The sequence below is a fragment of the Coptis chinensis genome, chromosome 4 (genome assembly GCF_015680905.1).
Source record: "Coptis chinensis isolate HL-2020 chromosome 4, ASM1568090v1, whole genome shotgun sequence".
Lineage (NCBI taxonomy): Eukaryota > Viridiplantae > Streptophyta > Magnoliopsida > Ranunculales > Ranunculaceae > Coptis > Coptis chinensis.
In genome coordinates, this window is record NC_141459.1 from 33,625,730 (window position 1) to 33,697,818 (window position 72,089).

The following is a 72,089-nucleotide window of genomic DNA, read 5'->3' on the forward strand; positions in this document are numbered from 1 at the left end:
ATCGGGTGTGTTCAAAAAAATGAACACAGTTGATAAGTCTTGACATGATTAGTGTTGAAGAAGGTTGAGTGCTGCTTGTGGTTCGCGTTAGCGTCTCATTACATGATATGTTTTGTTATCCCTTGAAGTATAATAGATTTTCTGTTGAGACAATGTTTTTATATTTTCAGTTGTAATTATAATTACAAAGTTGTTGGAAGTAAATTTGTAACTTAATCATATTTGTGAATTTTTGTAATGAAGGGGACTTTGGTTTATTTTAAAAAATTTATTGGTTTCAAATTATTGGAATAGTTAAATGATGATGGGTTTTTGGAAGATGAGAGTGCATCACACCTCGAAAATCGAAGAGTTGGGAACAAATATAGTTTTTCTGATTCTGTCGAAATTCGTTGTGTGACAATACACCCCCAAACAGAATGAAATGATGCATTTAGAGTGTAAGATGCAGAATGATAAGAGAAACTTTATGCAACCCATCATGGAACTTATGCAATAACTCGTCATGTTTGAATTGTCCAAAAGAGTGTGAGGTTGGTAGTGGATGTTCTTCAGGAAGCTCAGATGATGCGGTATATGATATACTAGGCTTTTGAACCACTTGAATGATGGGTTCATCATCGCATGCTTTCAAGAACTCCAAGAACTCTTCATCTAGCTTGGGTGAATCTACAAAATTGGGGTCTGACAAACGTAAAATTGGATAGTTTACCTACGAAATGAACGATGAACTCAAAACGTAAGTAAACTAAAACTAAATTACGTGTCTATGTTTATCAAAGTTTCTACTCTCAATTCTATCGAAATAGAGTGGAGTAACAAATTCGTTCCACTCCTAGTGCTCTAGCATGGAGTGTTTTCTAGTCTAATTAATCGGTCTTAAGTCTAATGAGAGCTTTACGAATGGTGTTATACTACGATACCTATATGAAATTTATTATGTTGAATTTTTCTACGAATGCTACGGAAATATGATTGTTTTTAAATCTAGATAAAGGATTAAAGGGGAATTGAATCCACCTCGAATCCAACTTAATAACCTAGCATAGATTCTTGTATCTCGATTCTTACGTTCTTACGGCAAGAAATTCGAGTTCTAATCCCTAGTGTTCATGACATTTCTACCGAATACTAACTAGCATGTGAGGTCGTCCACCCATTCTCATGGCGAATCACGACCTTCTAGATTGGAATAGATTCTACACTATACCACTAAGTTTTCATCAAGGCTTCATCAACCCCTCTAATGGAGGTTTTAGCCTTGAGTCATCAAACCATCATTTCCCATTGAATTATAACTACACATCATATTAAAATTCTAACTTAACTAAATTAACTAACAATGTTTCAATCTACTTAAACTACGAAATGATAATCAACAAGAATTAAAACTAGATCTATAAATTGAGATGACAAAAATTGAAATTGTCAAAATAACTATTTTATTTATCTAATCAATCAAGAACAATGATTCAAAGACTTAATCTAAAACAAGAATTGAAAATGGAACTAAAACTTAATTAATCTACTGAAAACTAGATCTAGAATTATCTATATTGTTTTAGGTCTAACTCGCTACCATTAACAAAGAGTGAAGCTTTGGTTTTTATACTTTCAGATCCAAAAATCGTGCATGGGCTTGGAGCCATGTTTTGGGCCAGAGAATCAGGTCCAAAACCCAATTCTTTCAGTCCAAAAAGGCCTCTTCAGCTGTAGTTGGCTTCAAAAGACTTTTCGTCCACTTTTACTCCTCTGATTGGGTCACGGCTTGGACCATTGGAAAGCCCTTTCCGAGCCGGTCGTTTTGACATAAGGTAGGCCCAATTCCGAGGTCTAAGTCCAAAGATATGTCCTTCGGAAGTTCTGCTGACTTGTGTGCTGTTTCTGCCCGCGTCGACTTTTCAGCTTTTGACTGGGCTTTAGAAAGGCTTTGTCTTCTTGAATCTTGGCCTTAAATCACGGAACTCCTTAGTAACCGACCTTTGCTCTTTTATCTCGCTAAAGTGGCACATTTCTGCACAAAATGGACTTTGAAACCTGAAATGCATAAAAACACGTAATCAGTGTTAACTCTTAATTATTACTCACATAATTGGTCTAAAAGTATGATATTATGGGGTTAAAACTACAGTTTTGGGCTCTTATCAAACCACCCCAAACAGTATTTTGCTTGTCCTCAAGCAAAGATGAGAAATTAGAATAAGTGACCAAAAATGGAGTTCTATCTACTCCGTTTATTTGAGTCGCGATTGCATTAACCATACGCAACAAGGCCTTAAACCACTAGGAATTCCCTAGTGGACGAGTTATAGCCTCGTGAGAGTTTTCCAGTGAAGGTACTCACAAACTTCATCTATACTACAACGACTAAGAAATAAAACTATTGTTTCCTTATTCATGTCCCAACTATCTATACATCTCACTAGCAAATGAATAAGAATAACCAAGTCAAAAACCTAAGCTAATATATGCATAATAATCAATCATCTATGATACGAATATAAATACTATGAGTAATACTATGAAATGCCTAGAGGTTCGTTTTCAAAAACTCGGAATAGCGTCCTTAAGTAGGTCCTCACATAAATGTCAAGAACGAAAACCACTATGATTTTTCCGCTCAAGTTTCGTTACAAAGATGATGGGCACACTTTACCTTACAATCTCAATGACAACAAGGAAGCCGAGTCGATCAAACACATCGCCACTTACTATCACACTAACCTATTCCTAATTGAGCTAGAGGTCTTTATTAGGTGTTGCGGGGATTAGGAGATGGTTTAAGAAAGAAGGAAATGGATATTCAAAAGGACAAGTATGAGATAATAGAGTATTTATATTATGTAACTTAGAGAAAACCTTGTTATTTTCTTTTGCTTCTATACTTTGTTTCCATCCTTAGCCATATTTTTTTCTTTTTCTTTTCTTTGGCTTTTGACTCCCTTTTATTCTATTTTTGGAGTTTTTATTTATTTCTATTTTTTTTCTTTTCCTTGGATGGAAACTTTTTTACTTTTTCTGAAGCAACTACTAATTTTTGTTTACACGGGTTTTTTCTCTTCTTCTTTCTTCACTCATTCTATTCTCGGACTTATTCTAGATTGGGTAAGTTGAATTTTTATTTTGTTTGTTTTGTAACGAGGGTAAAGGAATTGTGGTTTATGGAAGGCTAAAGAAAAGCTCGAGGGGCTTAACTAGCGGAAAATAATTCATAGGTTTGAATTTCTGGCTATATCGATCCAAAGATGGCCTAAATTCTCGCTTAGGATATGGCATAGTGATCAAGCAAGTGGGCGGTGTGATTTCTCTATCCGGATTTTACTTCTCCCTTGTGTCATTTCTCAAATGTTTATTTCATATAAGGCTTTTAGGCTATATTCTCACAGATTTGTAGAATAAGTACTCTAGCCTAGATTTGAGAAACTTCATCGCTAACAATCATAGATACTCATGTAATATATTTATAGATAGATGCAAAGATTATTACCTACATATTAACCTAAGTTTCTAACAATTATTTCGATGCAAAAGCTACCCGAGACTTCTAGATTGTTAAGAGCATGAGAAAGAAAACAATACCAATATTCCTAAGTGTATAGCATAAACTTATTTATTTATGTTTTTGAAAAATTTTAACTTGAAAACAAATGCATATCATACATTTCTATATTCTAACAGATGTTTTAATTACACGTGTTTCTATGCCCCCCAAACAAGAAGCATGTTTTGTCCTCAAAGCATTTAAATAAAGAGGGTAGAAAAATACCATGGAAACACGTGAAATTCGGGACATCCGCAAAACAAGGTGAGAACATACTAATATAGGAAATAAAAATATCGGACGCTTAACTCTATAAGAGTTCCACCCATTATGGGGTTACCGTAATTAAATTTGCTTGGGACATAAGCGCATAATAACAAAACTAAAACTTACCTTATCTCCCCGCTTTAAGCATCCTCCTCCTCATTAAAGAGATGAGGTTCCTTCGCGATCCCCGCCGGTCCATTATAACTTGCCAAGCTTGCCGCCATTTATCATCTACTAATGCTAACTTTGTTAAGTGTTATTATGTCCGATGGGATGTATCGGGCGACCAATTGAGGTCGCACTCGCCATCCCGGCCAAGTCATTATTTGCAATGAGGCGAACCACCCAATTGGTGGGTCTCATGACTTCAACCTTTTCCAATCTGTGGAATTGTGCACGAATACGTAAACAACTACGATGATGCGGTTTACCAACACGGGCATAAGAAGATACTTACGCCTCATGGTTTGGGCTCTCTTAAGACTAGCGACTAAAACTCGGGGAATGTCATATCGGCGACGCCCCTCGCCTAAAGCGAAAAATGTCACCAAAGCGATGCTTGTTTGCAGAAATGAAGCGCCATTCCCCAAAATATTCATCGGGATAAATAACATGGTGGTGCCTACGGTTGGGGAAAGGCTACCAAGGGCAATGCTATATCGCCTCGGTCCATTACTCGGCCCTCCTCCATAATACTCATGGAAATATGTATAATCATAAAGATATGCATTATCGGTCATATATGCCCATGTGTGAACAGGATCAGGTATGGTAATCCTCGAAACTAAAGCGACCACATTTTTATTGAATTGATGTGTCATCGGTCATCGATTCTGACGGAGAATTCTTGTTCTCCATCCCCGATTACAATAGAATTTAACGTGGTCGTAGAAATAAGCGAAGTCGCGGTAAATATGAATCGTCATCACTTACCGGTAGATGATGCCATCCTAATCTGATGATCCCGCGGCCGGAACCAATGTCCATAGGTCTCGGTTCCCAACACGCCTTCGAAAAGACTGTTCGTGTATGACTATAGGAGATGTCATCTCAGCGACTCTTTGAACAATTCCAAAAATCCGGAATGACCTTTCCGAAAATTGGAATTTTCCGTTCCACGAAGGCGGGCGCTGGTGCGCTTCAGGGAGCCGGGTCGCGGCTCGTGGGTTTTTGCAATTACAGTGTTTGGGCGTGAGTCGCGCTCAAGGAGGGCGCAGGTCGCGCTCTGAGCAAAATTTCTGGAAGTGTAAAGGGCGCAGGTGCGCTCTGATAAGGCGCAGGTACGCTCGTAAGTGTTGAAACAAAAATTTGGAGGAAAAAGAAAGAAAAGCTTGGAGTGAAAGGTGCGGGATGATGGTGGGGTGTATTGTGGTTTGTTAGTGTAGAATGAAGGGAGTTTAAATAGGTTCTGAGCTTCCAAAACGAATCGGCAAGTTCCCAAATTGTTTTAAGGCAATTTCCGGAAATAGAAAAATTCCAAACCCGAAAACGGAAACAAACCATTTTCGTGATTTTCTAAAAATCCTGGTATCTTTCATACTGGATTTAGAATAGTAACTTCTAAACTCCCCTAGATTTCATGCTACCACCACACAAATCATAGATATGCCGATATCGGCCAAATTATCAACCTTCCCTTCAAGACTACTTTACCGCGGATGATCATATAACGAATTATGCTCGGTATAAATATTACCACCCCCAAACAAGTCGGGAAGGTGGGATTAATGATAAAAACAAGCAGTACTCGAAATTAACCAAATATATTAAAAATAAAATTTAAATCCAAACAACATAAAACAAACACATTAATATTTAAATTTAACTACTTAATTAAAATCCAATGAATAAAACAAAATTATGAAATAACAGCGAACACAACTGATGGTGAACACCTAGTTATGTGATGAAGATGGACCTTGAGATGGAGATTGGCTTGAACCATCTGTCCTTCGGCGACGACGCTCATGCCTGTCGGACTCGGCTGAAATAGAGTCCTCCACGGGTGGCATGCGTCATAGCATCTCTATTCGGAACAAGCGCTGTGCTTCCATCTCGCCCCGAAATCGCGATACCGGGCTTGTTGATGCCGTGGATAGTCTCCATGTTAGGCGGGATATCGCCCACGAACCCCTTCGAGCATTTCAAGTCTCGTCTCGCCCAAGGTTCGCTTGCTTTTCTTTCAATTACAATCTGTCTATGGCGGATATCTTCACAAATACCATAAACGCGAACGCAAAGGCGCAGTTTGCAATACTTGCATCGTTCTAAATTAGAACTACATTTATCTAATGCATCATCATCCGGACATGTCATATCCTCCCTTTCATCCTCCGACTCAACCATTTTTCTTTCGACAACGGCCAAGTCTCTTGGATGCAATCCCAGATAGATACTTGCATTAGAATGCAATTTGATCTTAAGAGGAGCAGATCTTGCGACAGCCTTTAAAGGTGAGCATGATCTTAGTGATCAATACGGGAAGAGGCGCCAAGCTCTCTTCCCACTCCTCAAATCACATTAAACATTAAATCGAGGATGCAGAAATTATACTTATTTGTTTGCAAAATCCAGAACGCGCGACATTGCAGCCAATATCATCGACTTTGTCTTTTCCCGAGGGCGTTCCTACCAATCCACCGAGCTCTACGGTTGATTGGTTCTCGTGGTCGATCGGGCGGAATGAATGAGATGTCGGATTGTATTCACCTTCCACAACAATATCCTTCATCAAAGCGGGAACTCCAAGATATCTTGGGATTCTTGAATTGTCATTACCAAGGTTGCTTTCAAGCCGTAATTCCTAACAAATTCACCAACAACCGTCTCGTTACTTCCTCCTCGTTCCTACTACCTTTATGAAAATCCTATCCCTCCAATTCTCGCTTCTTATAAAATTGTTCTACCAAATCATAGTGATAGAACTCCTCGGTCGAAAGTACCACATCCGTTCCAATGCCTCCTAATCATCTCCTCGTCGTAAAATGGCGGTTAAGTCTGTCGGAAGCAAAAGCGTGCTCGGCAAAATTCTTTTCGTCGAGTGCCATTGAAGTTTCGAGACAACTAATGGTTTTGTAGACCGTGGGGGGAGGCGAAGTTTGAAGAAAACAACTAAAACAACGGTGGTGGCGGTGGTTACTTGAATTGGTGGCGGTTTTTTGGAGTTAGGTTGGTGGTAATGGTTTAAAGAAGATTTTAGTTGGATTTGATTATCTTGGTGTGGGTGTAGTTAGGTTTTCTTCTCTCTATTTTTTTTTTATTTTATTTTGGTGTTTAAAGTTTGTTTTACCTTGATAACCGGCGGGATTGAAAAAAAAGAAAGAAACCGTGCGCTCTTTTTTTTTTTTTTTTGGGAAGGAAGGAGACGCACAGACGTGCGTCTGGTTTGGGCCCAAGCCCAACTTGAATTCCGAAATTTTCCGAGTTTTCGCACAATTTCAAATTGATTTTGCCGCTTTGTTACTGGCCCGATTTTGGCGAATGAGTTATGGAAATGATCAGTAGAGAATTTTCAATCCAATGATCCATAAAACACTCAATTTCAGCCATGGGTGACGTATGAGAAGGTGGAAAAATGCCTCGAAGTGCGTGCGTGACGTAAGTTATGCGAACGAAGGAAATCAAAGTTTAGATTACGTCAACCCAATTGAACTAGAAGTAATGGGCCTAAGCAAAATAAATGGAAAGTTCGAGCAATCCAGATGGAGAGACCGATTGCCCACCCCCAAACAAATTTTTAACCACAAAATTTGTTCTAACGCGGGTCGTTTAAAGTCAGATTTCCAAGACTTGTTGGATTGCTATTTCTATGATTAAGAATTTTTTATTATTATTTTTTTTATTTTTTTATTTTTTTATTAGTTTATTATAAGAAAAACGAAAAACAATAAATACATAATTCACCCCTTAGAGGAACATGACTCAAAAACCGAGAAAACATGCAAAAGTGGAAAACGGAATTATGTTAACCGTGGACTTAGGATCCGGTACTTACTTACACACACTCCATAGGGAGGGCCGGTTACCTGAATAGTGCACTTACCACTATATGGAAGTAAAAGGAAGTACACCAATCACAAAGGTCAATCCTCATAGAGGCGGGATCCCGTAAAGGACTTCCTCTACATCAGGGGGACGTGGTTCGTGAAAATGCTTTAACCGTTGACCATTAACTTGAAAGGTACTTCGTTGTCATTTGGATTTACCAAGGTGATTGCCCTGTAAGGGGTGACTTCAAGAACGTAAAAGGGCCAAACCAACGGGTTTTAGTTTTCCGGGAAAATATGTAGACGGAGTTGTAAAGCAAGACCTTTTGACCGACCACAAACTCTTTGGCGCAAGATTTGCTTATCATGAACACGTTTCATGTTAGCTTTATAATCCTTTTCGCGAGATCGTAAGAATCGTCACGGATTTCTTCAAGCTCATTCAATTGCAAGGCGTTTGACACGGCCTCATCAATATTGAAGTTAAGGCTTTTATATCACGAGGCACGGTGCTCTAATTCAACGGGCAAATGACATGGTTTCCCAAATACAAGTCTAAAAGGAGACATACCTATAGGAGTTTTGAAAGCAGTTCTATCGCCCATAAGGCATCCGATAGACGCGCTCCGACCGATCTTTCCTATCGTTTTACAAATGCGTTTCTAAAATCTTTTGATTTCCCTATTAGAAACTTCTACTTGTCCGCTAGTTTGTGGATGATAAGGAGTTGCTACTTTGTGTGTAACTCCATACTTTTTCACTAGGGATGCAACAACTCATTGTTGCAAAATGTGTTGCACCATCACTAATGATAGCTTTAGGAATGCCAAATCGACAGAAAATATATTCTTTAATAAAAAAAATACAACGGTCTTATGGTCATTGCTACGCAAGCTAGTGGTCTCTATCCATTTAGACACGTAGTCCACTCAAGAACTAGAATATAAATGAAACCGTGGGAAACGGGGATAGGGCCCATGAAATCAATGCCCCAAACGTCAAAAATTTCTACTATCAAGATTGGATTTAATGGCATCATATTACGCCGTGGATTCGCCCAAGTTGTTGGCAACTAATACACGCCTTTGCAATGCACTTGGGCATCCTTAAAAAGGGTAGGCCAATAAAATCCCATTGAAGAACTTTAGCGGCTGTTTTCATCCCACTAAAATGGCCACCACACTCTTTGTCATGGCGAACGATAGAACTTCATTGTATTCCCACCGAGGAATACAACGACTAATAACTCGATCCGCGACAATACTTAAAAGGTATGGCTCATCCCAAAGAGTATAACTTAACTCCGCCAAGAACTTCTTACGTTCATTTCTTGACCAATTATAAGGCATAACATCAGCCGCTAAATAATTTACAATGTCAAGATACCATGGTCTGAAAAAAATCGCGATACGATGCTCATCGGGAAAAGAGTCCGGTATGGACTCGTAATCACTCGATCGCCGTTGGTGAGTCTAGATAAATGGTCGGCAACTACGCTTTTTACCCTCTTTTGTCCTTTATTTCTAATGTGAACTCTTTGCGGTAGAAGGATCCATCGATTAATCTTTCCTTAGCATCCTTCTTTGCAAGAAGGTACTTATGGTCGCTGATGGTCCGCGGCAAACTAAAGTTTTAGAACCAACCAAATAAGGGCGAAAAGTTATCTAAAGCATAAATGACAGCTAAGAATTCTTTTCGTCAGTTGAATAATTCCGTTGAGCATCGTTTAAGGTTTTACTAGCATAATAAATAACAGTGGACTTATTATCTAGTTTTTGTCCCAAGATCGCACCAACCGCGTAATCACTAGCATCACACATGAGTTCGAAAGGTTTAGACCAATCGGGAGGTGTATAATTGGTGCAGAGGTTGAATGCTTTTAAGTTTCAAAAGCCCACAGCGTCTGATTAAAATTAAAATCAAAGATTGCATCTTTCAAAAGCAGATTAGTTAAAGGCCTAGCTATTTTCGAGAAGTCTTCAATAAACCGCCTATAAAACCTCGCATGGCCTAGAAAGGCTCTAATATCACGGACAGTCCATGGTTTAGGTAGAGTCGCTATCTTATCTAGTTTGGCCTTTATCTACTTCGATGCCATCACTAGATACAATGTGACCTAGTACTATGCCCTTTTTCACCATGAAATGACACTTTTCCCGGTTTAAAAGCGAGGCTCTTTTTCTTCACACCGTGTCAAAACCTTAGACGAGGTTAGACAAACAAATCCGTGAATTAGTCTCCATAGATAGAAAAATCATCCATGAAAACTTCCATAAAGCTCTACCATGTCACTAAATATATGAAGCATACACCCATTTGGAAGGTACCGGGAGCATTACAAAGGCCAAAAGGCATTCGTTTATAGGCATACGTTCCAAAGGGACATGTGAAGGTAGTCTTTTCTTGGTCATCAATATCAATAATAATCTGAAAATAGCCCGAGTAGCCATCCGAGAAAACAATAAAAGCATGACCGCCTAGGCGTTCGAAGCATTTGATCTATAAAAGGTAAAGGAAAGTGATCCTTTCGTGTCATAGCATTTAAACGTCTCAGAATCAATACAGATCCTCCATTTCATAGGACCTTGTGTGACAACATAGTCACCCTTTTCAGATTCTACCATCATGGTAGCGCCCGGATTTCTTAGGAACTACATGAATGGGGATTACCCATTCGCTATCGAGATTGGGTATATGATACCGTGATCGAGTAATCGTAAGACTTCTTCCCTAACCACCTCTTTCATGGCTGGGTTCAAGCGGCCGAGGTTCGCGAGAAGTCTTCGTTATCCTCCAAATGGATACGATGAGTGCAAATATTAGGGTCAATTCCCCTTAATGTAAATTAAAGGGACCAACCCGGTCTTGCAGAACCGATGTTCCCTAATCACCCGGATTAAACGTGTCTATTCATTCTTAGATAACAGAGAAGATATAATTACCGGATGACTACCATCCGGATCAAGTTGAATATATTTTAATGCGGGGAAGAGGTTTAAGCTCGGGGTGGAAGGAAAATCAATAGATATTTCGTTGGGGTCCTCATTTTGCATAATGAATACTTGCTTAGGTAGCAAGTCTTCATACTCAATAATGGAGCAACCGGCGGTCTACAATTGGTGTGGACTCGAGGATGGTGTTGACTTCCTCTAAGTAGGAGTCATTTACAAAATCTGAAGTTCCAAAAGAAAGGAATTTGTACATATTGTTTTGAAAATGTGTTGTTAAAATAATCTTGAGTTAAACTCTCGATCATGCTAACCTCCCCATCTATGAATCTAATCACGGTAATTGTTTCATCATTTTAAAACATTTACCTCAACCGTAAGATGGACAAAAGATAAGGACATCTTACCATCGCGCAATTTATAAGCACGTTGGCGGTTGCCAAGAAGGCGGGCTTCTAAGATGATCGGTACAAAGTCGTTGGCGACTTACGTATCGAGGATAACAAAATCAGCAGGATAGTAAAATCACGAACCTTAACAAGCACATTTTCTACTACACCCTTAGGATACTTAATTGACCTGTCCGCTAATTGCAACGCGTTATTTTTGTAGGTTGCATTTCTGTAGACCTATTTGTTTATACAAGTCACGGGGAGTAAGTTAACACTCGCCCCAAGTCTAATAAAGCGGTCGCCGTCGTGTGGGAATCTCCTAAGGTGCATTTTTGATGGGGCGACCGGGGTCCTTGTACTTAACAATTCCATTATTTTCGGATAAAGTTGGGAATTGTTCAGGTTAAAAAGGCGTCTTTAGGTATGTTGGTCTTCGCCTAGTAGTGCACAACTCTTTAAGAAACTTAGCGTGGTTAGGGAGCTTTTAATAGCTTCGAGAAAAGGAAGGTTTATCGTTAGATTCTTGAAAACGCGTTCTAATCTCCTCAAAGTTTGTATCCCCTGGTTAGCATGGCTAACCGAGGGAATGGTGGTTTAAGCTCTATATTTAGTGTATGGCTCGACTTGATGTGTTACCTTGGCTTTCTATTTCTTAGTTTGTTGTTTAACCGGGTACCTCTACGGTGGTAGGCTCTTGAGTTTCTACCCCGGTATCTAGTTCGACATCCGGTGTAGAGAATCTTGATGGGGTAACTATAGGCATAGTTACTTTGTTATCAACCACTCTTCCGAGCGGAGAGTGGTGATGGCATTCAGTCACCTACTATTGTCGTTTCCGCACTAGTATTACCATTTACCTCAAAGGTCGTGTGTTTGTTGTTTTAGGGTTGGGTATCGCTTGTCCCGAAACACGCCTTTTGGTTGGGCTTTCTCTTGGGCTAACCGTTGTATGCCCCGATTTATGGATTGTAAGAAGCTGTTGGTTTGATTGAGTCATTGATTAGAAAAGTTGTTGGGTAACTTGTATAAAGGCGCCTATAACGATCCGGATGTGATTGTGTAGTAGTCACGGTGGTGCGATTTGGAACTATCTCACGTTGATTATTTATGGGTGGGTTGTGATAGTTACTATTGTTAACGGAACGATACCTCTATTGGTATTATAACTATTATAATTATCGACCTTGTGCTAAACCTTGTCGGTGGTTTGCGCTTTGGTTGTTATAATTATTATAATTTCCCGACTTTGTCCCCTGTCCTTGCCTAGGTGGAGCTTGATTATAGTTGTTCGCTTGCCTAACATTTTGGTTATCGCCCTTGGAGGTGAAACTTGTTGATTGTTTCGCCAACTAAAGTTGGGATGTTGTCTCCATGGGGCATTAGGAATAGGATAGCTATTAATGGAGCAAACATTGTCTTGCTCTAATTGTTGTTGTTCATAGGCGAGAGGACAATATGATTCAGGGTGCTCAGGACTCAAACAAACATTACATGGGTTGGAGTTAACATTCATGACGGGGAATAGGTTTTGTTGCATAGAAATAGCCTCAACCTTTTTTAGTTAGAGATTCGATTAAATTTTTAGTTCTAGATCGGGTTTCATCTCAAAACATACCGGGCGGCTTTAAGCTGTTGAAGAAGAACTAACAGTAGCGGGGGGATATCATCACTACCCCCCAATTGTTATTACGTTTAGTTTGATCTTCTAAAATTTGTAAGCCTCGAGGCTCCTTTACTTAGGAAACTACCCCATTCATTATGTCAAGGACTTCTTTATGGTGATGTTGAAGTCCTTTGAAAAGGCACGAACTAACGTGTCTTTTGCTAGGTTATGGTGTGGACACTCAATAAGCGGTCGGTGAAACGATTCCAAGCCTCGAAAAACGATTCATAAGGATTTTGTCGGAAAAAATGAATCTTGGAAAGCATCTCATCCGTCTTTGGGGGTGGGTAAAATGTTCCATAAACAATTTGAACAAGTTTAGCCCACGAATCCTGAGAGTTAGCGCTAGGCGTTAACCAAAGACGCCGCTTTATCGGGCTAAGGTGAAGGGAAATACCCCTCGGTTTAATTTGTTCGCACCAACCATAGGATGATGGAATGTTGTAAGGACTTGTTCAATCCTAATTATGTGTTGATAAGGTTTTCATAGTCTAAACCATGGAAAACGGGTAACAAATTAAATATGTTTGGGGAATTCGAAAAATCCCCACCGGGTCCGCTAGAACGATGCAAGATTTAGGGCTATTGCTTTCGGGACTTTGTAAAAGTCTGGAGAGAGAGGAGTCTCTCTTTCTTGATCGTTTATGTGGGGTGTGGTTGGTGGGATAGTAGTTAGAGGTGTAGTGATTGGTATACTTTCGATAGATTTGTTTGTTGGCGTTGGCCGGTTAATTACGTTCGGTGTTTTTCCGAGCCGGACCTTAATCTCATGCAAGTCTAAGTCTAAACACGACAACAATCCAAACAATCTTGATATATTAGTATGAACCTCTAAGCGAGCTGCGAGGTATGAAAGAAAGGAATACGATAGCGTCCTTGCTTTCGCTTATGAATAGCGTCTTGTTTTACGCATGTTGGTGTAAATAACAAGTTAGAACACGAAAAACTTAAAAATCGAAGTTGAAACAAACTGTAGAAATCGGAAAATTTGGCTTAAAGGCTGGCGCTGGTGCGCGCATAGAAGCGGTCGTCGTCAGGTGTTCCAATAACTTAGCGGGAATTTCGGTATATGGGGCAGGTCGGCGCTTCGTGTTCCAAAGAACTTAGGGGCGGGTTGCGCTCGGTATGGGGGCGGGTCGCACTCGTGTTCCAGGCTATAGGGCGCAGGTGCACTCCTTATAGGCGCGATCGCGCTCGGTGTAATTTTGTCGCAGAATTTTTCAACGCTGAAACGGATAACCACAGTATGAATCAAACAAGGGTGGGTGAGTTTAATGAGACTTAAAAATGACTAATTCTACTATGAAAACAATGCTAAAGTGAACTAAGATGGCAGCGGCGCCATTTGATAAACGTAAAATTGGATAGTTTACCTACGAAATGAACGATGAACTCAAAACGTAAGTAAACTAAAACTAAATTACGTGTCTATGTTTATCAAAGTTTCTACTCTCAATTCTATCGAAATAGAGTGGAGTAACAAATTCGTTCCACTCCTAGTGCTCTAGCATGGAGTGTTTTCTAGTCTAATTAATCGGTCTTAAGTCTAATGAGAGCTTTACGAATGGTGTTATACTACGATACCTATATGAAATTTATTATGTTGAATTTTTCTACGAATGCTACGGAAATATGATTGTTTTTAAATCTAGGTAAAGGATTAGAGGGGAATTGAATCCACCTCGAATCCAACTTAATAACCTAGCATAGATTCTTGTATCTCGATTCTTACGTTCTTACCAAGCAAGAAATTCGAAGTTCTAATCCCTAGTGTTCATGACATTTCTACCGAATACTAACTAGCATGTGAGGTCGTCCACCCATTCTCATGGCGAATCACGACCTTCTAGATTGGAATAGATTCTACACTATACCACTAAGTTTTCATCAAGGCTTCATCAACCCCTCTAATGGAGGTTTTAGCCTTGAGTCATCAAACCATCATTTCCCATTGAATTATAACTACACATCATATTAAAATTCTAACTTAACTAAATTAACTAACAATGTTTCAATCTACTTAAACTACGAAATGATAATCAACAAGAATTAAAACTAGATCTATAAATTGAGATGACAAAAATCAAAATTGTCAAAATAACTATTTTATTTATCTAATCAATCAAGAACAATGATTCAAAGACTTAATCTAAAACAAGAATTGAAAATGGAACTAAAACTTAATTAATCTACTGAAAACTAGATCTAGAATTATCTATATTGTTTTAGGTCTAACTCGCTATCATTAACAAAGAGTGAAGCTTTGGTTTTTATACTTTTAGATCCAAAAATCGTGCATGGGCTTGGAGCCATGTTTTGGGCCAGAGAATCAGGCCCAAAACCCAATTCTTTCAGTCCAAAAAGGCCTCTTCAGCTGCAGTTGGCTTCAACAGACTTTTCGTCCACTTTTACTCCTCTGATTGGGTCAAGGCTTGGACCATTGGAAAGCTCTTTCCAAGCCAGTCGTTTTGACATAAGGTAGGCCCAATTCTGAGGTCTGAGTCCAAAGATACGGCCTTCAGAAGTTCTGCTGACTTGTGTGCTGTTTTTGCCCGCGTCGACTTTTCAGCTTTTGACCGGGCTTTAGAAAGGATTTGTCTTCTTGAATCTTGGCCTTAAATCACGAAACTCCTTAGTAACCGACCTTTGCTCCTTTATCTCGCTAAAGTGGCACATTTCTGCACAAAATGGACTTTGAAACCTGAAATGCATAAAAACACGTAATCAGTGTTAACTCTTAATTATTACTCACATAATTGGTCTAAAAGTATGACTGTTACAGGGTTAAAACTACAGTTTTAGGCTCTTATCAGGGTCAGTGTCGGCATCTTTAAGAAAATCATCGATTTCGTCTATTGTTAAGTCCATAACGACCAAGCTAGATTAGGATCCACATAACACCATATATTTTGTTTCCTTTTTTTCTGACACTTCAATCAAAGCGGGGTTCTCGTCAACTGGAATGATAGGCTCTTGAGTATGTATGCTGGGCAAAGTCTCTTTATTGGAAAAGTTTAAAAAATTATGAAGGATCTCTAAGGCAATTGGCTTAAGTGTGAATTTGAGGTTTCTTTGAAATTGTTTCATGGTGTTGTCCTCATAAATTTGTGGATTTTTTATGAATGGAGGTTGGATTTCAAGATGTGTTAATTTGGGATGGTGATAGTTGGGTGGTTGTTCTTCACTTGATCTTGAGGACTCATAATTCTTCATCTAGTTTTGGCGTTTCCACAAGATTGTGGTTCATTTCTGTAATACTAAGGATGTCACAAATTTGTTCCATCAATAAGTTTTTAACGACCAAATTAAATTGAAATCCACTTTCCACCATAGATTTTACTCCCTCTTTTCCAAGCACTTCATTTTCTTTGTCCTCTCTGCCTAGATCTTCATAAATTTTCTCAATACTATTTTCCAAATGTGTCGAGTCTAATACATACTCTTCAGTTTCTTCTGCCGGAGTTTTCTCATTTATGGGTGATAATGCATTAAGGCATATAAGAGAAACTATGATTTCAGGCAAATAGTCATTGTCATGATAGCTGGAATTCTCACGATAGTCAGGTGGAGGTTGATGAGTTTTTAATTGGTCATAAGTATTAGGATGGGTTTTAGCAATTGGTTTTGTTATAGTAACTCCTTGTTTCTCTTGTTGGATGGGTTTTGAACTGGTGGGAAGAATATTAGTCTCAAATGTGGCCTCTTGTGAATCAGATTGGAGAAAACATAAGGTAGTTGATATTTGCTGAGTTAGTATTATTTGCTAGGCCATTTCCTGGTAGAGTTGGTCTGTGATGGATGGTGTAGTGGAATATGAATTTGATATGGATGGTGATGTGAATGGTGATGGGTTTTGGGAGAAACCGTACTCTGACTGACCATATGGATATTGGAAGGATGGTTGACTATTTGTGGTGGAACTCCATGAATTGTCAGCATGATTAGAAAACTCTTGAGTGTATGGGGTACTAGGGAAGTTTGAAAATTGAAATTCGTAATCGTAAGGATTTCCCGTAGTAGACTCGAATTCGGTATATGATGAACAAAGGGATAACCAGTGATAAGGACTACCGCAAAAAGAACAAGGTTCTGGGTTTACATTGTAATTCCATGACGGTTGCGATGCATATTGATAAGACATGAATGCTCAATCAGTGATGATGCACAAACAGTTGAAATTCATTTTTTTTTTTTATTTTCTTGAAAACTTTGCTTTGGTCTATATTTTACTATGCCCTGTTATAGAGAACAGTTGGGCGCATAACTAGGATGACTCTAGTACACGTCTTAGAAGAGTAGGCAGTCACTTCACCAAGTGGTGTGCTACTAAAAATCACACTCACGATGAATCTGGGGGAGGGGAGTGAGAAAGGCAGTTGGTCCACCGGAATCTGGTAACTGATTACTTTAAAATCTCGTGGCTATATTTTTGTCCTTTTCTGGAGGAGCATGACTATTTGGGCTCTAGTTGATTGATTTTTTATAATTTTTTTTTAGTATAGGGCTTCCAAGAATCAAGCAACGTCCAATTTGCATACATTGGGTAATGACTTCCTAATGGTTGTTATGGCTCGGGTTCAACCTTATGCACGAATGTAAATTGCAGTGCAGAAAGTAAATTTCAAACAATCATATAAGCATGCTTGAACACACAAGTATCCTCTTACTTGGGCTTTGGGGAGGTTTAGAATTTACCTCTCAAGCCGTGCTTACACGCTGCTTGAGGAGAAGGCGACATCGGTTGGCGCTTGATCTAAGAATCAATCCCAACCTTTCGAGCTTTACCCTATTTTAAGTTACAAATAAAGGCCCACTTAAAAAGCCCACAAGTTGGGTTTTTGACAATTTATACAACTTTGCCTTCAAAGACTCAAACTTAAAACTAAACTAAGATTATACTAATCTAATTAACTAGTTTTAGATTAATCTCCTAGATTAACTAGAGTCAATTGGACTTAAAGTGTTGATTACCAAGTTGATTCAAAGTGTGTGAGCTATGATCCACAACTTGCCTCACACATTTGAACTTTCCAAGGCAATTAAAACTCTAATCCCTTGTGAAGTATTAAACTTAAACCAAGTTTAACTCCTGTTCATCATAAGAAATCAATCAAAAACCAAGTTTTTTTTTTTTTTTTCATTTATCTTTTTATCACTAACTATTACAAACAAGTTCCATTATTTTCTCTTACTCTATTACAAAATTCGAGCTCGGAGTACAACTGTGTGTCACAAATGAACTGGACCTCGAAAAAATCTCACACACTTCTGTGGAGGTGAACCAGCTGTCGCGCTCGCGCCGCCCGGCGCCGGTGAACGACAGTCGTCTTTCGCCTGTTGGATTAGCTCTTCTCCGCCTTTGTTATCCCGCAACCTGTTTTGCGAAAAAGTATCTCAGTATAGATAAACAATAAAAATAAAATGACAAAATATATAAAAAAAAAAAATAGAAATGGAGAGGTGAGAATGATGCTCCCTTTTTAGATTCTCAACTAATCACTATCACTCCTTCAATCCATGACGGCGCCGCCATTTGAAGCTTTAGTATTTCAATCCCCGGTAGCGGCACTATTTGAAGCTTTAGTATTGGTGGAAGTATACTTCAAAAGAGTTTAGATAGAAGTTGAGGTTCATCCTAAATTGTTTAGAGTTTGAGTGAGGGAGATAGAAGAAGAAATGTAGACTCTTGAATCTTAGAATGGTTCTAAGCTAATGAACTTGAAAGCTTTGATTGTATATTAAAATGACTTGAAAACTTGAAAGGAATATTGATTAAAATATTGAAATGAAGATTCATTAAAATATTGAAATGAAACAAGCAAACAAGATGAAGATTGAAACAAATAACAATAACAAGTTGATTGAAATAAAAGAAATGAAATAATAAGTTGATTGAAATAAAGGAAATGAAATAACAAGAAATTAAAAACATGAAATTAAAAATAAGCTAAGAAAATAAACAAACCAAATGGTTTGGATCCTAAGACAATGGATGAGTTCTCTTTCCTTTGCTTTTTGTTTATATACCCCCACTTTTGCCATTTACAGATTTTTCCTCATCCATTCTAAACAAAACACCTCACCCCTTTCACTTTTGCTTTTGCTTTATGGGTGCCTTCTTGATTAAGATAGGTTTAGGGATAAGTCTTCATAATTTGAAATAAGGGTTTCCATCTTTGGTCCTCTGATTTGAGTCTTTTGACTATTGACTTTGACTTTTTTAGCACTTTTCCATAGCAGCTACTGATCTTCATATTAAGTGTGATTAAGACTCTTTTTGGTGCTAAGACCAACTTTTATGGTAAGTGGTCTGAAATACTCCTTAACCTGAAAAAGGCAGTAAAAGCTATGAGTTGTCTTTTTGTTAAGCGTAAAAGGGACTGTAATGCAATAATATACGGATAATAAAATGCACATTTGGGAGCTAATAAGATATTTTACTTTGACAATGAGTAGGTTATGTATGTAGATCTCCTGCACAACCCTACAATTCTTCACTGAGCACTTCATATACTTGCTTTCTAGTGTACATGCTTCATTATACTCTATAACCGCACACATAAAACCCTAACAGGGTGTATTTAGGTAGTGAAGACCAATGTAAGGACATTTTGAAGCATATTGCCCTTCTTCTTTGCAGAACTGACATACCTCTAAAACATAACAACATATTAGTGAGTAGTCCTAATTATGTTTTATACAATTTGTAGTTGGTCTTGTGTTTATATGTTTATTTAGTATTTGGTCCTTCAAATACACCATTAATGGAGAGAAATAAGGTTTCAAAATTTACATTTGGTGGAGAGTAAACAACAATTGAAGATCCACCCATCTCAGTTTGAGTATTTTGACAAGATGAATGGGTAGTTTACTTGTCGGGAGTTATTTGAAGACAAGATGCAGAAGATGGTATGATGGCCTTATATAAGTGAAATAGAAGACAAGTACCAATGACTAGTTAACTAGGGTACTTGGATGGATCTTGTGATTTTGCCTTTTTTTCATTTGATGATCTAAATTAAAAAAAAAAAAATCACATGAAAGACATGTGCAGGGTATTTTTGAAAAATGTTAGTATGTAACCCCTTTCGGCCATTTGCCAAATTCACAGTCAACTAACTGCCTCTGTCAATTTGGGACCAAATTGCAATAAACGATTAATTGTGGACCTGGGGGTGGCCCAAGACAATTGAGGGCCCTAAACAAAATTCGAATGCTAAAAAGAAAAAGATGCGAGGTTTTTTTTTTTTGTTGGAGAAGGGCGAGGGAAATGTAGGGTCTATTTAGAACTAACATAATTTTTTACTTTCCAATGTAAAAACGTTATCTATCCATTAAAATAAGGGGCTGAAAAGTGTGCTAACAAGCAATGGTGGTCCGAATTAAATTAGTGCCCCTTGGACTGCGGGGCCCTAAGCAGATGTATATTTTGCTATGAGGTTGAGCGAGCCCTGTATGGACCAAATCTTAATTTTGCTATTATAAGTAGGATGAAAATGCAAAAAAACCTATAATGTTTACATAATTTCACACCCCATTGAAGATCCTTTTTGGGCATCTAGCATCTCCAATGGAAGGTGTAGTTACGACGTCATTAGGATTTTACATTTCCTTATGGCACTCTAATAAAGAATCCAATGGAGGGATGCTATAATGGGCTGCTAAAAGGTGTCACATAGGCCTTTTAGCAGGCCCAGCCATATTTAATAACCCAAAATCAAAAAACCATTCCAATCACACTTTTTAGCAGCTATTAAGTTCGGGATACAGACGACAGAAACTCTACCGTCTGTATGTTAAATTGCAACAGATGGCAGAATCTATGTCGTTCGTATATGGCAGTTACTAAAATGCACACTCCACTCCTCTAACTCTTCCACTCCTCTACCACTCAAACAAATCCTCACTCCTCCACTCAAACAAATCCCTCCCTCTCTCACTCACTCGGTCTCCTCACTCAAAGGTAATATTAAAATGACAATTTTCATTCTTGAATTGTTAATTGTTTATTGAATGCTTGAATGTTAGAATGTTAGAATGTTGAATGTTGAATTGGAATTGATGTTAGAATGTTAGGATATTGAATTAGAATTGATGTTAGAATGTTATAATGTTAGAATGTTGAATGTTGAATTAGAATTGATGTTGGAATTGATGTTAGAATGTTAGAATTTTGAATTGGAATTGATGTTGGAATTGATGTTAGAATATTAGTTTGAAATGGTTTGAAATTATGCGTGATTGGAATTGATGTTAGAATGTTAGAAGTGTTGTTTGAATTGAAGTTAAGAGGATATTGTTGATTGAATTGCAGGTGCCACGCAAAATGAGTAACAAGGGTAAATAATTTTTCGGTTGAAAATCAGTTACTAGATTGACAAATGAGTCGACGTCAACACTAAACGCCGATGAGGATGAAAACGAAGTCTATAATTTGCAAAACCCTCCAGTAATTGAATTTTCGGACCTAATCGATCCATTAACACATGCTTCATTGGCTAGAAACCCGAAAACTCACATATCTCATTGTGTAAATATGGTAAACATTTGATCATTAAATTTGGTTTCTTTAACATCATAATTTGTATTTTCTTTAATTTTAATGAAGTGTTTCGAATAAATGTTTAGGGAGGAGGGGGGGGGGGAGATGAAATTGCGGTGTTGTTGGGCATCCGTGAACAATTGGTGGAAGGTAATGGTTGCCAAAGGAGATTGTTTTGAAGGCATAAGAAATGAAATTTTACAATCTCCGTTTGGGTCATTGTTTTGATATGGTTATCAAAATGCCGACTGTGGTTTGATATACGCTTTGATCGAGCGGTGGTGGGACACAACTCACATTTTCCACTTTCCACAAGGCGAGATAGGCATCACTCTAATGGATGTTACTATGCTCACAGGAATTAGCGTAGGAAGGGGAAAGGCCGTTACGTTTGGAGAAGGTCGGTTTGCGACTTTTGATTATGCACAGCAAAAATGGTCAAATATAAGGCCGAAGCATTAGGCATCAAACCCTTCTTTTTTGTGAATGAGTTCATGGAGAAGACGAAAGAGAGCGACAAAGGTTGGTGCCCGACGGGTACAGATCGGGAGAGATATTTGAAAGCATTCTATTTTTACTTAATCACACAGTGTTTCTTCCCTATGGGTGATAGTTCACTGAGATTAGGTTGGATAGAGTGTTTGGTTCGGTTAGATTATATGCATCAGTATGATTGGGGTGGTGCTATGTTTGGAGCTTTGATTTACGCGTTGGATCAAGCGTGCTGAGTCACAACTAATATTGTGGATGGTCAATGTGGTGGCTTCACCCCTCTTTTACAAGTAAGTTTTAAATTTTTAGTATTATAACTTCATGATAGTATTATAATTTTTAAATTACGTACAATTTTGATTTTGATATTTGTTTTAATGATATTATTGGTGGCATGAGTACGTACCTACCATGGCTCCTCTTCTAAGACCGAACATGGACCGTGATATCGTCCCACTAATTAGAGCATGGATGAATGACTTTAAAGATCGCCGAACTGGTCAAGGACACCACAACATTCACTTAGATCGTAACCAACTCGAGACTAGGTCGGCATTGGCGATACAGTAGACACCATGGTTTCATACTCGATATATGGAATTAAATGTTGATGATGTGGAGGGAGATACCATAGATTAGGAGTGCAAATGGATAGGTTCGGATTCGGATATGCCTGTATCCGAATCCGAATCCGAATCCCGTCAGATATTTAAAATTTTATCCGAATCCGATTTCGGATATCTGAATCGGATATCGGATAATATCCGATCCGAAAATTAATATTAATTAAAATTTTATTAGCTTTGAATAATTCATTTTACTAATATAAAAATTATTATAAATATATATATATATATATATATTTGTCATTTATTATTATTATAGTTTTATATTATTAGTTTATGATTTTATATAATATTTTGTACAATAATAAATAAATAAATAAATTATATATATAATAACTATTAATTTTTTAAATCGGATTGGATATTTTTAGATGCGGATATGGTAGTATCCGAATCCGTATTTGAAACCAGTTCGGACATAAAAAATTATCCAAATCCAAATCTGATATCCAAAATTTTCAGATAATATCTGATTTTTCAAATACGAATTTGAATATTTGGATATCCACTTGCACCCCTACCATGGATGATGTTTGGTTTCGTGAGGTGATTCACCGTGTATGTCGTTCGTATAATCTTACAATGCGCCGAATCGTCTTTGAGTTTGGAGGCATCATCGTGTGGTACCTGGGCAATAGGTGTTGGCACCAAATTGTTGGGACACCTTTCATCCCACACCTTCCTCCAGAGAATATGTGCTCATTGGGAAGAGCCAGTCAGTGGAGGTCCTATCTTAGAATGTATGAAGACTTGTGGCCACAAGCTTCTCTATATTTAGATGTGAATGGTGACTACGATAGTTACTGGGATTGCATCTCAAGGGGTCCTATATTGCCTGCTAATATGTACAGAGCTGCTAACATGGACTTTGTAGGACATAAGGCTATTATGAGTGATTTGTGTATCTCACACCCTGTTGAGCCTTACTTTTCATCTCAAGGTCCTTACGAGTATTTTATTCCAGCTCCTTCTGATCCGGATAACCCATGGAGCTATGACATATTTACATCTCAGGGAATGCATGTCGCCATACCTATACCTTATGTTGATCAAAGTTATCTTTCGAACTTTTGTTCCGGATTTTGACACTCTAGATGAGGTTAATATTTAATTTATATTTTGAAACTTGAATTATATTTGGTTTATAGTGATGATTTTCTTAAAGTTATTGATTTTTTTGTAGGCTACACTTAGAGCGCGATATGCCGAGTTGCGGCTAATAATGCATGGGATGCGCGATTCGGTTATGACTATGACCGACGAATACTATCATTATTTGGTGGCCGAGCAAAAAGAGAAGAAAAAGTCACATGATAGAGTCGCAGAGTTAGAAGCACAGATTCTAGAAATGAGTAAATGACATTGCAAGAATCACGATAAGGGAGTAAATCAAAGAAGAGGCAACCTGGCGAGGGTTCGAGTCGAAATTTTTTTTTTTTTTTTATGTTTGTATTGATTGATGTTTGTATGAATTATGTTTAATGAATGAATTGAATTATGTTTGTTTAATGAATGAATTTTGGTTAGTTGAATGGATGTGTGGATTGTTGAGTTGTGGAATGAATGATAATGGATTGTGGAGTGAGTGAAATAGAATGAATGGAGTTGAATGAATATGAATTTGTATATGAAAAGAATAACAAGATTTCTCAGTTTTGCATCTGATGTCCGCTGAGTACGCATAGAGTTTTATCGTCCGTCCATTTAATAAAAAGCGGGGAGCGAGGCGATCGATGATTTTCTTTGTGCCCATACATAAATAACCAACAGATGGCAGAAACTATGCCGTCCGTCTCCGTAAACTTGTTATAACAGCTGCTAGCGAATGTCTTAACTTTGACTGGGTTTTAGACTCCTTCCAAATTTAAGACCGGGGGAATAACATTTTTGGTCTTATATAAAGATTTTAACTTCGGATAGCTTTTGAGAAACTTTTACAAATTTCTTTAAAACACCGAGAGGGACATCACTTGGGCGTGACTTTCGAGTTTATATTACATTATCAGAAATTACTCGACGCCTGACTCCGAAGTAAGGATTATCTTAAAAAACAAAAAAGCTTCAGGCCCGAAGGTAAGAACAGCAAAGGCATATTCCAAATGAACCAGGCCCTTTCGAAATAGGGGTCTGCTCCTTGTTAACTGACTTTTTAACCGGCACGTGACTGGTTCACAAAAATCAGCACACATCTCTTTGTTGGAACGAAATTGACAGAGACGAGACATTATGCAGCCGATCGTCTGGAATTCAAGGTATTGCTAGTCACAATGTCTTATAACGAAATATTGTTCAATTCATGCAAATGTTTGACAAAATTCTTCACTCAACTTCCTGTTCATATTAGAAACTCCTTAATAGTGAGTTAGTTCCCACACCAGAAATGGATACATCCTATAATGTATATGCAATGGTGGAACTCAGAAATTCACATTTTAGTAGACTTACTGTCATGGCTCAGTCGAAAGCGGGCCATTCTCAACGTAAACTACCCAAAAATCTCCGCTACCCTCGTCGAGCCAAGGTTACACCGGAGCCTAAAGGTAGTTTATACTTGAAGAAGAAGAAGGTTATTGACATTGAACCGTTTCGAATGGGTTTTGAGTACAGTGAGAAACCTGAATTAATGGACAAGAATGCTGAGAGTGATGGCAATGGCAATGATGATGATGAAAATGGGGATGATTTGAAATGGAGCACTGATGAGCTTGATGCGATTTCATCTCTTTTTCAAGGGAGAATACCTCAGAAACCCGGAAGTTTGAATAAGGAAAGGCCACTTCCACTTCCACTACCTTACAAACTTCGACCATTAGGACTTCCAATGCCAAAGAAACATGTAAGAAGGGCTTGCCCATCGCGTGCGTCTGTGTGTGACCAGGTTTATAAGAATCCAAATTTTCTTATTCACTTAGCTAGAGAGATAAAAAGTCTTGATGCAGATAAAGATGTGTGTGATGTTCTTAATAGGTGGGTCCGTTTCTTGCGGAAGGGATCACTTTCTTTAACAATAAGGGAATTAGGACATATGGATCTTCCTGAGAGAGCTCTGCAGACATATTGCTGGGCTCAAGAACACCCACACCTTTTTCCTGATGATCGAATTCTAGCTTCAACTTTAGAGATTTTAGCTAGGACACGACAGCTCAAGAAGCCGTTTGACTTGGAAAAATACACAATTTCAGCTAGCAGGAGTGTCATTGAGGCTTTGGCTAGGGGATTTATTAGAGGAGGTAGTTTCAGTCTTGCTCGGAAACTTCTTTTGGTTGCCAAGGCCAATAAGAGAACATTAGACCCCAGTATTCATGCTAAGCTTATCTGGGAGCTTGGGAAAAACCCCGACAAGTACAGGCTTGTATTGAAATTACTGAATGAGCTCGCAGAGATGAATGACTTGAAATTGAATCAGCAAGACTGTACTGCTGTAATGAAAGTCTGCGTAAGGCTGGGGAAATTTGAGATTGTTGAAAGTCTCTTCAAGTGGTTCAAAGAATCGGGACGTGATATCAGTATAGTTATGTACACTACTCTGATTCACAGTCGCTATTCTGAAGAGAAATACCGTGAGGCTATGACTCTAGTTTGGGAAATGGAGGGATTGAATTTTCTCTTTGATCTTCCAGCTTATGGCGTGGTGATAAAGCTGTTTGTCACATTGAATGATGTCTCAAGGGCTGCAAGATATTTTTCAAGGCTAAAGGAGGCTCGTTTTGCACCAACTTATGACATATACCGTGATCTGATCAAGGTTTATGCAGCATCAGGAAGGTTAGCTAAGTGTAAGGAGCTCTGCAAGGAGGTAGAAATGGTCGGATACAAATTGGATAAACAGACGGAATCTCTGTTATTGCAAATGTGAATAAATACTGGATCAGCATTAGAAGTGTACTATGAATTGTAAGTACAAGGGCTTGATTACTGTTTGGTTCAGTTTACTACAATGAGAAATAATTTGTCTCGGCATTCATGGTTTCAAATTTAGACCTTTCACTTAAAAAGGTTCAAACTGTCAAACTGTCTCGAAGCCACTTTGTAATTTGGTGCATCATGCCCACATGTATCTATAGTTTTATTCATTTATGCTTGGACCAGTTGTACCCGAATTGTAAGAAAAATAATGTATATTTAATTGAAGAATGCAGATTACAAGTTTTACATTTTTTCTCTCAATTCTACAATTTGGGAGGTTCTTGGTCTGTTGAGGCAGCCAATTGACTTGTCAATAAGTGGTTCTTACCCTAATAGTCTGACATTATTATGCCTAGAATCATCAATCTTTATCTGTTGGTTAAGCATATGTAGATTTCTCAAAATCTTTTCAGTTTCAGGATGAGAAAAATCCCCCACTGTGAACTCATGAACCCAGTCCTTGCTGATCAACCAGCTACTTCCTGGATCCTTCTTGATTCCAGTCTCTGCCATTTTCTGCCTCAACTCCCTAGCTTCTTCCCATCTTCCCACTTCTGAATAAAGGTTTGAGAGAAGAACATATGAAGCATGATCACTGGGATTCAGTTCCATCACTTTTCTTGCAGATTTCTCCCCAATGTCGGTGTTTCCGTAGTTCCTACAAGCACTAAGCAACGTTCTCCATGCTGAATCACCCTCATTGTTGAGCATGATTTTATGTGCTTCATCAAGTCTCCCAGCGCGACCAAAGACATCGATCAAGCAGGAGTAGTGTTCGGTTACTGGCTGTAGTCCATACTTTTCAGACATCAACTTGAAGAAGTATACGCTCTTCTCTACAAGCCCTACATGGCTGCATGCTGATATAACAGCTATGAAAGTAATTTTGTTTGGGATTACTTTCATTTTCTCCATCTTTCCAAATGTCTCAATCGCCTCTTGTGCCTTCCCATGCTGTGCAAATCCTGAAATCAGAGCATTGAAAGTTACAGCATTTGGATGGGGCTGCTCATTGAAAGCTTTGACAGAGTCCTCCATGCTTCCACATTTTGCATACATATCTATCACAGAACTCCCGACATAGATATCGTTTTCAAAACCTGATTTCACTACGAATGACTGAAATTGCTTTCCTAATTCCAAAGCTGCGAGGCTTGAACAAGCTGTGATGCATGTAGGGAGGCTGAAGCAGCTGAGATAGATCCCAGTTGCCAACATCTCTTTGCAAAGCCTCAGAGCTTCTAGTTCAACTCCATTCCGAACATAACTTCCAATAATTGAACTCCATGAGATGTCATCTCTGTAGTCAATGGCAATGAAAGCTTTATGAGCATCTTCCACTGACCACGTAGAATACATATTGATTACTGCATTACCGACTATAGTTTCATGACAAAAACTTGACTTAATTATCTCAGTGTGGATCTGAAGACCAATCTGAAGATCTGATTCACTACGACAAGATTTTAGAACCGCAACTAGAGTGGTTCCATCGTGTTTTAATGTTGTTGTTCGTCGAAGTTCACGGTAGAGTTCAATACTGGGAAGAGCAGAACCCTCTTCGATTTGAGCATAACCCATTATCATAGAATTCCAGCACACAATGTCTTTATGGGAGATCCTTCTAAAGACTTTTTCTACCTCTCCCATTTGTTCACAATCAGCGTAAAGTTTCAAAAGAACACTAGCTACAAAACAATTTGTTTGGTACCCATGTTTTATCATCTGGCTGTGGATTTGTGTTCCTGTCTTGATCCCTCCAATGTTGACGCAAGCTTTCAATGCACTGGACAATGCATGCTGATCGAGTTTCTCGCCTTGCCTACACATATCTCTGAACAAACTCAAAGCTTCTTCCCCACAACCATTTCTTGTATAAGTCGAAATTATTGAACTCCATACAAATCCATCTTTCCCTTCCATTGAGTCCAAAACTTTACGACTTGAATCCACATTCCCACACTTCCCATATAAATCAACTAAAGCACTACCAACAACAACATCCATTTCAGTTCCATACTTCAGAACAAGTCCATGTATTTGCTCCACCTCATTTAAACAACAACAACACTTGAGCAAACTTGTAAAAGTATAATCATTAGGACTCAAACCATCAACAGTTTGCATGTTATAAAACATTCTAAAAACTTCATCATAATCACCAACCTGAGCAAACCCACTGATCATAACATTCCATGTTACAGAATCTCTATAATACAACTCGTTAAATATGCTACAAGCATTAACAAGACTACCACCAACTTTAAAGTACATATCAACTAATGAACTACCTGCAAACTCGTCTCTTTCGAATCCAAAACGAATAACCAGTCCATGAATTTGAATGCCCATTTGGAGAAAATGAAGATTTGTACAAGCTCTTGTTGTAACAGAGAAAGTGAACTGGTTTGGTTTCTCACTTGAACTAAGCATTTCTTTAAACATTTGGAGGGATGTTTTAAATACCCCATGGTGGACATAAGAAGAAATCATGGCCGTCCACGTCACCTCGTTTTTATATGGGACATGGTTGAATACAAGATGGGCTTGTTGTAAGTCTGAGCACCTTGTGTAGAAATTTAGTAGGGTGTTTGTTGTGTATATATCTGAAATGGTGTTTGAAACAATTAGCATTGCATGGATTTGTTTACATTTTCTAATTGATTTGGATTTGGAATGGTTTTGTAGTAGTAATGAGATTGGTTCAGGTAATTGGGTGATGTAATCAGTCTTGGGGCTGTTATGGTAGTAGCGGTAACACAAGCGAATGGTAGGACAAACACGCATGTTGATCGGACAGCTAGGATATCATTTCAAGTGGTAATGTGAAATGTTTGGACCTTTAGTAATTAGATCTTCCTTGTAGTAAGGGGGTGTAAGGAGTTGCTCCTTTTTTCTCAGCTCTGGGTATAACTGTATTATGAGTATTTCAAAGGCACTATAGAAACTATATGGTTTGGTCTGTAGGGTTCGGACATGGCTTGCAATAAGTTCCAAAGTCCATGTAGTATGCTTTTTGTTAGTTGCTTATTGAGAAATGGAATTTTTGGCATACTATGCAAGTGCTATTTATGAACGGATCAAATGATGTTACCACTTACCAGAATACCAGTTACCAAAAAACCTTTTGGAGTTTGGTTGTGTGAAAAAGATACGGAGATTTCGAGATTTGGTATACCCATAGTTTGGGATTTCGGAATTTTTGGAATTCCGGTAAATCCAAAAACCGAAATCCAGTAAATTTCAACCCTATAGAATTCGGAATTTCAAATTCTTTCGGAATTTCGATTATTTCGACACTATATTTAAATTTTCGTTTTTTTGAAAAACCGAAATTCCGAGCGGAATTCCGGAGTTTCGTTCGGAATCACGAACTATGGGTATACCATGTTTCTATTCAAAGTCATGAACAATAGTAATGTACTAACATAGTTGCCTTGTTTTTTCGTTGTATTAAAAGTTTCAAATCTGATTGCTTTGAGAGTTGAACTCGATTCTAAGGTTCCCTTTATTTTTTTATAGTATTCTAAGGTTCCTTTGGATTGGTATACTGTTGTTGGTGTTTTTCTCCCTTGAAATCAAACAATTAGATAATTTAGTTATGGAGTTAGTGAGTTAGACACACAGACTTATATTGTACGGCTAAGAAACCTGTGGATTGGCGCTGTTATTAACCATTTTCCTGTGAGCACACTGTGAAGGTCTCGTAGGATTGTAGGAATTAAGAGGTATAATAGGAATCAAACAATTCATACCTTCAGTTGGGCAGGAAGTATTTAAGAGGTCAGGGGTAGAAGTAGAACTGGGTCCATCATTTGCACGCATCAACAAGGTTTTGAGCCATCTTCCATAATAGTATAATACTAAATACTGTACCAACTACCAAGTCGTATAAGCATAAATATATAGCACATAAAGTAAAAAGAAAAAAGAAGAAGAAGAATGAAGACAAATAATAAAAAGAGCATGTGCTACAATATTACTTTTTTTGGATAGAACCACTCATAGAGTCATAGTAGTATAGTACTAGAGCATACAGACTAGACAGATACAATAAGCAAAACCAGTATTGCACTTTTATAACCTTCCTTCCTTTGTGGGGAAAACAAATTTACAATTGTCCATCTGTATGCAAATTATTCAGAACTCAGAAGTTATCAGAAAGTATATGTTAAACAGCCTCCCAAACAAATTGAATTTAGAACCTACAAACAACTCCAGCTATCATACAACATCATGAGGTAGGCACACTGAAAAAGTTCCATTTCATTTTGGTTACTCTATATGAAAAGTTACAGCATGGTCCTTCCATCCTTCCTCTGCAAGATACTTTTCGTAGAAGTTGACTTCTCCGCTCGCTTTTACTGACAATGCAGTAGTGCTTCTAGTGCCATAGCGCTCCTACACAGATGAGAGGATTAAAAATTGGTTTGCGTTTAACAAATCAATTAAGCAACTTTTAGATAAGTTATGAAGGTCACCTCTGGTGTGTCAAATTCAACAAAGATGGAGCTTACGTTATACTCCATTTCAAACGAACGAACACCAGGTAGCCTGTGTATATCGGCTTTGGTGGTGTCAGTCATCAATTTTTCAACCATCAATTCGACAGGGACTTCACTGCTGCCATATATATCCAGAAGTTCCTTAAAGCTCCGACCCAAGCGCTCAGCCTGAAATTTTTTGGTTTCAAAAAAATTACCTAGGGGAGAAGGAATATTTGATCGGGTTGGGTAATAACTCCACTAAAATTGTATTGGTTACCTCTCGAACATAGCAGAGCATTCTAGTAAATGAATCTAAAAAGCTAAAGCCAGATAGTAGTGAATAGAAATGACAAATGAACATATAAGCCATAAGTTGCAATGGAACCACTTTATACCAAACCACAATTAAAGCCATGGACCTGTAATATATAACATCCTAGAATTTGTGTCTGGATCCACCACAATCAAATAATGATAAAGTTTAAAAGCAACTCCATAGCGCAATTTACTCATAACAAACAACTACTATTACTTCTCATTTTATAGAGAATCCTTTCAAACACCATCACCACTATTTGAGCAGATAAGCACGTAAATAACTACATAAACTTCCTTCTGATTGTCGCCCAACTAAATCATAGAACAGCTAGAATATGATCACCATGATTTTTATTGAAGACTGGACTTGGGGTATTCTTAATTTTTGTTGAACTTGAAAAGAGTTTATTGGTAATCTTGATTATTATTTACAAACCTAGTTTCATTATCCACTCTCTTTTGTGGATTTGAACCTTGCATTTAAACAAACACAAAGTTGAAGACTCCATCTTGCGAGTGACCGCAAAATAGTTAATAGCTTTGTGTGTGTGGTTACTTTAAGTTATCTTACCTTCTGCCAAGGGGTGTCTAGTTGTGCATTCGACAGGACATGAATACCTGTTGAAACCTTTTGAACAGAGGACTCCCCTTTTGGCCTGTTAGTGACGTAAACCATGGTTTTGGAACAAAGATCACTTAGTACCAGATTAAAACCATTGTATTGATCTGCGTCCTTTAACACTTCCTTTGCGAATTCCATTGGACTCATCCAGCCCTGCAATCATAGAAATTCAACAAGCAATTGTCACCTATTTAAATCCTAAGCACTTGGAAATCCAATAACAAGATTGCTAAGCAAGGTCATTCGAATTATTAAAGAAGAAGGCATGTGAAACGAGAACTATAGGCCAGAGAAAAATGTACAACGACACGATCGCATGAATTAAAAAAGTCACTTTACAAACAAAATCTCCTATTTCCCCCCTCAATGAACAAGGGATACATTTCTAATCGAATAAACATAAGTGGTGATCAAATACGATAAAATTAGTTGGTGCAAATGATTAGTAGCTAACCCAAACTAAGAAAGCTCATGACTAATGGTAGCATGCAATGAGAAGAAAAAGCTTTAAGTCCTACTTATTCAACAAACAACAATTCATGGTTAAAAGTGATTAAGTTACTACAAATGGATAAATGAAATGATCTTTAAGATTACCTGTAAGAACTGAAGGGGTAAGTTTCCTCTGCTCTTTGCTTCAGGAAGTTGGGAAAGTTCAGCAACATTAGTAAGAAAGGCTAACCTTCCATGCCTTGTACAAGCTAACCATGTTCCTCCAGCAACTTCATCTCTTCCACCCAATACTTCACCACCTTCCCACCATGCTACTGGCTTAGTAGCCCTTTATTAAATTCAAATAAATTAATAAATAAAGAAATAGAAAGTCAACAGAAAAGAAATGAATTGATACCTGTTGTAGTATTCATCTCTGTTTGACAATAGAAGCAGTGGATAGAAAGGGTGGTCTTGCCAGATGAAAACTGCTATACACATTTTTTTTTTTTTTTATTGGTCTCACATCAATATTCTTCTACGTTTATAAACCTCCTTCACGACACATGTACCAACACCTGTTTCATGGGCCCATATCCCCCGTGTCATAGGTTACTATTGCATCTGGTTCGTCGGGTTGCAACGGGTTAGCTGGTCTAATAAGAGGTTTCGACATGTTTTTATTTGCTGATTAAATTACAATCATGAAAATGGGTTCGGAACTCTTCTCCACAATATATAATCAAAATCGAACAATCAATGTTGTGTGTGACTGTCAGAAAAGTCGACGGCGAGTGATTCACCTAAAAAAAAAAGTGTACTATGAGTGACAAGAGTAGGCTCACAAGTCACAACTGCAAAAGTGAAAAGTGGACAATTGCTACCTTGCTTTTACCAAACGGAAGTAACAAAATTTCGTAGCAATGCTTATCATAATTCATTAAAATATGTAGCTTACCCGGAACATAAGGCACGTGGCATTTATCATAAATTCGAAATCTATTTTTTTATATTGTCAGTAAATAAGGCACGTGGCAGAAGAAGGTTCAGTGGGTCCATGAGTCCCTTACACAGTCGCGTGAACTTAGGAAATACTCATCTTGAAAAGACCAATGTACCCCTAATAAAAAGCGAAAAATAAAAAAAAAAAAAAAAAAAATTTACCCCTCACATCGAAGAGAGAGAAAGGTGTGACAACCACAAGAAAGACAGAAAAATGGGTAAGGCTTCTTCGGGTGGGTTAGTGGAGAAGAAGAAGAGCAAGAAATATAACAAAAACAAAAACAAAATTCAAATAAAGAAAAAAAAAGGACGACCCTCTCTATTAGACATACAAAAAAGAAATCTCCGTCTACAAAAACATACCCCACCACCTAAAAATAGCCGTAGATACACCCGTCGTAACCCGAATCCCGAGGCAGAAGAAGAAGAATCAGATGAGAATGATAATAAGACAATTAGGAAAGAGAAGAAACTGAATGTGGTATTAAGAGGGACAAGATCTTTGAAAAGTAATAATAATTCTTCTTCTTCTCCTTATTTAGATTTAGGATTATACGGCTCTGATTCCAATGATGATGACGTGGAAGAACAAGAGCAAGAAGAAGATAATGATGATGATGTTCAAGAAAGTGAAGAAGAAGAAGAAGAAGAAGATGAAGAAGAAGAAGAAGAAGAGACTCCGGTTATTAAAAAGCGGAAAATTAATACTGGATCTGCTAATAAGGTGAATAATTGAGTATTATAGTTTCTTGAATTTCGTGGATCATTGACTTTGTCAACTGTTTTTTTTTTCGGATATTTTGAAGGTTTTACTTTTTATTTTATTTTATTTTGTGGCCATTTAATTTTCTACTTCCCACTATCTTTGAAAAAGTTGTAATTTGTCTTTTTGTTTAGCCTTTTTTTTTTCTTTCCTTTTTTTAGAATTATCAAGTACTAATTTTGATTGTACTACATTATGCACGCAGGGAGAAAAGCAGAACTCTGTGGTGACAGCGACAGAGAAGCTTATTATTGGTTTGTTTTTTTTTTTTTATTTGTTTCTGAACCTCGTGTTTTTTTCTGCTGACAGAATTTTTTTTACTTCTTTTTTGGTACTTCTGCAGCTTATGTTTTTGTGTTTCTTTTATGGACAGGTCCTCCATCGGACTCCGGTCCCACGACTCCGTTGCCATCCAAAAAGTTGTTGGTGTTCATTTTAGACAGAATACAAAAGTGTGTGTTACTACAGTTTACATCAAATTTTCTATTTGTTTTGTTGTTCTTCATTTTGATGGGATTTTTAACTGTAGGAAGGACACTTATGGAGTTTATTCGGAACCGGTGGATGCAAATGAGGTGCTTTTTTGATGTATTGCATTGATCTGTTGTTTAGTAAATTACCTTGTTCTTAATGTTAGATTGGGTTTGCTTATCGCGTACAGCTTCCTGACTATCACGAAATCATTGAGAATCCAATGGATTTTGGAACTGTGAGGAAGAAACTTGAGGATGGAGCTTATACCACTTTGGAACAATTTGAGGTTGGTTAAATGCATTTGTTTTAGTACAACGTTAGATTTTACCTTCTATATATTGTAGTTATGTCGCAAAATGATTTTCTTTTTTTCTTACTTTCGAAGTTGAATGTTTATTGCCTATTGGAAATTGGCTTTTCTACACTGGGTACATATCTTTATGAAATATAGTAAGGTCTTAGAGTAATCACTGATAATACTTCATGTCTAGTGGATGCTATTAGAACTGAGAGAGAGAGAGAGAGAGAATCTATGGTTATAGTGTGGACATAAACACAGTTTTTGAACTATTGACTCGTTTGATTTGTCATGGAGGGAGACAGAGCACATGATTAGGGTGCATTTTGGATGTCCTTTTTATTTTTTCCACTGACGGTTTTATCACTGCATTCCCAATGCTTTCATTAATGGATGAACAACAGACCCTGTTAAGTAGGATTTGACTATTAGGGGGATTCTTGTCCATATTGAATATTGTAATCCTGAGTTGGCTTCTGGTGAGAGAGGGAAGGAGAGAGACATCTGAGATAGAGACATGTTTTCTGTTGCAAACAAATTTTGTGAGAAAGGCTTTGCTGGTATTTACTTTAGGGAGAAGGAAGGAGAGTTTGAGATATAGTGTGGTATGTGTCAAGATGGGTTTAGTTGATCTGTTTTTTGTATTCAATGAGCTAAAAAGTGACGACTTGATTGGTCTGCACAAGTAGCCCCTTGGGCTGCCTCGACGCTGCTTGTGGCAACAACCTGCGATTAATCTCACTAAAATTGACAACTTGGGCACTGAAGCAGCAAGCCGCAATCGGCCTTTGACCACTGAGATACTTAAGATAATTACTATCCTTTTAAATGCCTAACAAAACTATGGCAGATGGATAAGGGTATCCTATGGGCTAAGGGTGAATAGTATATTTCTTTGATATCGTGCATAAACGGATTGTGTCTCAATATCTAGGTGTTTGTGCGGTCTTCTCTGTAGTTCTCGGTTGGTCATACCCTTTATTTGAAGTCAATGTCTTTATTTTTCTATTTTAGCTAGAGGTGATCTTGTTAGACCAATTTTTACGCTAGTGACTCATCCTGCAATTTGCTCATCCTTGTAAATAAGGTTTTGAGGATCAAACCATGATTACAATATTCCTTTCTAGTCATATATATATATATATATATTAGTAGATCATATCCGTTTACCATGGTTTATACCACGCCCCTTTACAGTACGGGTTAAGAGCTAATATTTTGTGGATATGATCTACTAATTATGGATAGCTACTCCACCAAAATTCGGCTAATTTGGAAACCTCTAACCTAGTTAAAAAATGTTGCCAACTTTGAATTTTTTTTTAACGGCCTAGATTCTTCGATTTTGCAATCCTCTTTTGACATTATTAAACACCATCAAATGAGATGAAATTTTGTGAAGGTGATCTTCATGGTTTGTTGGACATATCCACAAAAAAATTAGGTTCTAGTTCGTATTGTGGGTGAAGTTGTGGGGTATGGTATAAACCATGGTATATTGATCCCTCCCTTGTATACTACGATTAATAAAGTCCCCGGTACACTGAATATGGTTTGAGAACAAACACTAAGAAAGGAATACATGATATCCTATATTACATGGACACGCCATATTTAAAAAATAATATGGACGGATACGTATACACATGTCCGTCTCGGACACATTGTATTTGATATGCCTCAATCGTCTATATTTTACCGTGTCAGACACTTCGTATCTGTGTCGGAGACAGACACATCCATCCGTGTCAAGGTAACTTAGATGATATCTGATAAAAAAAAAAAAATTAGCCCTTACAAATGCTGGTGATAGAGGTCAAGAATTTTGTTTTAATGACCAGATTGACTTCTGTTTATGTCATCTGTATCATCTGTGTTCTGTTGTACCTGCAACTTTCTTGTTGGACAAAGATCTTTTGTTTGTTGTCCGCCCCCAAAAAAAGATCTACAACTTATTTGCCTTTGCTGAGAACCCGTTCTTCATTTCCGAGCACCGTACTGACATCTGCTACGTACTTCATTTCTTTTAATGAGTAGTATTGTTTTTAACAAGTCTATTTCTGTTTAGAATATTGGACTGACAGAGAATTGATTAGGACACAATGCAAAATATACATTGAAAATTTTAATTTCAAGAGTGTGAACTATACACTTTTTGTTATGCAGAGTGATGTCTTCTTGATAAGCTCAAATGCAATGCAATATAATTCACCGGATACCATATATTTCAGACAGGTATATTCAACTGTGGCCCTATTTTTCTATTTGAGTAGAATAATGTTATTTCTTATTTGAACAAAAGTTGGGGCTTCCCCTAGGCAAGGGCAATACAAGAATTGGCGAAAAAGAACTTCGGAAACTTAAGGCATGATAGTGATAATGAACAAGAAGAACCCAAGATAGTAAGGAGAGGTAGACCACCAAAGCACCTGAAAAAGTCATTTGGGAAGACTTCTTCAGAACAAGATGGTTCCGATGCAACTCTTTCAAAGACTGTAGATAATGCAGTCGGGTCCAATTCTTATAATTTACGGAAAGGAGACAGGTATGTATTTGCTGATGCATCAAGAAGAAACTTCCAAGGGTCTCGGAATAATGATGCTTCTAGTAGTTGGATGGCAGACCACAAGTTCGAGAAAAGTGATGAACTCTTAGGTTTGAGACTTGAGCCTCTTCTGTTTACTTTCTGCTTTTATTGTCCTCTTGTGCCCTTAATTGTGTTTGGATGTTTCTAAGCTGAGTTGTGTACAGGTTCTTCTATGAAGGCTTTCTCAATGAAATATGGAAAAAAGCAAATATTTTTAGATGAAAGCCGACGTAACACATACACAAATTCCCATCCATCAGCTGTTGGAAGCGAGTATTCAATATTTGATGGGGAGAAGAAACAACTGTTGCCAGTAAGTGTTTAAAAAAACTTTATTTGTAGGTCACTGGAAATTTTCTGGATTGGTGTTCTGCAATTAGTTAATAGTGCCTGTGAGATAGTTAAGTACATGTGTCACCCTTGAAATGAAATTTTAGGACTTACCATTTCTCAATTGAAACATTACTGGGCGGAAAATTGTCTGTATCTTAAATTTAGGTCTTGCTTGTTGGGGCCTATTTTGAGGTCACCCATTTCCAAACCTATGAGGAGGGTCTACCAGTATCTCAAAATTTGCTGTCTGTAGCGAGCTGTGTATCAATGTATGTACACGCCATATTTCAAAAAAAATCCGTGTCAGATATGTATCCACGTGTCCGACAAGGACTCGTTGTATATTTGTATGCAATATACTATATGCCTCAGTTTTTGATATTTCACCATGTCAGACACTCCATATCCATGTTGGATGCAGACACGTATCCGTGTTAATGTAACTTAGGTAGCGAGTATACCCATTGTCATGAGATTACCCTTTGTGTTACAGGTGGGTCTTCACACTGAGCATGGGTACGCAAGAAGCCTGGCTAGGTTTGCTGCAAACCTTGGGCCTGTTGCTTGGAGAGTTGCCTCCAGGAAGATAGAAAAATCGTTGCCTCCTGGAATGAAGTTTGGCTGTGGATGGGTTGGAGATGAAGAGGCTCCACAATTACAGACATCATCAGTCCCAACTTTGACTCCATGTCCATTACCGCAGAAGCAACCCCTTTCTTCAACTCAAACTTTATCATCTACCGGTGTGCCTCTCATGGTTGAATCAAAAGATGTACTGTTGAAGCGGGAACATGTAAACAGCTCGTCTTTAGATGTTTATCCAAATAGAACTATACCCTCTTCACTCGCCTCTTCCTCTACTAGTGTAAGTAGAATTTCTGAACCTTATACTGAACAAATCGAAGCTCCAAGTAGAGTAAAGGATGGCGGGTTTGGTTTGATGAGCAATGGTGGCAGTGGGATCAGACCTCCATTCCAGATTCATCAGAGCCCTATTGTAAACGCACCCTTGAATGGTTTCAGTGGTGGTTTTGGCCCTAACATATCATCTCAGATGGGTAAATTGGTAAGGCCTCACTGGTCAGGTGGAAGCCTCAGTTCAGAAGGTTCAGTGCATTCTCGAATGCTTGATATGGTTTCGAGAAGTAATTTCATCAATTCAATGCCTACAAATCAGTCTGAGTTGGACAACACAAAGCTACCTGGTAGCTCGAGTACCATAAATGAAGGCACATTCATGCCAAGCACTGGGGTGGGACTCCATCCACAAGCCTCGTGGAATGGATTGTTACTGCAGCAAAAACTAGATTCAAAACCACCTGACTTGAATATCAGATTCCAATCACCTGGATCGCCAAGTTCCAGTGTGCGGGTTGATTCTCCTCAGCCAGATTTAGCATTGCAGCTGTGAATTGTGGGAAAAGTCATTGATTATTGTTCTTATAAATTGGGTTGATGAGATTGATGAATTTAGAAATTTAGATTCAGTGATAAAGAGAAGAAAGAAAGGTCTCTTGATGAGAAAGCATGTCTTCACCCAAATGTATTGTTAAGCGTAGTGGGTGGTTTGTACAGATTAATATATTTAATTTTTAGGTTAGAGCGCTAGAAAGAAATCTCATTGTAACAATTTTAACTCATTTGCTTAGTTGAAGTGAATATATCTGAATCAGATTTTCAGAACCTGGTGTGGCTCGTCTCTCTACTCAATGTAGGGGTGTAATACGGGGCGGGCTGGGTCAACTGCGGGTCAAATAGTGATGGGTCGGGGCGGGTCTAGGGGATACAAATCCAGTGGTCTCCGACAGGGCGGGGGTTGAAGTGTCATGTCTTAGTACCATCACCCGGCCTGTTGGGTCAGTTTACGGGGCGGGTCATCTGGGCTGGGTGGAAATTATCATTTTAATCCAATTTCACTCAAAAAACTTTCTAATTCTGCAAGTAATATATTTCCAATTCACAAAGATAGTAGAAAAAATTGAATCAATCAATAAAAAATAAACAAAAATAAAAAAACTTGAATTTGAACCCAAAATCATATCTGTAAATTTGAAACTTATTTATCATGATTTACCATTTGTAAATTGATTATTTTCCATAGTATGATAAAATGAAGATGGGAGCAAAGATCTATGGTACAAAACAATAAAATATAAAATAAAAGAATTCGAAATTAATACAAGGATGAATGATTTATCTTCTCCAAAATTCGAAAGTTAAATTTGAACTTTTGATATTTTCCCAATGTTCAAACTTGAATATGTGAAATTGATGTTGAACTCATAAGTTTGTATTCATATCTATCAAATTCCTACAAAAGTTGAAAGAAATTATAAACAAAATACAAAAATATTAGAGTTAGAGTATTGAAATTGTGCGGGTCAACGGGGTTGGGTCAACGACTTTTGACACGGTACGGGTCGGGTGGTTTGACGGGTCGGGTTTGAGCATAGAACCTACACCCATATTCCGACCGCACAAAAACAGTGGCGGGGCGGGGTGGGTCTATTTTCGGGTCGGTGCGGGTTTGGGTGGCGGGTGAAGACTGGGTACCCTACCGGATGATGGGTCAACGGTTTTTTTTTACACTCCTAACTCAATGTATAAAGCAAATATGAAAAATTGAAAACCATCTATCTACTCAAACGCATAATATATTTCCAAAATAGCAGACTCAAACGCATAATGCAGGCAAAGGAAGCGATATATAGAGCTAATTTTCAGAGGTTATCATCTAGACATCCACTATACATAATTGTTTTAACAAGAAATAAGGCTCAACCCCTTGGTTCTAACTCAGTTGAGTATAAACTCCCTCCCATCGGCCCATATCATATAACTTCCCTATTATTTAGGTGTCGTTAAATAACCTCACTGCTTTAAAAAAAAAATAAAATCTAGTTTGTTTTTATTTACCATTTTATCTTATTTCCCTTTTTACCTTTTTGGGATTGAAATTTTTCTGATTATATGTAAATGTATTTTTACATAGTTATATTTGCATAGTCATTGGAGTTATAAAAACTTAAATTTACATTGTAACTTTTGGGTTTGAAAATTTTCCTCACATAATATATGTAAATTTAAATTTAAATAGGTTAAGAAGACTCTGTAATTTTATATTGTCATATGTAAATTTACATTTTCATATGAAAACTTTAATTTACATATGTAAATTTAAATTTTAATATGTAAAAATACTATGCATGTAAATTTAAATTTTCCTATGAAAAAAAAATTCATATGAAAATTTAAATTTAAATAGGTTAAGAAGACTGTGTAATTTTATATTGTCATATGTAAATACAAATTTCTACACTATATGATAGCTGGGTTTTTAGGAGGCACACTTTTCAACCGAACAGTGTATTTCTAATCTCTCTATTTTAAGATTTTAGAACCACTTCCCTTAATTATTCTAATCAGCTCTCTTTTTTTAAACAATTTACAAAAAACTCATTCATTTTATTAAAATTAGAATTAGTTTCATATTATTTAAAATAATTTAGAAAACCTCTTTTACCACATTGAAATTATATTTAACTCTTTCTAATGTTTTTATATTGTTTTTTAGATTAGAACTAGAATTCATAAAATCAGATGTTAGAGGTGAGCCACAAGTTTAAAGACTTAAAACAACACCAATGCTTAGCACGGTTGACATATTTGTTTACATAGGATGACTTCAGCCTGGTTTGTCCTTAAGCTGAAATTATAAGTAAAGATTGATGAACTCAGCCCGGGGTATTTTGGTCTGTTTTGGCTTTAATGTTATGATTTAAATAATAGAGAGGTTTTATGCATTTGTGCTAGGGGGGTTTTGTGTAACAATTTTTTGGTGAGGGAGATTAAACCCAAAATCTGATTATTTTAAACAGGTCCAAATTGTATCGGAAAAACCAATATCAATCTTCTTCTTGCAATTTAATTTATGGTCATCACAATACTTGTTTAAGATTGACTCAAGTGTTTTCTAGGAGTGGATCACTAAAAAAAAAACACAGGGATGGTGAGTAGCCAATTTCCAGTGGAGGTAGTGATCGAGATACTTTCAAGGGTACCACTCAAATACTTGTGTCAATTCAGGTGTGTATGTAAAACCTGGCTTCAACTACTTACGTCTGATACTCATTTTATCAATTTACATCTCAAACGTGCATCCCAAGTCAACAACAACGATCCTAGCTTCATCCTTCTAAACAGAAATCAACAACTAGACACCCAGTTTTACTACGTAGATTGTGCAACATCATGGGATAAGGCCATTCATTTGGAATTTCCTTCAGGGCCCGGACACAATACTCAATTGTCGGTATTTCTAATGGATTGGTTTGTTTACGCGGTGAAATTTTGTTATCTAAATTCTACTTGTGGAACCCGCTCACGAAAGATCATATTACCATCCCATGTCCACCTATTCCATCTCATTTTGTTCCACACAATACGACTACAGAATTTGGATTTGGTTTTCATCAAGTTAGTAATGAGTATAAGGTGATAAGAATTGCTTGTTCTCATCGAGATTACGGTTATTTAGAAGACCATTTTCAGTCACATTTCAGTGTGTATACTCTTGGAGGGCCAGTTATGTGGAGAACTCTAGAAGATGAGTCGTGTATTGGTAACAGTGTTGTCAAACCTTCTATTGCGCTTGTTAATGGAGCTCTTTATTGGTTTGCAGCTAAGCCTGGGAACTTATTTACATGGAATGTAATTGTTTCTTTTGATATTAAGGACGAGGTTTTTCAAGAGATACCACGACCGAATGATGTTGACTTTCACGATTCTTTTAACAGAATTGAGAGAATTGGGGAATTGGGTGGATTTCTTTCTATTTTCTGTGTGCTTCGCCAAGTTGTAGTTGAGGTATGGGTGATGATAGAACACGGTTCTTGGACAAAACAATTCAATGTTGGGCGACCAAATGTACGGGGGAGGTTTAGTTACCTGTAACCACTAGGGATTGCAAGCAATGGAGAGATTATTATAATGAAAGATAATTGGCAGTTGATATTGTATAATGCAGAAACCAACTCAATCACGAAACTGAAAAAATCTGGAATTCAATTTTATGGTGTAATTACTTACATAGGGAGCCTCGCCTCGCCAAGGATTATCAGTGGAGTCCATCAATGAAGAGGTAATTCTAAAATCACCAAAACTTCTAGATAGCAATTATATATGCATTCCATATGTGGTTGAGTCATGCAGAATTGATACAGACACGTAGAATCCTTTAGGATCGTTGCTTTGGGAAGATTATTAGAATTCAATCATATTAAGAAACGGAGTAAATGTTACCAGAAAATTGTTTGGCAATCGCAGAAGAACAATTTTTCATTTTGTGTTTGCCTAAACTGAAAATTTTCTTACAGAGTTTCCAGAGCCTGAACTTTGCACTTGTTGCTATGAAGAATGATATCTTCTTAATAAGCTCCAAAGCAATGCAATATGATGCACCAGATTCCATATATTTGAGACAGGTATGTACAAGTCTGATCCCATTTTGCTTTCAATATATTATCGATATAACTTGGTCGAACAAAAGTTGATGCTTTCCCCTGGCAAGGCAGTATGAGAGTTGGTGAAAAAGAACTTTGAAATGTAAGGGTACCATGTAAATATCTTTCCCAGTTCAGGAGCGTAGCAAAATCTGGCTCAGATTACTCAAGATATTCGATTCTCATTTCATGAATTTACATCTCAAACATTCAATCAAATCAAAACAACGACACTGGTCTTATACTTCTCCATAAAACAATGGAGATACCACCAAGTTTTACCATGCAGAATATGTACCATTTCACGAGGCACTGAAATTGGCATTTTACGCACATGTTGGTATCTGCAAGGGAATGTTATGTTTAACCAACTATGTCCAAGTAGATGTAAATTTGTCTGACTTCGATGAACACGCCTCCCCCGCCATTGGGAAATTCTACAGCAGTACAGCTATACATATGGAACCTTCTATGGAAAGACCACATTACCATCCCATGTCCACCTGTCAGTCTTGTTTTGTTACTAGTGATGATGAAATGAGTACCATAATTGGGTTCAGTTCTGATCAAGCTACTAATGACTACAAGGTGTTAAGAATTTGTTCTCTTCTTTTAATTCGGAGTATATTTTGGCTGCCAAACTTGACAAGGAAAGGGATTGACAAGAACAACTTGTGTTTGCAGATATTGAGATGTCGAAGTTTGCAAGTATTATTTGAACGCTGATGTGATATAATATAGCAATAGTATGAATCTTGTGTCTTAGAATCAAGTGTCTGAATAGTTGCTAATTCTTATGGCTGGTTGCTTGTTTTAGTTGGAATTAATTGTTATGTGTTTATGGTGAAATTACTAAATTTGCTTTCAATGCACTGATTCCTAATTTTACCTTATGTTACTAGATTTTTTTCTCAGTTTCTCATATAATTTCTCCTTAGGCTTGATTTCTTGCCGCAGAATGAATATAGCAGGACTGCCCTAATTTGTCTTGAAATGAGTATCAGATGGCTTGCTTTTGATGCCACAAGGTATGACTATTTTCTGTTATTGCAAGGGAAATGAATAAAGCAATTTGATTGTCCTTACAAGTTTCATCAGACTTTACTGAATTTTCGTTTGAGGATTAATAGCCACTTGGTACTTGGTAAGATTCTTTTGTTAATGAAGTTGATTTCATTAATAGAAACACATTTGTGCACACGAGTACGTGACATAATCCTACCTAACAGGTGAAATAAGGTAGATCCCATATCAGGAGGGTTTCATTGCACACTGTTTCTAATGTAGATTGAAGTGGCGGAAACAATACTTAATCAAAATCTACACTTTGTAAAACCCTAAAAGTCTCACATTTTATTGATAATCACTCAGTAATTCATAACACACATAAACACAACTAAAACAACTCCCTGAAACCCTAACCATAAACCCTTATTTATATTAATAACAATAAAGCAGCAACTAAACTAGTGAGCTCACGGCCCATGGGCTTGACCACCGAACCTTGAAAGAAACGAACTCATGTTTTACATCATTCTCCCCAGTTTGAAAAGAACTCGTCTCGAGTTTGTATACGCAATTGACTAATGAAATTCATGAAATTCACTGTAACTGATGCCCATCACTCTCCCGCTGTTCAAACGAATTCGACCTCGAATTTTGCCAAGATAAATACTCACAAGAAGAAGAATGCACCATAATGTCTGCAAGTTTGCAAAATCACCATATGCAAAGCGATGCAAGAAGAAAGATGTAAAGCCACCAACATGATTTCTCTACTCTATGAGAATACTACCACATCTCAAAACAGAAAATACGCATACCTCTAATTGTAACTTTAGATACACAGAACTAAAGAGCTTTGTATCAAAACCATCCCAAACTGGATCAACATACTCGATAAAATTAGACTCATCTTCATACTTATCAAAGATTGGTGGAGCGCCAAATAGGGGCGCTTCAACACTTGCTGGCAGCCAAGCAGCGCCATCATTGAGGGGTACACTTCACGTTCTCCATTGAGGGGAGGATCCCTGTTGGTGTTATCTTTTCTACAAACTCTGTTCTCTCTATCGTTTTCTGGATCTGTAGCCATCAGAAGAGAGATTGAACCGTCAACTTGAGACGCATCATCAGTACTAGCCACCGAACTATTATTCTGTGGTGGTGGAGGTGGCTGTTGCACCTCTCTTTGGACTGGAAACCTTGCTTCGATCAGGTTCTGGAACATCTGTGTTATGTTTTTTATGCTTTCTTCTAAACGAGACATGCGAGTATCCATGGATAGAGGACGACTTCGAGTTGCTTTAAGATTCACCATAATAACAATAAAAATTTGATTTTTTTTTTTCAAAGGAATAAATCGCAGTGAACAGTACCGTAACAGTATTCGGTGAACAGTGCTTTTGAAACAGTACCTCGATAAACAATAACCCCAGTGAACAATATTTTCTGCACAATCTCCCAAAAATCAACTGCTCTGATACCAAATAATGTATATTGAAGTGGCGGAAGCAACACTTAATCAAAATTTACATTTTATAAAACCCTAAAAGTCTAAACTTTATTGATAATCACTCAATAATTCATAACACAGTTAAACACAACTAAAATAACTCCCTGAAACCCTAACCATAAGCCCTTATTTATACTAATAACAATAAAGCAACAACTAAACTAGTGGGTTCACGGCCCATAGGCTTGACCACCGAACCTTGAAAGAAACGAACTCATGTTCTACATCAGTTTCTCTGCCCCTTGGTGTCTAATGCCAATAATGCTCAGAATCACACAGTTTCCCTCTTTTCCTGTTTTATCTATTTGTCAGTTGAGAGCGTTACAAAATATGTTCAAGTTCTGTTTTCCTCTGCCTGGAATGCAGGGAACTACGCTGAATTGGATGAAGATAATCAGATTCACTTTGTTGGACATTCAGCTGGAGTGAAGGGTCAGTCGCTTGTTACAACACATGCTGGCAGACAAGGTTAGTGAGATCAATTCTTAAAAACTAATATATCTGAAAGAAACTTGTAGCTAATCTGAGAACTCTATTGTGGTCAATAATAATATTTGAAGTGGTATGAGAACACAGAATTAGGTACTGAGTGTGACTTCCTTATCAGGTGCATCCAATGGAACTACAAGAATCTAGCTACCTAGATAGAATTCAGTGAGTGCTATAATGTTAACCTGGCTTTCCCTTGTATTATATTCTCCAGAACATATCAGCTTCAGGTTTTCTCAGGCCTGAAGATGGAAAGTCATTGAAGCCTATTTGGCTACTTCAATTGGATCGCTTCTTCCATCTGCCGGAACAACATGGCATTGATGACCAGAAAGTGTGGTGTCCTGACTCAAAAGGGAGTAAGTTCAGCTTATGAGGAGATTAGAGAGGCAACAAAATTGGATGGCATAGAGTTATCTGGATTGGTTATGTGCACCCAAGGACGCCACTGCTTGGAAGTTCATGCACAGTTGTGCTGCTACAAATGCAAAGTTGCAGAGCAGGGGCATGAGAACTGCTTCAGTTTGTTGTATGCGTTTCAATAACAATGACGAGCTCCAACATATACCATGGAATTGTGAATTTGCAAGGAGATTATGGTCTTGGAGTTTTGGTAAAATCAGGTTAAGAGATGAATTCCATTCTATTCAGACAGTGATCGGCAAGGCAAAAGGGAGCAGTACCATCATTAAACATATGTGGGGTGCAGCTATCGTTGGGGGCATGGTCAGTTTCTGGTTACACAGAAATAAGGTTTACTTTGAGGATGCAAAGTGTATTTAAATTTCTGTAAGAATTTTGTTGGGAAACAAGTTGCGTGTGCTGTACATCTCTCTAAAGGGCATATGCATATATAATGGCAATAATGATAGGGTGGTCATGGAAAATTAGGGAGCACAAATGAAGCTTGGAAGAGCACCTACAGGAAGGAATGCAGATGGCTCTTGCCAAAAGAACCACACATCAAGATAACACTGATGCCCTCCATAGGAAACCCCGGCAACTCAGGTTGGGGATCTATCTTCAGATATCACACTTGCAGAATTTTGCTGACAGCATGTAAAGGACTGGGAGTAGCAACGAATCATTGGGCTGAATGCCTGGGTGGAGACTGATTCTCAAGCTGCAATGAAAGCATTTGCACTGACAAGCCACCTTGGCAGCTAAGAAATAGGTGGGAATCAATATCATGCAGAAGAAATCTACTCACAGTATAACTTCACACATGGCAAGAAGTGAATTTTGCAGCCGACACACTTGCCGAGCGGGGTTCTAGTTTGGACATGGCATTCTGGAAATATATGATGGTTTGGTCTAAGATTTTTAAAGATTAGGAGTTTTCATTTTGAGTATTTTGTGGTGAGGTAGGATACGCTTTTGTATTTAGATGTAGAATAATTTGTGGTTCTCAGGTTAGCCTCCCATGTTTTTATTACTTTTATTTTGTTTCATTGTAATAGTTTTTTTTTTTTTTTTTTTTTTTTTTTTTTAATGAGATTTCAACTTTACTGAACAAAAAAAAACCTACTTGAGATGGAAATATGTAACAGTAGAACTATGCTGGCAAGAACAGGAGGAGGAGTAGGCATGTTGCTACCCTTTCTCTATACAAATATAACTTTTACTAATTAAATATGATACTGAGAAATAAATGGTTTTTTGAGGACAGGAAGATCACTCTAACCCAATGCAAATGTCAGATGAGAAGTCACATTCAGAGCTCTTTCTGGATGACTACTGGTTACATGAATAGAGGAGCTCATGACTCTTAGATTCTTAAGAAAGGGGGTTACTGGATAAGCTTGGAAGGGCGCTAATATTCAAGAACTGTAAATGGTATCGCCCGAATGGGGATGTTATTAAAATGAACTAGTTTTTGAGCCCGTTCAACAAACGGGGATTGTTTTCAAGAACTATTATGTGTTAATTTTTTTTTTAACTATAGAATATTGTAGTGTTTCAAATTTTGATGTCAACACTAATACTATAACCTAGTATTATTAAAAGAAAAAATATCTCAACAAACATAATTAATTTGATTTATGACAATAAATTATGGAAAAACAGAGAGTTTTATTATGAAAATTATTAGTAACTATGTAGAGCTATGAGATATGAATATTATATTTATCACTTATCTAAATTTACTTGTTAAAGTAAGCAAGTAAACTACCTTCACAGGTAAGGATTGCTTGTGCTATGAGTTTCTCTTCCTCGATAGTGATCTAAGGTATGTAGAGATTCCTCTTACTCAATAGTGGCTAAGACAAGAAAGTATGATCAATGATCTTTTACTAATCCTAGTGTCTTTTTCATCTCTAATCTCATCCATACTTCAAGAAAAAGTTTGACCTACCCTCTAATAATTAGTATAATTAGATAATGCTCTCCTTAATTTCACAAAGAGTATCCACTTTTGATAGGTATATTATATATATATATATATATATATATATATATATATATATATATATATATATATTTTATTTTATTACTATTTTTAAATGTGGTTCTTATACAAATATGGACTTAAGTCATAAGCCCATTTGGTAATATGTAATAGGAACTAAATTAACGCATACAGTCTAATTTTATCGCTTAGGCCCATAGTGCACTTCTTAGGGCTATAGTGCATCTTAGACATAGCCCATAATAAAGTCAGTTAACCCATTTAATTGTGGTTGAGTTAATTTTTTTAACGAAAATCTGTCCTTGGTCAGAGTATTATTTATTAATTACTTTTTGTTGATGTATAAACTTGCACTTATTAGGACTTTTGACACATCAATAAATTTAAATAGTAGGTTAAAATGTTAAATAAGTGGGTCGGTGTAATATTACTGCTTTGAAAATAAGACACATTGTAAACACTTGTTTAGTTGTTTATGAGCTTTCAAATGGGCTATGTTATTTTGGTTTGGTCTCTGCTTATTTTCAATTTCGTTTTTTCGGTTTATTTAGTTTTTTTTCATTTGTCATTGGAAGACCACGTGAACTGAGATTTAATTGTTCAAAAAAAAAAGGAAGTTCTGACGTCTGAAGTTTGTTTCGGTGAAAGTGTAGAAGTTCTTCCCTCATCGTTCCTTACACATTCAACCACAAACCCATTTCCCCTAAACTCATAGTCCTCTCTCTCTGCTCTCTTGGTTTCATATTCATTGTAGTCTTACTTATCTACTACCGTAGACGCCATGGATGGGTAAGTTGTTTTAGTCAAATATTGTTTTAGTCCAATTGCTTAAGATACTTAAGAGACAAAATAGGCTGAGTTGTACATGTGCATGTGTTGGGGACTTGGGTATTCTCTTTCTCCTAATTTATGTTTTGGCTGAATTGAATATTTTATGTTTGATTCGACAGATTTAGCAGTAAACCTGTATTAGGAGTAATATTTCAGAGTATGGATTGGGAAGACAAATGTGTGGCTTTGCAAACACAGAAATGGATAGCAAAGTCCAAGGCTGAAGCACATATGCTAGCTGTGGATATTGTTAAAAAATACCAACTGCTGTTTTGTTAGTTTTAGAAAGTTGGTATTAGTTTTTTTTGTTTTTGGAGGGCACTTTTTTATTTTTTGAATTGTAGTATGTCTTGATATTTTGCAAGTTTGAAAAAAGCTTATACCATGGCATATGCTTATATTATTGGATATAGCTTGGCTACTGGTAAAGTATATGGAAAATGGTTTACTCACGATCTTTGAAGATGAAACAGATAAAGGAGCACTATTCTTGATCTTTAGGCATTTCTTTAGGCCCACATATATTTCTAAATATTGTTTTTTTTAGTTATTGGCAGATGATGTTCGAAATCCTCAAGTACGCGTTGTTTGACCCGCTTAACTACTCGTTATAAGAGTTAATTTTTCATTGCTTCCCCCAATAAATTTGGGTTAATGTCCATCTGTTTTTAGGTTCATTCCTTTCAGACATGAACTTCAGTGAAATCAGAAGACTTCTTTTTTAATGCTACAGTTCGAATAACACATTAACTACGAATAAGACCTAAATGCAAGTCTATATCTATACATTCTTATTTCAAAACTTCAGACTACATTATTCTTTCAAAACAACATTATTTTGCTACAAATGAAGTAAATAAATGAAATTAATGCATATATAAAGTTTAAAATAAGCGTTCAACAGAAAAAAAATAAATAAATACTATTTGACCAACATAATAAATTTTTTATATTCAAGTACTAATCCTCATGTTTTTCTTTTCTTTATTATGAAACTCTCCATGTCTTTCATTCCTTTAATTTTTTATTCGAGACAATTTATCTTATCTTTGTTGTGTTTATCATCAACCAAACAATCTAGCATAATGTTTCTGAGGATGTTGAGTTGATTTTATTTCTCTTCAAGCTCTTTTATTTTCTTCATAAGTTTTTTAAAATTGAAGTCTTCAATTTCCATATCACGTTCATCCTTTATAAACTGTATTGCGTGAAAAACTGCTGAATCCTCTGCTTTTGCAACATAATATGTAGTGCTTCCATCAATTTTTTTAACTATGACGTCTTCATTATTAAATAATAAGTGTTTCGGTACCTTTAATGTTACAGTGCTTTTGAATCGTCCGTTATTTAATTATGTGTTGTAGATTGGATCTTGTTGAACGTTAAGTCCTGCTTCTATAATTTCCTTTAGCAATTTTTTTTTACATAAGTTGTAATTTTCATAAGCCATTATCTGTAATATACATAATAAAATTTAAAAATTCTTGATCCAATACTATTTAATATAACAAAAAAAAAAAAAAAAAAAAAAAAAAAAAGACTTAATCCAGTATTTTCAATATGAAATGAAGTGAGAAAATAATTGTAAATAATGAAGAAGAGGAAGAAAATAAGCTACCTAGTTTTTCGGTTTTACTAAATGATTGGAAGTTCACTTTTCTCAGACTACATTCTTATTTTAAAACACCATTATTTTGCTACAAATGAAGTAAATAAATGAAATTAATACATATATAAAGTTTAAAATAAGCGTTCAACATAAAAAATACTAAGTGACCAACATAATAAAATTTTGGTATTCAAGTACTAATCCTCATGGTTTTCTTTTCTTTATTATGGAACTCTCCATGTCCTTCATTCCTTTAATTTTTTTCTTCAAGACAATATATCTTATCTTTGTTGTGTTTATCATCAACCAAATAATCTAGCATAATATTTTTGAGGATGTCGAGTTGATTATGTTTTTCTTCAACTTCTTTTCTTTTCTTCATAAGTTCTTTGAAATTGAAGTAAGTTCTTTGAAATTGAAGTATTCAATTTCCATATCACGTTCATCCTTTATAAACTGTATTACGTGAAAAGCTGCTGAATCCTCTACTTTTGCAACAGAATATGTAGTGCTTCCATCAATTTCTTTAACTACGACGTCTTCATTGTTAAAGAATAAGTCTTTTGGTACCTTTGATGTTACAGTGCTTTTGAATCGTCCGTTCTCTAATTCTGTGTTGTAGACCGGATCTTGTTGAATGTTAAGTCATGCTTCTAGAATTTCCTTTAGCAATTTTTTTTTACATAAGCTATAATTTTCATACGCCATTATCTGCAATATACATAATAAAATGAAGTCAGTAAATAATTGTAAATAATGGAGAAGAGGAAGAAAATAGGCTACCTGGTTTTTCGATATGTGTAGTGCAATTGTTTTTTTTAGGTTAATAGATTAGGTTTTACTAAGTGATTGGAAGTTCACTTTTCGTAGGATTCTAGTTTTGTATATATCTTAAATTTGGATATTTTGGCCATGATTAGATCTCCACTTCCGAAGAGATTTTTCAACAGCGAGCTTCTCCCTGTTTGCAGCCTCCACTTTATTAGGAGCCACGATTATGAGACGTGTCGGGTAATTTGAAATTTGGATTTTGAGTTTTATGGTGTGGGCACATGCAAAACGTGTGAGGGGTAGTTGTGGCATTTTGAAAGGGCATGACACCAGACACACCACAACAGACGGTCAAACTTGGTAAATGACGGTTAACTAACGGTAGGGGTACCTAAAGCTAAGAAATGAAAAACTTTGGATCCAACGCAAATACTCATATTATTTGGAGGACCTAAAGCTAAATCACCCTATCTTAAATTAGATTTTTTTTTTCAATTAGGTAAAAGTTATTGTGTTTAGAAACCTCTATGTTTACTATTGGGCGTAGGCCCAACAAATTTTATAACATATGTTTTAAGCGGGTATTGTATCTCAAATTCTATTCAAATTTGACTCTGCTACCTCTTTTTCCCACGCATATTTTGCTTCATTTGACACTAAATTGCCCCAAAAACTTCCTCTCATCAGAAAATAGGGTTGATTAATCCTAAACTAAAACAGGTTTCAGATTTGTCTAAGCAACGTCTCTCTACTATCTCTCTCCTCGAACTCTCTCACTATCAAAAACCCACTTCGTGTTCTATTAAGCTTCAAATATGCCAACTGTTATGTAGAAAATAAAAGATGAAGATAAGGTATGCCATTACTTTAAGTTTTGTATAAAACCCTTAACTCAATACAAAAACCTTAATTTGATTGGCACCTGTTTAAGGTTTTGGTTTAATTTATTGTTGTTTTGTTCCAATAAAATTATATCTTAAACACACAAAATATGTAATCATGTAAAATTTATAAAAATATCTCAAAGTATTACACTCTTCCTTTAGTCTTAAGAGCTTGTGCTAGCATTGGTATGGTTTATCGAGGCATGTCAGTGCATGGGTTGTGTGTTAAATGTGGATTTGAGAAGAACTTGTTTGTTGCTTCGGCATTGGTTTTTGTTTATGTTACTACAATGAGGATTTACAAAGCGAAAATAGTGTTTGATGGGATGGCTGAAAGAGACACGGTGCTTTGGGCGGCGATGTTTGCTGGATATGCCCAACATGTGGAGCCATTGCTGAGTTTAGAAGTATATAGGAACATGGTTTGTGAAGGGGTGGAATTAAATGGTGTTGTTATGGTGAACTTGTTGTTGATATCTAGTCAATTGAGGTGGTTGAGGCATGGGAAGAGTGTTCATGGATGGTGTGTTAGGAGATCTTTGGTATCATAATTGTTCTGTCTGGGATTTACTTAAGGTTTGCTAATTCGAATTCGAAACCCAATTCGAATTCTAATAGATTCCCCTATTTATATTTCGTGTAAATAAGTTACCATCTCACCTCTGATTATCTTTGCCTTCTATTTCTTTCTTTCAGCAGCATGAAGATGAGAAGCAACATTAGTATGAGAGTAAGTATATTGATCATATTCTTTTTTTTAAAAAAAATATTTTCTTGTGTGTATAGTTATTGCATTATTTGCAAGACCTCAAGATAATAATATTATGCTAGATGATAGATAAACAAAAAAATTGGCATAATCGATAAACATAAATTTGATGAATCTAACACTGCTAATCCTCATCCAATAGAAAATTCAACTCGAAAACAACTAAAAAAATAAATTTGATAGATCTAGCACTACGCTAATCCTCATCCAATTCTGATAAATTATTTGGAATGCTTAGGTAGTCCATATCCCAATTTGGTCCTCCTATAACCAATGCTTCATTTAGGGTTAGTTAGACTTACCCCCAATTGCAAGATCCAACGCCTACGAGATGATTTTTTTTTCAGATGAAGAAATTTGACCGTTGGATCTTACAAATGGGGGGGGGGTAACACTAATTGGCAACTAGTAATGGGGTGGGGTAAGTCTATCTAACCCCTTCATTTATTGCCTTCAAATAGGCATTTTCTTTTCCCAAGTGTTCAATATATTGATGAAGTGTTTTTTTCTCTAGTATTTGCTTCATGTAGCTCTTCACGTTTAAACAACTTTTTTGTGGTTGACGTCTAAAACCTCAAATAAGTATATTTGCTGTAGAAAGCGGATAGCATTTCCTGCAGCTGCATTTTATGAGTCCACTTTCTTAGCTTGATACGTCCTTGGAAATGATTGGCTTATAGGATAATTAGGATTTTTGAAGATTTCTCTTATTATTGGCAAATTTATTATGACATATGCAGTGTATTGGTTGTTTTCAATATTTGATATGTAAATTTGTTCTCCATGAATTTTTTCCTTAATGAGAATTTCCCTCAACGCCGTCTTTAGTGAAATATTGTGTTTGGTTTCATACTCCATGAGCTGCATTTTAAAAATTACAATAGTGAATGATTTGGAATGTGATACAAACGACAACAAAATGTTCTGTAGTTTGAATGGGAACAGTTACAAATTGTCAACTAATTAGTGAAGAAGTGTTTTGGTTTAATGAAGAAGGTAACATTAATAACCATAGTCATTTGTCAATAATTTAGGTTTATTTAACACTAACAATGTTTTGAGACCTTCAAAGCTTCAGTCAAGCCATTTTTATCAGTACAGAGAATTTCTTATTATCCAGAAATATGCAGACTCACCATTGTTAGGGCTTATAGTAATTTCGTATTTTTAGAACATGCATTATTTTAGGTTTTGTTTTATTGAAGGATCTTTTACTGTTTTGCAGGCTTTGTGGGAGGATACTAAATGTGTGTCAAAGTACGGGATAGAGACATTTTGGATGAGAAAGTCATTCTGCTTCAAAAGGACCTTCCACTTGCTTACACTGGGATTGCTGAACAAGTTATTCTTTTGTTCTGTTTTCAGATAAACTTTTAGCGGTAATATGTTGCTGAGTATATAATATTATATAATGGAAGATTTGATGCTGAAGTTCTTTAAGATAAAATAATTGTGGTGTTGGATTGATTGGCTCAATAGCTTCAACTCGAGACTTGTCTCTCTAATAAGCACCCAAAACTGTAATATTAAACCCTGAGAGACATATAATTTTGGTCGATTATGTGTTTAATAATCATGTAATAATTATTTTCGTACTTTTGCAGGTTTCCGCAGTTAACATGAATATAATGATAAAACATGCATCGAAGTATGAGAATACTGAAATATTTGAAGTTCCCCACTCAACCCTAGTGAAGCCCAACAAAGCCTGACTAGAGCCGAAGTTTCCAAAAGAACAAAACCAGTGCAGAACGGGTCCACTTATAAAGAAGCAGCAAACTTCCGAAGCTCACATCTGATAAATTTGGATGTCGACGTTGGCTAGTGAACTGCTAGAGCGACCAGGGTGACAAACTCTACGCAAGGACAAAAAGTTGTAAAAATACCAAAATCGGCGCCGCCACTGGACACACCACGTGGACCCACTCTGCGAGCCCAAAAGGCATGACGAGTCAGCATAGGCAGGTGGCAAGTGATGGTCACAATTTTGTGCCGCCTCGCAATATGGAAGACAAGTACCAATTCAAAGCAGGTGGTTTGAATTGAATTTGGCTAAAGACAAAACATTATTAAGGAAAAGACAAGGCAAATTAAATAAGGTAAAGACAAAACTTTGAAAATGATTTTCAAAGTTTTGAACACCTCAATTCAATAAAAGACAAAACCTAATTAATCCTTCACAAGGGTCTCCAGCCTATATATATGAGGGGGACCTTCAACATTTTATGCTTTAGCCTATACATTAGCTAGTTAATCCTCTGTAGTTTTTCATTTCCAGCACTTACATTCCGTCCTTTTCATTTCAACAGCTTAAATACTGTAAGTCATTTCTTCTTAATAAAAGTCATTTCTTTTCAAGTTTAATTTTTTTTTCCTGCATTTACTTATTTAATGTATACAGCAAGTTTAATTATTCCTTCAATGACCATGAGCTAATTCCCCGGGGGAGGGTTATGCTGCTTGTGTGAGAATTCGGATTGACTAGTTAATATTCTAGAATCACTTCTTAGAAATTAGGTGTAGATTAGGCATCCAGTCCCAAAATGATTGAGAATGTACAAATTTAGAGTGCTGATGCTCCAGAACAGTCTCGCGAGAGACCCAAAATGTCTCGCGCGCGACTCTCTGGTGTCAGACAGCTCTATAATTTGTCCAGCTGATGTAGACTCAAGCCAGGAGTTGAAATGATATTCCAGAGATGAAATATTAGTTCAACTCCTTATGCTAGTGCGATACGGCTCAGAGATGTGGGCATTTAGCTAGGGATCAATACTCGACGTCGTCTCGGATTTGTCTATGAACTCGAGACGAATTAGAGCTGTAGTGATGTGGTAATATAAACTGTTTAAAAAAATGATTCTTGTATGAGTATGATTAACCCTCTCCCTGTTTCTCTATCTTTGTTTATTTACATCAAAATCACTGTTAGTAATTTACATTATTTACATTACCGTTAATTTAATTAAACCAACTAAAAAACCTAAAATCCTACTCACTAAAAGTTGTAATTCCAGTTATGAATCTTGCCGAGCCCTAAGGTTTGGACGATCCCTTACTCGACCTATCCTACCAAACCCACGTGAGTAAGGTAACTTGACTAAATGGACGACTATACGGACTTTGAACTTTGGACTTTGGACTTTGGACTTTGGTCTTTGGACTTCGGATTGTGGACCTCGGACTTAAGTAAGTAATAAAAACCAAATAAATGTACAATTAACGTTTTATCAAATGGCACCGCTGCACGCCGAAGGACTCTGGACATTTAACGTAATAACTGGAATATATCAAACATAAATCCCCTCCCCTACCCCCTCATCTTTTTGATCTCCATTTCCTTTGCAATACTAACGTATTACGTACCTATTTACCCCAACATTTTCTACTAACAGATACCTGTGAACCAGATCTTGTTTATTTTTATTAGCACAGTCTAAGTATTCTGTAGGAACTTGAAGTACTGAACTAACAAAAGAGTCTCGGACGAGACTAAATTAGTAGCGCGCGAGACTAATCTGGAGTATCAACACTCCGATTTTCAGGTACATGCCACTTTCTTTTTCAGTACTCTTTTGGACTCTCTAGTCCTGTTTATCCAGTAAGTTCACGAGCTCGGGAGTTAGTTCGATCATTGTACGAGGAATCGCGGGACGCCAGGTTTCAAATTCTTAAACTCCTCAAACTTTGTCGAGGATATTATTTGGTTGTTTGCTATAACCTGTTTTACCTTGCATGTTTGTGTGTTAGCATGAGAACTCTTTGCATGTAAATGTGGTTCGTCATTACATCTTCACGTTAACACGATTAATATGATTCGAATATATTTGGATGTATGCATAGTTTCAAACCACCTGCTTAGAATATTTTTGTATGTATATGTTACATCAATTCACGTACGCGGTATTCATTTGCATGAGTTCGTTCTCGACATTCCCGTAGCTCACATACAGTTGCACGTATCGGTAGCTATAGATTATTACATGCGTAGGACATATTTATATTCACGTATAAGTAATATAGAGTTGCATGTGTAGACTTCTTGTGTAAAACTAGCATGTGTTAATTGTATGTTTAGTTTCTATTTTGGCATCTATCGTTTTTAATTGCATGTTTCGTAATCACGTCTCCATAATACATTAATTACGTAAACTGAAAAAAAAAAAAAAAATAAAAAAATAAAATAAAAAATAAAAAATCCTAAAATTTCATCATAATCATCTTAATAATACCCCACATAATACCCCATCATAAATCATCACCCTATTCCATCAGTGTCTAGGAAACTTGAAAAATTGAGGTTGCCTAATTAAGGAACGTGCTAGCATGAACAACCTCCCTCAATTCTCTCAGGTGACCTGGCTGCTGGAATATTCATATGTTATCCTAGCTTACCTGCTCAAGTTAGCAACAACTCAGGAAGACATGCTTCACCTCCCTCTTTCTGAAAGTCTAAAGCCTCCTGTCATAATTTGTTCCTTATGAGCCTAGAATTAAAACTTGTATTTGTATGAGACTACGGTTTGGTACTAATAAGGAATTAGAACTTCCATATCGTCGTCGGAAATACAATAAACAACTGCTTATGCTATCTCCTAGACATAGTTCCTCCTCCGTAAACCAACCTCGTCAAATATCTCCATTGCCATTATCTCCCTTAGTTATGGCTCAGGAAAATCCCACAGTCAAGAAACCCCTTTCAGATTTCTATATTGCCTTGCAAGAAGGACCTGCTTCCTGCATTAAACTCGATGCGATTGTAGGTGATTTTCGCATTTCGCCAAACATTTTCGGTTTGTTACCTGTTTACCATCATCTAGACCATGAAAAACCGTACAATCACCTTCGTCGGATGCAGCAAGTAGTCACCACTTTTCGCCATCCGACCGTTACCAACGAACAAGTCTTGCTTAGGTTGTTTCCCTTCACCTTATCTGATAAAGCTTCAGTTTGGCTCGCAGGACAAGCGCCGCATTCCATTGACACATGGGCCAAGCTCGTACAAGCATTCATGATAAAATTCTATACTTAGAAGAAAACTACAGAAATGCTTCAGAAGATTCAATTCTTTTGCGAACATCCCCAGGAATCCTTTTCGGAAGCATAGAGCAGATTTACTGATTTGCTTCTCGAATGTCCCCATCATCAACTCGACACCGCTGTATTAGTCCGTTCATTCTTTAATGGTCTCTCTGACCATCAAAAGGAAATATTAGATATTATGAACGACGGTTGTTTCATGGACAAGGGCTCTACTGAAGCATACACTTTCCTTGAGAAACAGGCATCATGAAGCACCCATTGGGGAAACACTGATTCTTCCAGATCTTCTAAAGACACTCCTACCAAAGTTACGTCTATGTTCAAGGTCAAACCCGATCCGGAATTAAAAACTCTGATCGAGTTCCTAAACAAAAAGGTCGATGCTCTTTCGGTTCAAGTAAATGATCAGAAACCCAAACAGGTCATGGTTGCCAACACTTCCCCATGTCCTATTTGCTTAAGTCCCGAGAACACCGATTTTTATTGCCCTTTGGTATATGAGTGCCCTCCCCAATCTTCTGAAGAGGCTTGTGCTTTTAACATCCCTAATGCACCTTGGCCACAATATTCGAATTTGGCTTGGGCACCCCCTACCCAACAACAAGCTCTTTTGGGTGTCAACAACACTCCTGTACGACCACCCGCGAACTACAATTCCTACCGTCAAGGAAATCCTCCACAATTCCAGCAAGGGCAAAGTAATTTTCCCAACAATGCAAATATAGGGTACCAAAACAACCGCAACCTTGTTCCCGCTAATCAAGGATATGGCTACCAAAATCAACCCGTAAATAATAACCGTGAACTTGTTCCTACTGCTCCACTGGTACAATCCGCTGCCGATAAAACAACTGAAACTTTTCTAACTTACATGAATCAACAGAATCAAATCTTAGCATCTATCTAACAGTCTCTTCAGCTGTTAGCACAAGATAAAAGTCAAAAGGGCGTGTTCCTTGGCCAAGCAGTTCCAAACCCTAAGCCTACAAACACTGCCTTTGAACTTAACAATGCACTAGGATCTAGTAATCCAAGCTAGGGTGAGGTAAATGCCATTACCACTCTTCGTTCTGGCCGAACCATCAACAATCACATACGTATGCCAGACGTCGAATCAACGGAAGCCACGGCTGACGTCCTTCCAACTCCTACCTCGCAACCTATAATAGATGAAGTTGTTCCTTCCAAATCTACATCCACGTCCCTAGGGAAAGACGCCACTGATCCATTTGCGCGATTCCGCCCAAAAACTCCATTCCCTGCCCGTTTGGCAAAGAACAAACCTAACGAACATTTCGACGAGATCTGTGAAACCTTCAAAAATTTGACCATAAACCTACCTTTTCTAGATGCACTTAAGCATTTGCCCAAGCATGCCAAGTTTTTGAAGGACATGTGCACCACCAAACGACGTACGAATATTCATTAACAAGCGTTCCTCACTGAGCAGTTTCCCTCAATTTCTATTACCAATGGTGTGGTTAAATACAAAGACCTAGGTCGACCAACTGTACCATGCACGTTGGGTGACAAGTATACCGCTCCCGCACTTTTAGACCTAGGAGCCAGTGTTAACCTACTTCCCTACGATTTAGTTAAGCAGTTAGGTCTTCATGAATTAAAACCTACCAACATGACTCTACAACTCGCGGATCACTCCATCAAGTACCCAAAGGGCATAGAAGAAAACGTCATAGTCAAGGTCCAAGATTTTTACTACCCCGTTGATTTTGTCATTCTAGATACCGAAGTGGCCTGTGACTCCATTCCTATCATCTTGGGACGTCAATTTCTTGTAACTACTAATGCTCTCATAAATTGTTCAGGACGGTTCAATGACATTGTCTTTCGGGAACCTTTCTGTCGAACTCAACGTGTTCAAATTAGTGAAACAATTTCCCGATCCTATAATGGAGGGTGAGATTAGCTTGGTTGATAGTCTGGCACACGATTATTTCACAAACTCTTTTCCCGAAGACGAGGTACACCGATTTCTTTCTTTTGATAATCCTGAGTTTGACGATGACTCGTACATTAAGGATGTCCACACATTATTAGAGTCGGTACCACTATTTGACCCTATTGCTGCATTGCTAACTGATTCAGAAGAATCAGACTCGCTCTTTTTTATTGAAGAGATGACCCCTCACAAGTCCTTAATTCCCAATCCTCCAACTCCGGATTTAAAACCTCTACCCTCTGATTTGAAGTACGTGCATCTCGATCCCGATGGTAGTCACCCTATAATAATTTCTTATCACTTGACTACCAATGAAGAAGCACGTTTGATTCGTGAACACCGCTCCACTATCGGATGGTCCTTAGATGATATCAAAGGAATAGACCCTAGTGTATGCACGCATCGTATACATCTGGATGACAGCTCAAAGACATCGTGAGAACCGCAATGTCGCCTTAACCCCGCCATGAAAGAGGTGGTGAGAGAGGAAGTTTTATGTTTACTTGATGCGGGTATCATATACCCTATCTCTGATAGTGATTGGGTTAGTCCTGTCCACGTTGTTCCTAAAAAGTCCGACATCCAAGTTGTACAAAATGAAAATGGTGAATGCATTTCCACTCGCATTCCATTAAAATGGAGAATTTGCATTGACTATCGCAAACTTAATGACAGAACACGTAAAGATCACTTCCCTCTCCCATTCATTGACCAAATGCTAGAACATTTAGCCGGTCATGCTTACTACTGTTTTCTTGATGGCTATTCTGGCTACTTCCAAATTGTCATCGATCCCACCGATCAAGAAAAGACAACTTTCACATGTCCCTTTGGAACCTTTGCATACAGATGAATGCCTTTTGGTCTTTACAATGCCCCAGACACCTTCTAACGTTGCATGCTTCACATTTTCAGTGATATGGTGGAACGTTATATGGAAGTCTTCATGGACGACTTTTCCATTTATGGAAATTCCTTTGATGACTGCCTATCCAACCTTGCTAAAGTGTTAATGCGTTGCGAAGAGAAAAATCTGGTACTTAATTGGGAGAAGTTCCATTTTATGGTCACCAAAGGACTTGTTCTAGGTCATATTGTTTTGAAAGACGGGATAGAGGTTGATAAAGCTAAAATTGTAAAAATTGCTTCGCTACCTTTCCCACGTACAGTTCGTGATATCCATGCCTTTTTAGGCCACGCTGGATTTTACAGGTGATTCATTCAGGATTTTTCTAAAGTTGCTCGATCTTTAACCAATCTCCTGCTTAAGGATGTGGTATTCGACTTCAATTACAATTGTAAACAAGCTTTTGAAACTCTAAAAACCACCCTGACTACCGCTCCTATCATTCAACCCCCTGATTGGTCTCAACCATTCGAACTGATGTGTGACACTAGCGACTTTGCTATTGGCGCCGTACTAGGCCAACGACGTGATGAGAAACCCATTGTCATTTACTACGCTAGTAAAACTCTTAATGGCGCTCAACGTAATTACACAACAACTGAGAAAGAGTTCCTAGCTATTGTTTATGGTTTGGATAAGTTTCGCCCTTACCTAGTTGGATCATCCACCATTGTATATACTGACCATGCCGCATTTCGGTACTTACTCGCAAAAAAGGACGCAAAACAGCGATTGTCCCGCTGGATCCTTCTCTTGCAAGAATTCACCCTGGAAATCAAAGACAAGAAAGGAATCGAAAATGTCGTGGCTGACCATTTATCAAGGCTGGTTGGTGACATTGAAAGTGATTAAAAGCCATCCGTGATTCCTTTCGCGGGGCGAATATTTGTACTATATTTTCTCATCTCCATGGTACGCGGATATCGTTAACTACCTAGTTACTGAGGAAGTTCCTTCCTCTTGGTCACGTCCTGATCGTAAAAAGTTCTTATCCACTGTAAAATATTATTTATGGGATGACCCCTACCTCTTTAAGTATTGTTCCGACCAACTCATTTGTCGCTGCATTCCTGACTGGGAGCACACCGATGTATTATCCTTTTGCCATGAACAATCTTGCGGAGGTCATTTTAGTGGAAAGAAAACTGCGGCCAAGGTGTTACAATGTGGTTTTACTGGCCTACCCTTTTTCGCGATGCACACGAACATTGCATAGCCTGCTTTCGTTGTCAACACCTAGGATGAATTACAAAACGCAATATGATGCCCCTAAATCTTATCTTGATTGTGGAAATTTTTGATGTTTGGGGCATTGATTTTATGGGACCCTTCCCTATTTTTCAAGGTTTTCTCTACATTCTAGTCGTTGTGGACTATGTGTCCAAATGGATTGAGGCACTCACATGTCGCTCAAATAACCATAAGATTGTCGTGAAATTTGTAAAAGAAAACATTTTCTCTCATTTTGGTGTCCCCAAAGCTAGCATCAGTGATGGGGGTACACATTTTTGTAATTAATTTTTTGGGTTTTTAATGAAGAAATATGGAGTTACTCAAAAAGTTGCTACTCCATATTACCGACAAACGAGTGGCCAAGTGGAAGTCTCCAACAGAGAGATAAAGTCCATTATGGAGAAAACTGTCAATTCATCAAGAAAAGACTGGTCTCTTTGCTTATCGGATGCCTTGTGGGCATACCGAACAGCATTTAAGACACCTATAGGGATGTTTCCTTACCGCATTGTTTTTGGAAAACCTTGTCATCTGCCAGTTGAACTTGAGCATCGTGCCCTTTGGGCCATCAAAAGCCTCAATTACAATATCAACGAGGCAGGCGAGAAGCAAAAACTGCAATTAAATGAGCTTGAGGAGATTCGGAGTGATGCTTATGATCTCTCGAAATCCTACAAAGTTAATATGAAAAGAGTGCACGACAAGCACATTTTGCGTAAGGATTTTAAAATTGGCCAAAATGTTTTACTGTACAACTCCAGATTACACATTTTCCCTGGTAAATTGAAAACATGGTGGTCTGGTCCTTTCATTGTGTCAGCTGTGACACATTATGGGGCAATTTCTTTGCTTAATCCACAAGATAATAGGGAATTTCAAGTCAATGGACAACGCCTAAAACATTACCATGAATTACGCTCCCCAGATGTTGAACAAACTCTTCTTCAGGATCCGGCCTACATAGACTAGATGTTTCGTTTGGTGTACTCAATCTTGTTTCTATAGAGGGTATGCCATTTTGGTAGTTGGGCCGTCTTCTATTTTATGATCTCAAAAGTTCTTTGAAGTGTGTGGTTGCAAGCGCCGGAACCTTAGTCCATAAAAACTTTATTTCAGAACTGAGTATAAATGTATTATGCAACACGAGCAAACGTGCCTGTCGATAAACGATGGGTACCTAAAATTTCACTTCTTTCCTTCTCTTTTCTACTCTTTGCCTCGCGAACTTCAGCTAATCATTTGGTGTAAGTCTCACTCATCACGAATAGGGAATGGTCGTAGTACTTTTGCTCGAAAACAACATGCGCGAAAGATGGGATAGTGTATGCATTGTCAAACACCCTTCGGTCCAGGTCTTGACGTCCTATCTGATACTAGCCAGTTTAAGGTATACTTTTGTCTGACACCAGCTGCGCAGGATAATCTTCGTCACCGTGCCGTTTCTCCCACAGGTTAGGAATCGTCTTGAGGATCTGACGTTAAAAGACTCACAAACGTGTTGAGAATCTAACAATAAAAGACTCGATTCGTCTTGAGGATCTGACGTTAAAAGACTCACCTTGTAGATATGTATATATTGTTGCCTTTTAAAAATTTCCCCATGCATTAAGTTGTGCACATAAAGATTCGTGTTCAACCTCGGATGTTGCATTCTTGGAACACAAACGGGTAATAGATTCCACCAGACAAACCCCTAGAATTGGTTACTTTGAGTTCCCTTTGGGGCAGTTTGAGGATAGTCATATGTAATAAGGGCAATATTATTAGACCGTATCGCGCACGGTCCAAGATGGTTCGGTCCTGCCCCTAACCCCGTAATACATAGAGGTAAAGCCACAGTCTGGCTAGATTGGGTTCACTCCAGAGCCGACATGACAGTTACCTATGAATTTAGATGGTGACTTTTCTGGACATCTAGTGTTCTTTACGTTAATCTCCCTTGTTTATAAATAAAAACTATGTTTATAAATAAAACAACCTTCCTTCTTTTTAAAAACTGTTGTGATCTTTGAGAATGACTAATATAATTGGATGACATTTTTTGTGTCGATCATTTCGATATCTCATTCATCCAATTCGGAGTCCGAACGAGTCGTGGGTGAGCATTTAGATTTTTTAGGCTTAAATTGGGCTTTAGGCTTGATTTGGGCTTGGGAATTTTTTTTTGGGCCCAACCAAATCTCGAATTCTCGGTCCATTTAAACCCGACAAACCCGAAAACACGCGTCACCATTACACATTTCGTCTTCCCCAATATCCGGATCTTGTCCCCTCTTGATTCAGTCTCGCACGAGACAGGCCCACGTTATATCCAGGTCTCACGCGTGACTCCTACAGCTCCGAATCCAATTCCCTTCCGTCAGCAAGTCCCATTTCTCATCCTCTTCATAAATCAATAGCCAGCCCCTCCCTAAGAGCAGTAATGGCCGGAAACAGGCGAATTTGTGTGGAGAAAATTTTTGGAAATTATTCGAAAATGGGATGTTTGCTCCATTCTTTGATAATGAAATTCATTCTAGAGGATGGGAGTACTTGTTATATGCTAATGGCGGGCTTTATTCTAAGGATTTGGTGATGAAATTTTATGACAATGGGAGCTTTAATGGCAACAAATTTTGGGTTACCGTCGAGGGTGTGCGCCACGAAGTCACACCCGTTTTAATCTCCAGGATCACGGGCATTCCTCTGGTCGACCACGTGCTGACTCAGCAGCAGTCCATGTACCCACGGACTTATGACCTAATGCTCGACACGCTAATCGAGGGCGAGTACAACATAGATGGGAAATGCGCGTATCAGCGCTCGGTGCATAGGAACCAGCTGGCTGTGACTAAATGGCTGGGACTGAACGTCATTGGCACCTCGAAGCCCTCGGACATTAACAAGACTTTCCTCCACCTTCTCTGGATCCTCCAGGAGCGAAAGGGTAACTTCTGCATAGTTACCTTTCTTTTTGATATTATTACACATGCCATTCTCAGGTCAGCCCCTCTTGTCGTTCTTGTAACGCAAGTTATGATTAATTTGGGTTTCCTATCTGCCACCCTGCTACTCCCTATTCCACTATATGAGAATATGCTTGTCTTTAAGAAATGCATACTGGCCCCTTGGGAACCCACAGCACCAATGGTTGCTGAGCACGCTAACGTAGGCCCATCTCACCCACCCTACTTTGATGAGACTGCTATGAGTAAGATGAGCCACCCTATGGATGCCTTACGTGCTATGAATAGTGGCATGAGAGACATGTACACTCGCCAGGTATCGATGAAACATGCCTTGGGCGAGTTAAGGACGGATATGACCACTCGCCACGGGTTGTCGATAGGCATGGGCTTAATTTCAGCGAGAAATGCAAGCTTCCATGAATGCATTCGGGACCAAATGACTACTCACCGAGAACAAGTTCCAATGAATGTTCATGGCAAACCAGCATCAGTTTTAGGCCCAGGTGTTGGATACTCTGGGTGATATCCAGGAGCAGTTAGCCTCCACAGGAGCTCGTCATGCACGACGTCGCATGACTCCTGGTTCTTCTTCTGCAGCCCCCGAGGATTCTCAGTAGACAATTTATTTTTACCTTTATTGTATATTAATTATGTCAGATATTTTATTTACGTGTTTGCATTTTTATTTTTGAACTTAGGACGTCTGTTAATTCCTACATTCTCCAAAATTTCTGCCTTGTTAAATAGTATATTAGTTATCTCCAATATTATATTATATAGGTAGAAACATATATAATAATATTAGTAATAATAATATATATACACATATAAATATATATACATATATATTTTTAACGTCACACTTAACGGCAAATTTTACCGTAAACCAACGTTTTGCAAAACGGTTATGAAATCGCATCCTAAAAATGGTCAGAAAACGGTCATGAAATCGCATCTAAAAACGGTCAGAAAACGGCTCAATTTTCTTCTATAAATAAGTTCAACACATTCTTCACATTTCACTCCTTTCACTTTCTCCCCTCTCCAATTTTTATTCTAAAAATCGTTTTTAGATCACTCCAAGTTTCAAAATTCATGGATGCACTAGAAAAGTTTGAGCAACAGCAGATTGAATATGCTACTCAAGTCTTCATGCTCGGTTGTTTTATTATAGTAATGTTGTTAATGTGGCATATAGTTCTATCTAATATTTAGGTTTGTATTTTATTTCCCGTATCATTATGATGTGTTTCCACACCTCTGTACGTTCTTACATCTTATTGTAATATTATATTTACATCTTCCTTTGCCTTCTACTTACGCTATTTATTTACGTCAAAAAAAAAAAAAAAGAAAAAAAGGGGGCACTCCTTGTCACATGCCCCATTCTTCTCATTCACACTACATCAACGTTTGCGCCATATTTTAGAAGATACACGTGGTCTAACTACCCTGTGACACCTCGATCCGTATTTTCTACATTTTCGGATTGGTGCCTATTTATAACAAGGATAGACACCTCTAAATACCAACTTCCCTTTTTCCACTAAATTTTCTTCACCACTCCATCTTTAATGGCCCTCACTCGAATTTTGGTGCCTGAGCAAAATTTTATGGAAAATTTCCAAAACGGTCTTTTTCATCCATTTTTTGACACTGAAATTTTACGTCGAGGATGGTACCCTCTTTTACATCATAAGCATGCATTTTTTTTTCCAGAGAATTGGTCCTTTTGTTCTATAAACACGGTTATTTCCAAAACGGGCAATTCTTTGTCCGTGCAAACGGATGCGAGCGTAAATTGACTATGGAAATTATCTCCGAGGTACTTCAAATTCCCATTACAAACCAAAGGGTACACCTTCAGGATTCACCATTCGACAATATCAGGCATCTGATGTTTGCAACTATCCTTCACGGCGAATAGAACCGGAAAAACCGTGTTGTTTATCAGCGATCTTTGCAAAAGAACCAATTATCTGTGATCCAATGGCTAGCTCATAATGTGCTCGGCACGTCTAAGACTTCCGAAATAACAAAACCCCTCCTCCATCTACTCTGGGTCTTGTAGACTAACTGCGATGATTTTTGCATTATTAAATTTCTCTGGAACGCTATCGCACGTACCAGGAAAAAGGCAGCTCCTTTGCCAACCATTGTGACACTTATCATGATACGTTTGGGTTTTTCTAGTACTTCTCCTAATACACCTCTCAGAATAGCTAACATTCTTACCATTCACTCAGTTTGTAGGAACGGTTTCTGGAATCCCGACATTGCAAAGAACCATGTCAGTACAGAAACCGAAGAAGCTTGTTTCGCTGACAACATCTTCACTGAAAATGCATTAAGCAATGTATTTAATCCTAGGGAAGGCCTTCGTTTAATTCAACAAGGACTGATGATATTATACAAACGTCAGAACATTATCATCACCAGTCTCCTTGAGTTTCACGACCTGCGGACAATACAGGAAGAGGAACAAGCATAATTCTTGCACAGTCACAACCTATTCTTGGCAAATCACACTCTCATAATGGAGAACCACACCGAGATTTACCAGACACAGAGTGAAATTATGCAACGAGTTATTGCCAGGATTGACGGTATCGAAGATCTTATAAATGGATTCCTTTCACAAAAGGATCCTCGCCGTTACTTGGGCCCATGACACAATTTAAATTTTGCAATTTTATGTTCTTTGTCATTTTCTTTTTAGTTTTTTTTTTAAATATAGTGCAATTTCCCTATGGTAATTTGTTTTTACTTAATTATTCTCATCATATTCTAATATTTGTTTATCTTTGTCTAACAAGTAGCATCTTTCTTCACACATCTTCTACAATGGAAGCTCCAAAGATGATTCCAAAACAATCTTTCCATTCGTTGTTGAATTCTCCTGCATATGGACATCTTTTCAGAGACTTCATCACTCGAGTCGGTTGGAACTCCCTTATTATACACTCGGAGCAGACATACTCCTCAGGTTTGGCAACTTATTTTTACGATCATATGGAAGATCTACCTGTTGTACAGGGTTTCCCTTTGAACGGATTTACAATCCGTATTAATAACACCCAACACTCTTTTTACGAGCCAATAGTTTCTATAGCTCTAGACCTTCTTCCTTTTCAGCCAGACATCCCCATCCAATACATGATAGAAAATAACTTTAACGACTATTCTTGGGAAAAATTTGCCGCCTGTTATGGCGATGGCCTTGCCCAGGTCAGTGAACGTGCCGAAGATGACCGATGGCCAGACTTTACTATTCCACTTGCCAATATGACCATGAATGTTAGAACTACCATGTTATTTATTCTTCTGAACATCATGGGGGATTGGCATTTTTCCACTGCATCAAAGTCATCTTGTAAGACGCGTTCCATGCTAGCTAGCCAAAGAAAGATAATCTTGCCTTCGACATCACGACCTAGTAATTGAGAACCTAAAGAGGGCTCGATCTTTTCGGCAAACACTATATCACCTTGCCGATCCTTTGCATGCAGGATAGTGAGGACGTACTTCCCACAGTTTGTGGCCACTTTTCAGGACTGGGTAAAGGTCGACTCTATGTGTCCAACCAACAAGATCATTTGTTCTTTGCGATTTTGGACATGGCGATGCCCTGCAAGGTATCTAAAGAAAGTGCACTCCTTCCCTGATGATGATAAAATGATAGCTCATCTGGACACTACAAATAAGAGGAAGTGGAGCGAAGTCTGGAAAACTATGATAGATTGGCGTGCCACAAAGGAATAACATTTCTACAGGGATGAAGCAAGGATGAACCATCCCCCAGTTCGTGGTTGGGGCAATGTGAGTTGATGCATGTACATATTTGTTTTATGTTTTGATGTGAGATAAATAAATAACCTAATAGTATGCCAATCTAATAGTGTGCTTTCACTTTTATGATGTATAATATATAATGTGTTACAATAAATTTCTGTGGAAGATGTCAGCTATATTTTTGCTCAAAACCTCTAAGGTATACTCTTTCTTCCTCTTAACACTTTAAGGACACAACGTCCGACTGTTTGGGGGTGGTGAGAATCTTTTGCAAAAATTAAGCATGCATAGTTTACTTTATGTCTAAATAAATGTATTTAGTGACAAATTCTTATTTCCTTTTCTGTGACGAAAAATATTTAGAAATCACACCCTAGCATTAGAATTAGGACTTGTTCTTAGAAACTTAATTTAATACATATGTAATAGTTTTTACATATTTTTATGAGCATTCATGCACTGACTATCATTAAATGTACACAACAGTAAGTTTATGGAACCCACGGTTAGACAACTTAGTTTCCATATCCTGCAAGAATCTAACCAAAAAGCCTCAAAATGTGTGATATGTGAGTAATGACATAGAGGAGTAGTTTTTTTGAATAGAAAAGTTCACACGTCTACTTACTTGATCACTACCCAAATCCTAGGTGAGAATTTAGGCCTTCTTTGGATCGATATAGCCAAAAATTCACACCTGTAAATTTTTTTTACCGCTAGTCGCCCCACTGAACCTTTCTTTAACCCTTTCTATTTCACTAAAAATTCATTAACCATCTATTAACCACAAATAAATAAGCCTACCTAGATGATGAGTATGAGAAATAGGATGAAGTGCGGAAAAATGAAGAGAAAAACTTGTCACAAATCAAAATTAGTTACCTGTTTTAGAAGAAAAGAAAAAGAAAAATAGAAATATGTTTCCAAAAATCAAAAGAAATATCAAAGTTAGAATTCCCCCCAAAATCAAATCAAAAGGGAATACAAAAGCTTGAAAAATTCAAGTATAGAAACCCATGTTAGAAGCAGGAAAGAAAATAAGGATTTCTCTAGTATAAATATGTCGAAGACCTTATTCTTTCATACTTATTATTTTTTTTGAATTTTCTATTCTATTTTCTTCTACACTACCTCCTAAGCCCCATAACACATAATAAAGACCTCTAGCTCAATTAGGAATATGATAGTGTGATAATAAGTAGTAGTTGTGACTTCTCGGCCTCGACTCCTCTGATTGTCATTGAGTATGTGAGGAAACATGTGCCAACTGCACACTGGAGATAGCAAAACTTGAGTGGAAAAATGAGAGAGAAATTGTGTTTCGACACATACCTGTGAGAACCTACTTAAGGACGCTATCCAAAGGATCAAAAGCGCCCCGCTTTCGTACATTTCATTATAAGATCACCGCATGCATGCTCATACGTAGATGTTTTGATTATTGTAAGTATATTAACTTGAATTTCGAAAGAATTAAATCCTTGTTTTCCCCGCTAGTGAGATGTATAGATATCTGAGATTAATTAAGGAAACAAGCCTTTGTTACTGAGTCGTTGTAGTATAAATGAAGTTTGTGAGTATCTTCTCTAGAAAACTCTCACGAGGCTATAACTCGTCCACTAGGGAATTCCTAGTGGTTCAAGGCCTTGTTGCATACGGTCAATGCAACCGCACTCTGTGAAATGAGATTTAACTTAGGACATCATATTTTTAACCACTTATCATTTTAATGTCTCTTCTTTGCTTGAGGACAAGCAAAGTGCTGTTTGGGGGTGGTGTGATAAGCACCCAAAACTGTAATACCCCGAGAGACATAGCATTTTGGTCGATTATGTGTTTAATAATCATGTAATAATTATATTTTCGTACTTTTGCAAGTTTTCGCAGTTAACATGAATATAATGATAAAACATGCATCGAAGTACTGGAATACTGGAATATTTGAAGTTCCCCACTCAACCCCAGTGAAGCCCAACAATGCCTGACTAGAGCTGAAGTTTTCAAAAGAACAAAACCAGTGCAGAACGGGTCCACTTATAAAGAAGCAGCAAACTTCCGAAGCTCACATCTGATAAATCTAGATGTCGATGTTGGCTAGTGAACTGCCAGAGCGACAAACTCTATGCAAGGACAGAAAGTTGTAAAAACACCAAAATCAACGCCGCCACTAGACACACCACGTGGACCTACTCTGCGAGCCCAAAAGGCATGACGAGTCAGCATAGGCATGTGGCAAGTGATGGTCACAATTTTGTGCCATCTCGCAATATGGAAGACACGTACCAATTCAAAGCAGGTGGTTTGAATTGAATTTGGCTAAAGACAAAACCTTAATAAGGAAAAGACAAGGCAAATTAAACAAGGTAAAGACAAAACTTTGATTTTCAAAGTTTTGAACGTCTCAATTCAATAAAAGACAAAACCCAATTAATCCTTCACAAGGGTCTCCAGCTTATATATATGAGGGGGTCTTCATTATTCGGCCTTCAACATTTTATGCTTTAGCCTATACATTAGCTAATTAATCGTTTGTAGTTTTTCATTTCCAGCACTTACATTCCGTCCTTTTCATTTTAGCAGCTTAAATACTGTAAGTCATTTCTTCTTAATAAAAGTCATTTCTTTTCAAGTTTAATTCCTTTCCTGCATTTACTTATTTAATGTATACAACAAGTTTAATTTTTCTTTCAATGACCATGAGCTAATTCCCCCCCCCCCCTCAGGGGGAGGGTTATGCTGCTCGTGTGAGAA

General features: G+C 37.5%; 4 protein-coding genes and 1 long non-coding RNA gene across 8 annotated transcripts; 3 read left to right on the plus strand and 2 right to left on the minus strand.

Annotated features, from left to right (window-relative positions):
* The first annotated feature begins 24,357 nt into the window (after window positions 1-24,357).
* Window positions 24,358-26,611, plus strand: EMB975 (Tetratricopeptide repeat (TPR)-like superfamily protein). Its single transcript, XM_086608020.1, has one exon. The coding sequence runs from the start codon at window positions 24,838-24,840 to the stop codon at window positions 26,311-26,313; it is 1,476 nt and encodes a 491-aa protein (XP_086464146.1). The 5' UTR covers window positions 24,358-24,837; the 3' UTR covers window positions 26,314-26,611.
* LOC147503277 (pentatricopeptide repeat-containing protein At4g13650-like) lies at window positions 24,476-29,431 on the minus strand. Its single transcript, XM_086608019.1, has one exon. It carries the CDS (start codon window positions 29,148-29,150, stop codon window positions 26,688-26,690), a length of 2,463 nt encoding a protein of 820 aa, XP_086464145.1. The 5' UTR covers window positions 29,151-29,431; the 3' UTR covers window positions 24,476-26,687.
* A 986-nt stretch (window positions 29,432-30,417) lies between these two features.
* Window positions 30,418-32,781, minus strand: LOC147503278 (uncharacterized). Of its 2 annotated transcripts, none has more exons than XM_086608023.1 (5): window positions 32,641-32,781; window positions 32,388-32,557; window positions 31,740-31,943; window positions 30,845-31,036; window positions 30,418-30,764 (listed from the first exon to the last, which is right to left on the minus strand). In XM_086608023.1, exons 1-5 carry the CDS (start codon window positions 32,654-32,656, stop codon window positions 30,639-30,641), a joined length of 708 nt encoding a protein of 235 aa, XP_086464149.1. In that variant the 5' UTR covers window positions 32,657-32,781; the 3' UTR covers window positions 30,418-30,638. The 2 variants fall into 2 exon arrangements, with proteins under 2 accessions (XP_086464149.1, XP_086464148.1); XM_086608022.1 differs by having other exon boundaries at window positions 32,388-32,571.
* A 290-nt stretch (window positions 32,782-33,071) lies between these two features.
* Window positions 33,072-39,362, plus strand: LOC147503279 (uncharacterized). Its single transcript, XM_086608021.1, has 9 exons — window positions 33,072-33,948; window positions 34,193-34,241; window positions 34,361-34,439; window positions 34,517-34,562; window positions 34,649-34,747; window positions 36,926-36,994; window positions 37,078-37,414; window positions 37,511-37,659; window positions 38,173-39,362. Exons 1-9 carry the CDS (start codon window positions 33,439-33,441, stop codon window positions 39,088-39,090), a joined length of 2,256 nt encoding a protein of 751 aa, XP_086464147.1. The 5' UTR covers window positions 33,072-33,438; the 3' UTR covers window positions 39,091-39,362.
* A 2,813-nt stretch (window positions 39,363-42,175) lies between these two features.
* LOC147503280 (uncharacterized) lies at window positions 42,176-47,635 on the plus strand. 3 transcript variants are annotated; one of them, XR_015221972.1, is made up of 5 exons: window positions 42,176-42,819; window positions 43,055-43,162; window positions 44,119-44,208; window positions 46,062-46,163; window positions 46,303-47,635. It is a non-coding gene; the product is annotated as an uncharacterized LOC147503280 (long non-coding RNA). The 3 variants fall into 3 exon arrangements; XR_015221971.1 differs by having other exon boundaries at window positions 46,062-47,635; XR_015221973.1 differs by having other exon boundaries at window positions 44,138-44,208; window positions 46,062-47,635.
* The last annotated feature ends 24,454 nt before the right edge of the window (window positions 47,636-72,089 follow it).

Bases quoted from the DNA above. Each gene is read 5' to 3' on its own strand.
- EMB975 (XM_086608020.1), top strand. From the start codon at position 24,838: ATGGATACATCCTATAATGTATATGCAATGGTGGAACTCAGAAATTCA.
- LOC147503277 (XM_086608019.1), bottom strand. From the start codon at position 29,150: ATGCGTGTTTGTCCTACCATTCGCTTGTGTTACCGCTACTACCATAAC.
- LOC147503278 (XM_086608022.1), bottom strand. From the start codon at position 32,723: ATGTGTATAGCAGTTTTCATCTGGCAAGACCACCCTTTCTATCCACTG. The intron at 32,572-32,640 runs GTATCAATTCAT...AATTTAATAAAG, and splicing joins AGAGATGAATACTACAACAG to GGCTACTAAGCCAGTAGCAT. The intron at 30,765-30,844 runs GTGACCTTCATA...TCATCTGTGTAG, and splicing joins TTGAATTTGACACACCAGAG to GAGCGCTATGGCACTAGAAG.
- LOC147503279 (XM_086608021.1), top strand. From the start codon at position 33,439: ATGGGTAAGGCTTCTTCGGGTGGGTTAGTGGAGAAGAAGAAGAGCAAG. The intron at 34,242-34,360 runs GTTTGTTTTTTT...TTTTATGGACAG, and splicing joins GACAGAGAAGCTTATTATTG to GTCCTCCATCGGACTCCGGT. The intron at 37,415-37,510 runs GTTTGAGACTTG...AGTTGTGTACAG, and splicing joins GAAAAGTGATGAACTCTTAG to GTTCTTCTATGAAGGCTTTC.